At 38.8% G+C, this 72,089-nt stretch overlaps 1 long non-coding RNA gene across 3 annotated transcripts; it reads left to right on the forward strand.

The window, feature by feature from the left end:
• Nucleotides 1-16,702: 16,702 nt before the first annotated feature.
• On the forward strand, nt 16,703-46,207 carry LOC129059993 (uncharacterized). 3 transcript variants are annotated; one of them, XR_008526289.2, is made up of 5 exons: nt 16,723-16,766; nt 17,217-17,311; nt 41,465-41,648; nt 43,036-43,325; nt 45,499-46,207. It is a non-coding gene; the product is annotated as an uncharacterized LOC129059993 (long non-coding RNA). The 3 variants fall into 3 exon arrangements; XR_008526290.2 differs by lacking the exon at nt 17,217-17,311 and having other exon boundaries at nt 16,703-16,766; XR_008526288.2 differs by lacking the exons at nt 16,723-16,766; nt 17,217-17,311 and adding an exon at nt 17,934-18,151.
• Nucleotides 46,208-72,089: the final 25,882 nt, after the last annotated feature.

The following is a 72,089-nucleotide window of genomic DNA, read 5'->3' on the forward strand; positions in this document are numbered from 1 at the left end:
TATTATAGATTACCTAAAGGATGCAAAAACCATCTTTTCCATATGCTATTCAGTGTACAGTACTGTCCTTGATTTTTCTTAAAAATCATCTTAAGCACTATCATTATCAATAACTTCTAAGTGAGTAGAAGTAGGTCTTTTATTGCTAGAGAATCTACTGTGGGCTAACTCTGTCTAAATTATGGGGTTATAAATCTATGAGTGCTTAGGAGGAAGCGGAAATTTATGTTTATCACCATGAACTCACAACATGTTTACCGTTAGCACTGAGATATTATATACTTCTCCTGGGGAAGTGCCTGGGATGAGCCTTTGAAGGACAATGGTAATGATGATGATGACAATGAAAGTTATGGGCAGTTGCTACTCATTCAATAAACATTTATTGAATGTTTACTGAATGTAACCTAGTATGTACCAGGCACACTATTTAAGTTCTGGCTATAAAGGTGGGAATTCCCATACTGTGCACATTCTAATGAGGAGGTACAGAAACCATGGGTGAGTAAGTATATCTATTGTATATCAGATAATGATAAAAGCTGTAGAGAAACAAGAAGGTGAATGGGAAATGCTGAGGGGTGATTTTTTACACAGGACAATTAGGAAAGGCCTCCCTTATCATGTGATGTATGAGATCTGCTTTGTTTACAAAGTGAGGAAGAAAGCCATGAGGAAATCTGGGAGAAGACATTTTCACACAGTAAAAAGAGCCAGCACAAAGCTACTGAGAATAGAATGCTTGACTTGTCAGAAGAACAGCAAGAGGGCCAGTGCAATTGGGAGGGTGAATGAAGGGAGATGAGGTCAGAAAATCCAGGAGAAGGGGTGGGAGGGTCAGATTATAAGGCCTCATGGGTCACTGAGAAAACTTTGGCTTTTTGAGCAGATTTATGACAAGGTCAGAATTAGCTTTTAGCAGCCTCACCTTGCCTCCTGTGTAGAGAACTGATCCTATTGAGGCTAATTGGAAGGCTTTCAATAACCTAGGATAGAGTTGATGAGAGGGTAATAGTGATCAAGAAGAAGAGAAGCAGAATTCTGAGGTAAAAGCCAGTAGGATTTGCTGATGGATTGGCTATGTGGTGTGAGAGAAAGCAAAATGTCAAGGATAAATCCAAGGTCTTTTGGCCTGTGCAGCGGAGGGGATAGAGTTGCTGTGTGCTGATATAATGATAGGAAAGATGATAAGGAGTTTGGTTAATAGGCATGCTAAGTTGAAAATACTTACTAAACATCTGCCAAAAGATGTCAAGGCAGATGAAAGAAATGAGGGAGGATCATCAGTATATCAATGTTCATTTAAAGATATCAGATGATATTACCTACGGAGTGAGTGAAGACAGAGAATTATGTGGATTGAGCCCTGGCCACTCTAACATATCAGAGTTTCTGGGGAGATAAGGGAGAGTCAGCCTTGGAGAGGGAACAGAAGTGGCCAGTGAGGGAGGACAGTCTTGAATGATGGTGACCCTGAAGCCAAGTGAATAAAACATCTCAAGAAAGGGCAAGTGATCAATAAAGTCCTGGCTTGTCGGAGCTCTGGCCACATCCTATATGAAGGGTTTCTATGTAGCTAAAGCAGTGTTCTGTATCCTCTTAGCAGCATCATGCAGTCAGGAGTCCCTTAAAGAAATGGCTAGAGAAAGAATCAGTTAGGAATCCAGCCTTAAATACAGTCTCCAAGGAATGTAAGGTACAGACCTTGAGGAACTCTTATCCTCTCTTCATGCAATGGTATGCAAGACTCTATTTTGATCAATCCTCATAACTTGAGTGTCTCTGATTTTGTTAATGAGAGCCAACTTCTACATCTATCATACAAATTAACAGAATCTTGTTATCAAGGGAGAAAATGGTTTCTGACATCTAGTATGCAAATTAGCAAAACGTCTGTTGCAGATGAAGACATCAGCAGGTGGAGAAAATGCAGTAGTTACTCCTGGAGTGTGGCCCTTATGGTTAGAATGGGAACTGACTATCCTTGGACTGTGCATTCTTAACAGCATTTTACCTGCTCATGCCTAGAATTAAAACTTAAAATATTTGACATTGAACCTATTATAATGCTGATAACCTGATGTACTTTAATGAAAATTATAGACATTATTCTATTAACCTGTCTCAATAGAGTAACAAGAAAGTTTCCGTGGCTGTGAAGAGGAAACGCTGGGATTTAAACCTAGATATGGCTAAATTAAAGCCCATGGTTTCCATATGAGGCTATATGGTTCCATTCCTAATATACAGCTGAATTTCAGAACCTATGCTCAAAATAGGCAGGCAAGTTGTGGATACGACCAATTGATATGGTTTGGTTTGTGCCCCCACCCAAATCTCACCTTGAATTGGAATAATCTCCACATGTCAAGGGCAGGGTCAGGTGGAGATAATTGAATCATGGGGGTGGTTTCTACCATGCTGCTGTTCTCATGATAGTGAGTGAGTTCTCCCAAGATCTGATGGTTTTATAAGGGGCCTTTCCTCCTTTGCTTGGCACTTTTCCCTCCTGCTTCCATGTGAAGAAGGATGTGTTTGCTTCCCCTTCTGCCATGATTGTAAGTTTCCTGAGGCCTCACAGCCTGGTGGAACTGTGAGCCAATTCTTTTCTTTTTAAATTACCCAGTCTTGAGTATTTCTTCATACCAGCATGAGAATGGACGAATACAGTAAATTGGTACCGGGAGTAGGGTGCTGCTGTAATGATACCCAAAAATGTGGAAGCAACTTTGGAACTGGGTAACAGGCAGAGGTTGGAACAGTTTTGAAGGCTCAGAGGAAGACAGAAAACTGTGGGACAGTTTGCAACTTCCTGGAGACTTGTTGAATGTCTTTGACCAAAATGCTATCATGATATGGACATTTAAGTCCAGGCTGAGGTAGTCTCAGATGGAGATGAGGAACATGTTGGGAATTGGAGTAAATGTCACTCTTGCTATGCAAAAGACTGGTGGTATTTTGGCCCTGCCCTAGATATCTGTGGAAGTTTGAACTTGAGAGAAATGGTTTAGGGTATCTGGTGGAAGAAATTTCTAAGCAAGGAAGCACTCAAGAGGAAGCGGAGCATAAAAGTTTGGAAAATTTGCAATCCAACTATGGAATACAAAAGAAAACCCCATTTTCTGGGGAGAAATTCAAGCCTGCTGAAGAAATTTGCATAAGTAACAAGGAGCTGAATGTTAATCACCAAGACAATGGGGAAAATGTCTCCAGGGCATGTCAGAGACCTTTGTGGAAGCCCCTCACATCACAGGCCTGAGACCTAGAAGGGAAAAATGGTTTCCTGGGCCAGTTCCAGGGGACACCTACTGTGTGCAGCCTAGAGACTACATCCCAGCTGCTCCAGCCATGACTAAAAGGGGCTAACGTACAACTCAGGATGTTGCTTTAGAGGGTGCAAGCTCCCACCCTTGGCAGCTTCCACATGGTGTTCGTCCTGCAGGTGCACAGAAGACAAGAATTGAGGTTTGGGAACCTCCATGTAGATTTCAGAGGATATGTGAAAACTCCTGGATGTCCAGGCAGTAGTCTACTGCAGGGATGGAGCCCTCATGGAGAACCTCTGCTAGGGCAGTACCAAAGGGAAATGTGGGGTTGAAACCCTCGCACTGAGTCCCCACTGGGGCACTGTCTAGTGGAGCTGTGAGAAGAGGGCTATTGTTCTCTAGACTCCAAAATGGTAGATCCACCAACAGCTTGCACTATGCACCTGGAAAATCCACAAACACTCAATGCCAACTGTGAAAGTAGCTGAGGCAGGGGACTGTACCCTGCAAAGCCACAGGGATAGAGTTGCCCAAGAGTGAGCCCATTCTTGCATCAGTGGGAGCCCACCTCTTGCAATGTGACCTGCATGTATGACCACGGAGTCAAAGGAGATCATTTTGATACTTCAAGATTTAATGAATGCCCTATTAGATTTCACACTTTCATGGGTCCTGTAGCCCCTTTGTTTTGGCCAATTTCTCCCATTTGGAATGGGTGCATTTACCCAATGCCTGTACCTTCACTGTATCTAGGAAGTCACTAACTTGCTTTTGATTTTACAGGCTCATAGGTGGAAGGGACCTGCCTTGTCTCAGATGAGACCTTGAACTTGGACTTTTGAGTTAAGGCTGGAATGAGTTAAGAATTTTGGGGACTGTTGGGAAGGCATGATTATGTTTTGAAATGTGAGGACATGAGATTTAGGAGGGGCCAGGGGCAAAATGGTGTGGTTTGGCTCTGTGTCCCCACCCAAGTCTCACCTTGAATTGTAATAATCTTCATGTGTTAAGGGTGGGACCAGGTGGAGATAACTGAATCATGGGGGTAGTTTCTGTCATGCTGCTGTTCTCAGGATAGTGAGTGAGTTCTCCTGAGACCTGATGGTGTTATAAGGGGCTTTTCTCCTTGCTTGCCACTTTTCTCTTGCTGCCACATGAAGAAGGACATGCTTGCTTCCCCTTCTGCCATGATTGTAAGTTTCCTCAGGCCTGTCCAGCCCTGTGGAACTGTCGAGTCAATTAAACCTCTTTGCTTTATAAATTACCTGGTCTTGGGTATTTCTTCATACCAGCATGAGAACAGACGAATACACTAACCATCATACAAGGCATTATATGAAAACTCCTGTGTAGTCAATATTTCTGCTGTTCAACTTTCTGGCTGGAATGTGCAATGAAGGCTTCAAGGAGGAGAAGGAACTTACATCAGTTCTGAGAGATAAATAGAACTACAAAGTGTACGAAGAGGAATTGCATTTTGAGATCAGGGAAGAGAGTTCTGCACAGTGTTATTGCTGTAGGAAATGACATAGCATGAAGGCTAAAATTCTTCATTTACAATTCACTTCTCTACATTTTTGGTAAAATTTTGAATTATTTCTCATGGCACCAGGAAGAGACTTGATCTATCTGCTTCTTAACTGTCTTAGTCAAGATTCTCCAGAGAAATAAAACCAATAGGATACATCTAGAAGGAAGTTTATCATAAGGCATTGGCTCATGGAATTATGGTGGCTGAGAAGTCCCATGAGAAGTCTGCTGTCTGTAAGCTGGAGATCCAGTAAAGCTGATAATGTAGTTCAAAGACCTGAGATCCAGAGAGCTGATGGTGTAGATTCTAGTCTACACTATCTGGAGTCTGAAGGCCTGAAAACCAGGAGAGCTGAGGGCGGGAGATGTCTCAACTCAAGCAGTCTGATAGAAAGTAAATTTAAACTTCCTTGGCCTTTTGGTTCTATTGAGGCCCACAGTGGATTGGGCGATGCCCACCCCTATTGGGGAGGGCAAATCCACTTTACTCAGTTTACTAATTCAAGTCATAAACTCTTTTGGAAACACCATCACAGACACATCCAGAAATAATGTTTAAGCAGATATCTGGGCATCCCATGATCCAGTCAATTTGACAGATAAAATTGAATATCACATTAATTACTGACTTCCCTCTATCAAAGAAACACAGTGTCTCTTTCATTGTTACCCATGAGAAGTTGGCCAGAGCTCTGGGAATTGAGTTGCTTCATTTATAACACTGGGATGTTCATACATTTCTCACAGGGATGTTCTGAGTATTAAATAAAATGGTGTATGTGACAGTGCTTTGTAAAGTGTGAATGCCGTATAGATATATCATAAATGTCATTATCCAATGTCATCAAGTACAACAATGCTAAAGGAAAAGACAGAAACAGCAGTAAGTATTTCTTGCTTGTGGTCCCATGACCTAGTTTGGCTGAAGGATCTTTTGTATGTTAATATAATAGCTTTGAAAAGATTTGAGCCCTATCGTTCATGTCAGACATTTCTATCCATTTACAAAAGCATTGTTCTGTATCCAGCTCAGCCGCCAGCAGGCAGGGCAGAATGCAAAACAGTGATAGGATCCCAGAGCTGTTCTTGATTGACCCAATGTCTTCAAAAATAAAATAATCCAGCTCTATTAGGTTTCATTTCCTGCAAAACATGAAAGCTGATATGTTCTGGGCTCTCTTGTTATTACAAGGAAACAGTCAAATTGAATAGTCTCTTTAGCCAACAACAGAACAATCCAGTAATTTCTGTTCCAGAAACCTGCCACTTAGAGGTAAAAGTCTCCCTTCTCAGCAAAGGGTAGTCTCTTTTTGGTGGCTTTCCAGCATGGCACCAGGTGCTTGATCTCCAGCATTCTGCACAGGGAACTCCTCCTTGGTTTTTAGGGAGGTGGATAGCAGCATGCTAGCATGCTCTTTATTCAGCTTATTGATCTTTTAAAGGTCTCTAGGGAAGTTCCTTTGGTAGCTCAAAAACTTAATGTTCAGTTTAATCAGTTAAGAGGGTCTCAAAGCTATGATTAATCTCTAAAGGGTATTCACATGGTAACTGGTCTCACATTCTCTAAAAACCACAAACTTCAGTGCACCAGAAGGTCAAAGTCCAAATAATATTTTATTTCTTCTTTTTCATTTGCCTTTGCTTTACGTATGTGGTATTAGCCTTTCATATGTAATAACTAACTCATTTAGTTGGGATATTCTGTAAGAGACTAGTAGAATTTATTAGTGATGGATTGAATAATGGTAGACTAAAGTTATAATTGTAGGTAGAGTGTACTCGAGGAGCTGGTAGACTTCAGGGTATACAAGTTCTGCTCTGCACATACCATACCCAACAAGCTACTCTGTGTCAGTTTAAGGATTTTCTCCATCAACCATGGACATTCTTCTCCCAGATTTTCTGCAAGTGCATTTTTTCCCTTTCTGCCTTTCTCTAAGGCATGACAACCTTGTGTGTTTACTAGATCACAAATAATTCATGTCCTAGTTGAGCCATGTCAATCTCAGCCTAAGTCCACTAGTCAATGCCAAATGGCCATGGAAGGGATGTTAGAGGAAAGGAATATAAAGGAACTGGGTCACTTGGTAACCACATCCCATCTCCTCCTGTTGGTTACTGACAGGCTGTGGCTGCAACTTGCACTGAGATGTAATAGAGGAGTGCTTTTCAGCCTTTAATGTGCATGGAAACATCCAGGAATCTTGTTAATCTTCAAATTCTGCTTCAGTAGGTCTAGGGTGGGGCCTGAGATTTTGCATTTCTAACAAGATCTCTGGGGGTACTGATGCTGCTGGGCCACAGGCCACACTTTGATTAGTGAGCAGTTAGAGGACTTATTGGTGTGGGAGGCTCTTAAACATTCCAATGAGACTCAGGCTGCAGTAATAGTACGGGGCCTAATATGTATAACAAAGAAACATTGTCTTTTAACAGCATACCCCTGGCCTCTCCCCTGGGATCTAGCATAAAATGATTTCATTATATTTATCAAATACTCTCTGCAAAACATAATGCTATAAAAATCAGTTAAGCGTTTGTGACCAAATAGAAGAAATAAAGAGCTATAATTGTCTAAAGAGTGATATATGAGAAATTCACCAGAGCTATCTGGGTGCACAGGATCTTATAGCCTCTTTCATCCATCAAAGGTTTTTCTCCGCAGATGTCAGCCAGGAGGTTATCTGTATCGTAAACACTATGCAAAGCTTTCTGGATCCTTTCTCTGGGACAGGTTGCCTCCATTGACTATGTTATCAATCAGGGCATAAACCACAGACTTAATGTTATCTGAGACTCAGAAGTTCACCCTGGCACACTAACTGCTGGGGAATTGAGTCGTGGGATTGCTCTAACACAGAGTATTGTGCTGTGAAGATTATGGAATCTTATTAGAAAAGGCTCTGCCCCAGATTTGTAGCAGTTAAAATCAGAGTATTTCTTTAGATACCATAGGGAAGATGAAAAATGTTGGAACCTGTTTATATTGACTCATATGTACTCCCAGGATGCAGAGCCAGCAGCAGGAGCTGAAGCAGCCCTTACTTATTAGTACGAATTTCCCCTTTGAAGGGTTATTTAAAAATATTTGTACATATTTCAAAGCCCTCAATCTGGTTTGTGGCAAATGGTTGCTTAAATAAGTTCTTAATTATTTTGTTCTAGTTTTTGCAGAAGGTCTGTTGCAGATATTTAGCACAAAGCTTAGATTGTTGAGGCCTTTACCTACCTCCTCAATAGATTTCAGGAAAATAAAATCAAGGGCTGCTAAATTGTTACTCTCTTTATGTAGTATGCACAAATAGAATGGATTGTGGACCTCAGTACAGGAAAGACATGCTTGCACAACTGCATGGTAATAATTTTTATGTTTGTTAAAATTATGTTCTTGCTATTTTGTCATAATATTCCAGAGTGAAGCTTTAGAAGAATGACATGCTTATAATAGTTGTAAACAGAGTTGCTTTGCAGATCTCAGGTAGCAAATTATCTCATGAACTTGTAGATAAAATGTAAGCAAAATTATCTGAAATTAATGGTAGATAAATAGAAACAAATTAAAGCGAATGTTATTTTGCAGTAAAATCAGGTAGAATCACTTGTTGAAGGAGACACATGAGTCGCCAAACTTGGACTTAAGCAAATTTTGATGAGCAAATGTATGTCAAGTCTTGGTTCCTGCACCTATGTTTGAGTAGCTGGAAAGACACACATCAAGTATGGAGGGATGCTGGCTTGTGGAATTTATGGACTAAGGGTGTATGAAATCCTGGATGTTCCTGAACTATCATGTGGTCAATTTGTTCCTTGTAGCTATACTGAAGATAAGATGGTGTCATACCCTAATTGATCCTGTGGTGGCTGGTTTGAAGCAGCTGGGCTAGGTACCTAGAGACAACCTCAGTCCTGTGTCCTTACTTTTCTAATTATTTATGTAACCTGCTGTATTTTATTCTATATATTTACACATAAATGTGTATGTGTGTAAAATATATATGTATCTGTTTCATAAGCATAGGAAATACAGTAATTGCTGAGCTCTCCTCCTACACCAGATTATATAAGAAATAACCAGTTGGGAAACATCATAATGCTGAGCTTCACTCACTCTCTCAGCATTTTTTCACCTACCATTGTGTATATTGGGTAAATATGACTCATCACAAAGAAACCTGAGTATTAGAATTTAGGAAAAAATCCAGTTTGAGTGATTGTAATGTCAGAATTTGGATTCTTCTGATTATGATTATGTTGATTGGTCCTTTCAACAGATTAAGGGTGCTTAATTAAGTTTTCAGGGCAAAATAAGGTGGGGTGACATACGTATATGCATATGTGTATGTGTATTTATGTGTGTATATGTATAAATTTATGTGTGTGTGTGTATATATATATACATCTTCATCACACCACATGAACCCTTTGGAAACTATCCTGCTGAGGGTGAGAGCCTATGTGATGTAACTTCCTCAGTTTAGGAAGAAGAGAAATATCAAGGAAAGTAAAGAAAGATGAGACACCACTCCAAGATAACATTGTTTTACAATAAAATCCATAATCTCCACCCCATGAAGATCATGTTGTGAACACTGTTTTGGCAATGAAAATAATAGTTACATGTCAAAACACTTCAAATGGCCACCATCCATAGACATCAGCTTTATACAAAACATCATATGGTCATTGAATGAACAGTGTTCACCTACACTTCATTTTAAGGAAATGAAATGAAATCCCATAACCCCAGACCCATAGACAGAGAGTTCAGCCAGGCCCAGTAAAAGATACGATTTAGTCCAAGCAGACCATGGCCTCAGGGAGCCTACCACCTGCATAAGCTTAGTAAAACAAAAAGCAAAAATAACAGAGCTTGGAGGTTAAATAACACAAATAGATCATTTCTAGAAAAAAGCAATTTGAGAAAGAGTGAGTTCATGCAAATTTCCCAAAGTCACACAATTGGTAAGTGGCAGAGCAAAGACAAGAATCCAGGCAGCCTGGCTTGAGTTTATGTCCTTGACCCTATGCAATATCTTCTCTCTACAGAAGCTGTGACCTCAGAGAGGTTGCTTTGACATTTGTTTTTAAACTCTATGGTTTCTTCTTTCCTTCATTTTACAAATAATAATTGGCTGCCTCCACACGTCTTTCTGCTAGTTGAGTGGGAGAAGAGAGGCATGAATCAACCAATGATCCAATAAATTATTTAATTTCCATTATGAAAAGTACTAGGAGACAAAACAGGCTATGGAAATATATGATGGAAGTGAGTGATGGGGTCCAACCTAGGTCAAGGGTAAGGGCAGGAGTCCTTGAGGAAGTGACATTTGAGCTGGGCATTAATTCCAGGCAGAGGGAAAACCTGCATGAAGGCCTTGAGGCAGGAAGTAGCATGGCACCTGAGAGGGTCTGAAAAACGACCAGAGAAGCAGGCATGGAGATTGATATGACATGAGCTTGGGAGACCAGGAGGAAATGTGGGGTCAGGTAGGGCCTTCAAGGCAACTTTAGAGTTTGATGTTTATTCCTAAGTGCAATGGGCTGTTAATATTCATTGAAGTGCGTTTATCTCCATCCACATAATAAATACTATAAATATAAATAATATATAATATTTATATTATAAGATAATACATAATTTATAGTATTTATATAAATTTATGTATTATTTCTAGAAATAACGTATATACAAATATGTTACATATATTATATATTTGTATATAAATATTTCTAGAAATAATATATAAATAATAATATATAATGTTTATTATGTGGATAATAATAGAGGAAAAAAACTGAGGTTTCAGCCTCTTTTTTTCGCCTAGAATTTAGATTGGAGTTTTCCAGATGATCTATGGTAGGAGTCAGCATCCTTTCAAAGTAGGATGCTAAGCTGCCACTGCCTCCTATCCTGATTTACAGGGTAAGGGCCAACTCTTATAATGAGCAAGATGGGAGCCATTAGTTGTCCAAGATGTCAGAGATCAACTTCTGCACCTTTTGGCAGGGGACTCCCTACTACCTATTGCCTGGGGACTGTAGTTTCCCTCTCCTCCCCCATCTCATCTTAAGTTATATGGAACAAAGTTTACTTTCAGACTGACTTTGCTCTTTTATTTTTGATGGGTTTGGAGGATCAGTCAGTCAAAGCCTAAATAAAAGAAGTCCCCAATGCATAAACTTTCATTTCTAAAGCTTTTATATCAGAAGGTAGAGTGACCCTTGGATTTATCCCTTCAATCATCAAATAGGCTTGCTTTCCCTGGTGCCTGAATCTGTGCTCCAGGCGTCATCATTTCTCCTAGAAGTGAGATGATAAATGGTGGTTCTGTTCCTGGGCAAGGCTACAATTGTATTAAATGGCCTCTGAGCCTGGGGAAAAGGGGACAATGCAGCTCAGAAGAGAGGAAACGAGGAGTAGAATCTCCTTCCCTCTCTCCTGTGTGTAATTTTGAAATTAGAGTGATAAAAGAAAATCCTGTTTGAGTGGGAGCAGGGAGAGCTGCAAGAATAAGCATAAACTCTGTTAATGAAAGGGGGTCCCAGCATAGGGCTTCCAAGTGAGCTGGTGGCCTCCTGAGCTGGGCATGGAAAGGCTGTGAGGGGCACTGCCTAGCGCTACAGTTAGGCTGGCACTGCAGCTGCTCTTTGACACTGTTCAGAGTCCCTTTGTGAAACACGGAGGACTGGGTGACAGCTCTTTGTCTCCTGGCTTCCCAGAACCAATAGCACGCAGGTGACTGGGGCCTCTTTCTCTCTCTCATCTCCTCTCTTTCTTTCACCTGTTTTTGCAAAGTTGTGTAGTAGAAGCAGCCTTTACCATTTTAGGAGCAAGCAGCCTGTGCAGTGAAAAATACAGCAAAAATCACCACGTGCAGCTCCAGCAGCAGCCCCAGCCCTGCTCAGTGAAACAGCCTGGGTAGAGGTGGCAGCTGTGGGTGTGCTGGGAAGTCATGGGAAAATCCAGAGCAGAGCCAATGCAGGGCCCCTAAGTGCTGCTGCAGGGGGCAGGAGAACCCCACTAATGATCCTCAGTCCTTAGAATCAGGGACTAAAACCAGGCAGCTGAGCAGATACGAGCAATCCCAGAGATAAGAATCTAAGCTCCTTGGGAGCAGAGGCTGTGTCTTGTGTCTCCTTGAATTCCCAGAGTCTATGTTGGCCACACAACAGACTGCATCCTTCATTGCTGAAAGGAAGAATCAGACACAGGAGACGGGAGGGAGCCACCAGAACTGTGGAGAGGGTGGAGGGCAGAACACTCAGACTTAGAGGCATGTGTTGAGGAGGAGATAGACTAAGAGACTGTTCTGTCCTATCTGTGAAGGCCTGAAAGAGATCTCATTTACCTGGGCTGATGAAGCTAGACACTGAGAAACAACTACGTGGAATTATATTGGAAAATTACAATTAATATTTCACTTTTCTCAAAAATATTTTATTTTGAAAGACCTGAATATCTTAAATGCTGGTTACCGGAGTTACCATGCTGATGTGAAATGGACTGTTTTGGCACATCATTTTAAGGTGTGCACTGGGAGGGCAGGGTTGGTGATAAGCACACCATCCACCCTAGGCCAGGGTTTCCCATCGCATATCCCACTGAACACCAGTCTTACTGGGTGCTCTACCAAAAAAAGAAAGAAAGGATCCTTGGCCAAATAATTTAGGGAATGGAGTGGACCAGATGTTTCTTTTGGAGAGCCTTCATTTTAATAGCATATGAAGGGCTGGACTTCAGTGAACACACTTTATTTCGTTCAATGCAGTGCCTCCTGAGCTTCAATGAACATAGAAGCCCATTGACATATAACAAATATTTCCTACATGTTGGGCAATGTTGCTGCTGTGGCTAGTTAAAGCAGATTTCAATTATATCTGTTTAGGGCCATTACAGAATCACAGGAAGTTGAAATTTTCCTTAGACCATTCTGAATGACCCCTGGAGCATAGTCCTGGGGCAATGGCTTCATTTCATCATGGATCTGGATCCAGAGTCAGATAAAGCCGGTAAAAGAAAAACCTGTCAGCTGTTTACCTGTCACTAAATAAACAAAGGCAAATTGCTTTACTTTCTTGAGCTCCATTTTTCCCACCTGCCCTCTTGTACTTCTTTTCTCAGAAGGGTGTGTAGAGAATGAAAGGTATATCTTATCCCATGAAGCCTAACTGGGATTTGTTGTAGTTAAGCAGAATTAGCGTTTCTTATTTGCAAGCATAATCTTCTTTGCTATTCCTACCAGCAGGACTCAGAGAAGTCAGATTGTATTGTCTGCATTTACAGAGGTAGAAAGCAGTACATAGAGAGACTGGGGGGATGAGTTCCTAACTGGGTGTGTCCTTCCTTGTGATACTCTAAAATGGGCTGTTGAACATACAGCTCACAAAATAGGGTCTTGACCAAGAGGAATACAGCTGAGCTCACTTTTAACAAAGTCTCTGCTTGTAGCTAGGGTTGCTAGCTTTGTAGTGATTTGTCAGGAGTAGATTCTGTTTTCATTACTGTGCTCTTGCACAAACAAGGCAATTTGAAATAAATGGGGACATTTATCCACTAGGTGGAGCTACATCCTTTGTTCTCTGATGGATGCTTTTCCCAACGCTAAAATGTATTTGGTTTGGGTGGGAACTCAGCAAAGAGAGTATACATCGTTTTTTTCTTTCACCTTGTTGTGGGAGCTACAGTACTTTGATTGAAGAATGAATGGAGAATGGGCATGTTTTCATGCTGGGAATAAGAGATATGATGTGTTAGAATGTCCTGTGAAATGTAGCAGATAGCTGAGTGAAATCAGACCGCCTCACTTTGAATTAGGTCCCACGACTTGCTAAATGCATGGAAAATGGAAAGTTATTTAACCCACCCGTTATTTCACTTCTTATCTATTTTTTTATTTGTTAAATAGTTGCATTATAAGGTTTCTTGATGGAGTAAATGAAATCTGTGTAGAGTACTTAACCAATAATCTGGAACATTGTAATTCCTCAGTGTGTTAGTAACCGGTATTATCTGTGGTTTAAGTTTTCATGTGATTCAATGCCTAGTAAAAGACAACTTGATATTTTCATATGAAAATGTGAAATTCAACAGGATTTGTATTTCTGGGCTGCCTTGATTCTTTTATTACCATTTGGGTTCCCTCATGCCCTCGACCTTCTTAATCCCTGCACGGCCTTCCTCTTCCCTAAAGCGGTGTTCTTCAAACTAATGTGTGCATCCAATCACTAGGAGGACTTGTTCAAACTCAGATTGCTGGGCTCCACCCCCAGGGCTTATGATTCTGTGGGGCTGTGGTGGGACTTGAGAATTCACATTTCTAAAGAATGCCCTTGCGATGCTGATGCTGCTTGCACACCTGCTCTGCCTGCCTGGGGGCGGGCCTCATGTGGGCACGGTGGGCTGTGACTGGGAGGCAGGGCTGCGTAGGCTTTTTTGTAGTTAGCTGCTCCAGCCCAGGCTGGCTCCCTTTCCCGGCTGGCCTCTGTGTCTAAAATGCCTTCCTCTAGAGATGTGTTTGTTTGAAAAAACAGATAAAGTCATTGTGAGGCTTGCAACTCCTCTTTATCATTTCTTCTTACCAACCCTGTCCCTCCCCTTACAGTTTTGATCTGACTCACACTGAAAACACACTGGGCTTCCCAGTGAATAGCTTAGAGGCCAAAGGCTATGCAAGAAATAGTAGGCAATTCACCCACATTAAAAAAGTGACCTTCAGCACAGTATATGACACATGGTAAACGTTCAACTATATTTGCCTAATGAATAAATGTGCTATGGAAGCTACTTATGGGCTAATGATAGGAGACCTCACCAGCTAGAAAGCTTTCCATTTGCCAGCTGTGTGACCATGGCAAAATTATTTTATGAACAAAACACAGCTTACAATGATTAGGTATTACTGTGATTTACAGCTACATATTGATTAATATTGCTTCAATTCTTTTAGGTTGAACCATGTAAAATCGCCTCTATTTGACCATTTTTGATTTACAAAAATGACAGCTTTATATGGTTCAGCCTGATAAAACTTCTGTACTTTAAATTAGGCACATGCTTAACTAAACTCTTTTTCCGATATGCTTTCAATTCTGGGGAGGTGGATTCCTTCTTCTCTTTCTCTCGCTGCACATCTAAATGTTGTGGGAATATTTTTAAAAATAAGCCTGATGTTGGCTCTGTAAAAATTCAGTTTTATTCCCAGTCCAAGATGATCCTTCATCACTATTTTCTCATTGGAAGAATGATTCCCCTTCATTTGGAAGCAACTGGCAGATGTTCCCTGCTGAGCTGGCTCTCGGTTTTGGTGGAATGCTGCGGTGTTGAAATGCCACATGTACAATTGACTTTTCTTACTCTTCCCACTCCCTGTTCTGGAAACTGCTTCCACTTCGACCCCCACCCCATTCATAGGGTACATTAATCTGTGTTTTAATCTTCTGCGCAACCACCCATGCCCTCTTTCCATGTCTCTCTCTCTCTCCCCCACCTTCTCTCATTTAATTACAACTAACCTGAGCATCAGCAAGTGAGAGTAGCTTGCCACATGACTCTTAAGTTATTGCTTTAGTTATGCAAGAATCAATGTAAAGGTTTTAAACCCATCTGCTGTTGAGTCTTAGAACTTTTGGTGCCGTGAAGTCAGTAAGATACAGTACTCTTCCAGTCCATAGTCATTCAATAAATACTTTTTGTGCATGGATTATATTAAGAAGCTCTGGCCACTTGTCCTTCATTGGAATATTTGTTAAATCATTTTAACACCTGACAGCATTTTTTTTTTTTAATATGGAAGGTAGAAAAAAACATGAGAATCCTGGTTACCAAAGGCTGTGGTAGGAGCACTGTCAGGAGGCACGGGGCTCAGAAGAAGGCCCCAGACAGGTACAAAGTGGACACATTTCACCTATTGCACAACTTTGCCTCATTTGGTTATATATAACTACAATTGCTGAAGGAAGAATTAGGTATATAAAGTTGGCATTTTAAACCAAATGCACGCTATGCAAATCTCTCTACGGAGTGAGCAGATAGAGTATTCAGTCTGGAGTCCTGCGGTTCACTGCTCAATCACAGTGTGGCTTTGGGCAAGTTACTTTGTTTCTTGGTGCCTCAGTTTCCGCATCTGTAAAATGGAGATGACAGTGATAACTTCATAGAGTTATTGTGAGGATAAAATGAGTTAAAGTGTCTAAAGTGCTTACAACAGTGTCTGGCAAATAGAACTATGTAAATATGAGCTATTTTTAGTTTCAGAGAATATCTCAGAAAATGCTAAATAATAAAAATGTGTAAATAATCAAGAACTGTGTTCTCCTGTAGGAGCTTTTGTAACCTTGATCTTTTAAAGGTCTTCTGCATTTTTTTTCCAGAAACATGCAGTTTTAAATGGTTTTAAGATCATTATTTATTTTAAAAATCATTCAGTGCACTAATCCGGTGGGTTTATTATCAATATATCCTTTTTTTTCTCCCTTGATATTTAAGCTAAAACTTCTCTCTTCTTAATTCCAGTGTATTGTTCCTCATTATCATGCTCTCACTATGCTGGCGACTTTTTTTCTTTCTTCATGTTTACCTCATCCTGATATTTACAGAAGTACAAGAGAGAATTTGTGAACTTGGACAAACTCTTCTGGAGAGAACTCTCCAGGGATCTTTTACAGACATCACAGTTCTCTTGGTTATATGAGGCAGCATGAACACAGTGCCATGGGTGCCTTTGGAAATTTATCATGAATAAAAGCAGGGAAAACCCAAAAGCCACCCATTCCTGAATTAGGAAGAACAGAATTCTAGGCTTACTTTTGAATTTCCTCAAGGACTTTAAATTCTGAGGTCTAGTGATGAAACAATTCACACAGTCTTCAGCATTTGTGTTGTCATGTTTGGAATTGTGGGGGGTTGACTACAGTCATAGTTCACCAGGATTTCATAGCAGGATCGTGGGGTCTCAGGGACCCTACCCTCATGTAGGTTATTTGTGCATGTTGGAAATATATTTAGTGCTTTGATATTTTATGATTATTTTATTTACTTACTGTAACTGTCGTGTTTGGGAAAAAACATTATACTTAAAAGGTTTATTTATGTTTTTCTTGTATTTTATCCCTGCTTCAACTCTGAAGTCTTTTAAACCTCAAAAGTATATCCAGACTTCAACACTAAGTTTTATGAGACAAATTATTTTTATGTCTGCTGATTTTTCATAGTTTTTCCATGTATGATATTTACTTACTGGAATATTTATTTCAAGATGTCATATTCAGAGTCTAGTTAGGGTAATTTTAAGCATCCGGTAAGAAGTTATGTGTTGGTTACTTTTCTTAAAAACAAAAATTACCTATCTCATTTTAGATGCCTTCCATAGAGGAGAAAAAAGTAGCACCAATTTTATTCTGTTACAAAATTTCTCACTTTAGTAATATGGACACTGGAGAAATGCAGAATCTGAGACACTATGCAAGAGTTGTACAACTAGATGCAAAAGCTACATGTTGACGTGTTCAAGCGAAAGGTCAGAATAAGCAAAGGAATGGAATTCTTTGGTGATTCAGTTTTTATTCTAGGTTTTATCCTTAATATGCATCTGAGGTGGTGAAGATATGACACCAAGATACTACAGTTTGAAAGTATAAGTCCTCATTTTCTGCCCTATCTTATTTTTAAGTCGTGTGTGAGCATAGGGGTAGGTGAATAAAAAATTAGTGCAAAGAGGGCACAACTAAATATCATCTTGGTCCAGCCAAAATCCTTAAGTCAAAATTTATCAGAATCTCTGCTCTTGACCTTGAAGCCTTGTAATCTACTAGACTATTTAAAGAGAGAGTAAGAAGGGCACTGTGGGCCGGGCGCAGTGGCTCACGCCTGTAATCCCAGCACTTTGGGAGGCCGAGGCAGGCAGATCACGAGGTCAGGAGATCGAGATCATCCTGGGTAACACGGTGAAACCCCGTCTCTACTAAAAATACAAAAAAATTAGCTGGGTGTGGTGGCGGGCACCTGTAGTCCCAGCTACTGGGGAAGCTGAGGCAGGAGAATGGTGTGAATCCAGGAGGCGGAGCTTGCAATGAGCAGAGATCGTGCCACTGCACTCCAGCCTGGGCGACAGAGCGAGACTCCATCTGAAAAAAAAAAAAAAAAAAGAAGGGCACTGTGATGAAACAAGGGGCTGATGGTGATAGTGGTGATGGTGGTGGGGTAACGGGCCCAGGGCCTGAGAATATGATGCCCCCTGGGATTGCTGATGAGGTGGTGGCCTATGCCAGTATCCTCTGTGCGAGTGTAGTGACCAGCAGACTCTAGATGTGCTCCCTCAGTTATCCACAGCTGGCATGGGCATTTGGAAAGGAGACGGGTAAGTCACCTTCCTATTATCCTGTCCTCTATTTAAATGCTCCTAGTCAGAGCCTGAGTTCAAAGATGGTTCAATGAAGTGCTAGGTCAGCAGACATAGCCTAGCTAGTATGATGCTTGGGGTGTTCTGAGAGACCTGAAAATAAGGAAGAAGATGTTTGTTCTTGCCTAAGTACCTGCCAAATCTGGCCTAAGAAATAGAATTAGGGCATGAGGCTCAGGTAGGCAGATGAGTAAAGGGATATTGTAGCCTTGACCTATTGATATGATTTGTTGCCTTTTGTTAAAAAATTGAACAACTTGTAATCAAGATCTTAATACTACTATAACAAAAGTGGCCGCATTGTTATTCCTGTGCAAGGAAAAACTGAAGCCCAGAGAGCTTCAGCAGGTTGCTCAATGTCACTAACAGCAGAGTGAACAAGATCAAACTTGGAAAGTCCTTTTACGTTGCTTTCTAATTTGTTTTTCCAGGCTGCAGGCACCTTCTTTAGTCTGTGGGAGGAACCATTGTGTGAATTTTCTATGAGACTGAAATAGACCTGATTGACTAAAATATTTTTTTTTCCTAGGAGGAGATTTGCAACATTAGGACAAATGCTGAACATATCTGAATTCTAATTGTGAAGCAATAATGTTGTACATTAGTGCTTAGCCTTGGGAAATTCTTACTTTGGGTGCCAGATTAAACTAATCTACACTTACTAACTAACTAAACATTTTCTTTACATGGCACGATACTCAGATTTCTACCATAATATTGTACTTTACACTTTCCTACTATTTTATAAAATTGTGTAAGCAGTGAAATATTTCAAGCTTTGAACCATGATTCTTCATGGCCTCCTGGAGGATTGTGATGCAAAACCTCTAAAGATACTGATGTTAACTGTCAGGTGAGATTATAAACTGTCCCAATGGATAGTATAACCTGCAGAGTAGAATGTCATTATTATGAGACACAGCCTGAAACATGATGATACAGTAACAGTTTTTCCTGAGCATTCTTATATTACTATTACAGTAATCGCTCAATCCAGCTAGATGCTTTGTGCAGTGTTCTTTAAACAAAAATGTCACAGAAAAATTAAGCAAGCTATATATAATATGAGAAGCCCTATATAAGCTGGTTTGGGAAGGCCACCCAAAGTCTACATTTATTTATCCATATTCTTGTCTACGTTCACTATTCCAATCTATTATCTTATTTATTCTCAGAATGAAGTATAGCTAGACTGCCTCTATTTGAATCTGAAGTCTCTGAGGTTCACCTGTAAGCTTTAGGAGGTCACCCAGGTGAACTGGTAGATACTGACTTTCATTCTGAGCTGGTGCCTGGCCATTTCCGTGGAAAAGCCTGTCTTGATTATGAGTCGGGAAAGAGCAGAGCACATTTTAAGATGATGATTTACCTGGCTGAGCGTTAGCCACTCCATGCTGGATTTGTTACACAGGATGTTTCATTAGCTGCGGGAAGTATAGCATGTTTTCTGACAAATATCCCCTAGAAATCAGATTCCAAAGTCCCCTTTGTCCTTGGGTGGTTTAACATTCTACACATTCTCTGCCTTGCTTTGTTAGAGCCTGGACCCATGCCATTCCTATGATAAAGGCAGTGGGGAATGTCTCACCTATCTTGGTAATCTGAGCTTTTGTCCCATTTTCCAGGCAAGATTTCAAACTTTTAATTACCCACTTAGTAAAACCCAGATGTCCCATTTCAAAGACCTATTCCCATTAGGGAATTTTCATTTCCAAGTAATAGTTGGATGAAATCCTAGAGTTTTACTGCATCCCATTTCCAGTACTTTAGCTTTGCTTTTTATTTTTTTATTTTTTTCTGAGTAAATAAGACCATGAACTTTTAATTCTGTAAACCTATTTTAGATAGAATTGGTAGCATACCACAATCCACTACATTGAAGCTTTCCATCTAAACCTTAACTGGTTCTTTTCAAAATATTTCTTAGCATGCATTTGGTTCATAAACCTTCTTGGAGTGCTAAGAGGATAAGTGACTTTCAATTTGAAAATACATTACGAAGTGTTCCATCTCTTATAGTTTAAGGAATACTCTGGCCAAGGTCTTACAACATTTACCTGACAGTGATTTTGATAAACGGATTCATCACTGGGTTGGAAAAGGGCCAGAATGAGATGGCTCTTGGACCAATTTACTGTGGCCATGTGTATTGGCAGAAGAGTGTGGGTCTGGTGTGACCTTGTTTACACAGGATATTTCCACAGCTGTGCTAGCCGAAAGTCTCAACTTCAATTGCTTATCTCCATTGACCAAACTAGCTGGTCTAATCACCTGTTGATGGTGTTCCACATCAAATAGTCATTTTCCAATTTCAAGAGAGGATACTTAGGAATTTAAACTGGTTATATTGATGTGTAGGTAAAATAACAAAGTAGGGATTTAGCTCTGATAATCACAGTACAATTTAAGTCAAAGAGCAGATGATTAAAACTGCTGTTTCAAGGTGGCCTTTGTATGACCTGTGGATCAGGTACTACGCATGATAAGGGCAATTTCAGGAGAGGATGTAAACTGTGATTATTTCTGAGTAAAATATGATGTTTTCTTTACCTTTTATACTCTCCAAGGCGCTTCCACAGACACGCAGGATCACAATGACTTTATTTGCCACAATTAGAAAATGACCAAATATAATGGCTGGTAGAACCACAGGCTTCTAAGGTCTGTGTGAATGGCATCCCAGGAAGCACAAATATGCAGAAGGCTGGAGTGATGATGCAGAGGCTTATATGGCTCTAGAAGATTTGCTCCTCACTTTCACTCCCTCATTTCTGACTTCTTCACCTACTTGTCTCCCCTCATTCAGCTCCAGCCACTTGGGCCTTCTTGCTGGTAACTGAACAGCAATGCCCTTAGGCCTCAGGGAGCTTGTACTCGCTATTTCCCTGGCCATCCTATTTGACATGGCAACTCTTCCCACCTCTCCTGTTCTGTTCTCTTACCTTATTTTTCATCATTTTTCGGTACATCACATACTGTGCCTGTAATCTGTCTTGTATGTTGTCTGACTCTTCCTCTACTCGCCAGAGAATATGAGTGCAGTGATTTTAGTCTGTTCTTTTTCCCAATGCTGTAGCCCTAGCTTCTAGACTTGTGCCTGGTACATAATAGTTACTTCATAATTATTTTGTGAATAAATGAATGAAATGAAAGCTTCCAATAGGTGATTAAAGATGGCTCAGAGTTATTAGCACATTAAGGATGTCTTGACCTTCCATACACACTCTGTTTAAAAGAGCCACAAAAAAACCCAAAAAACTGATGACTTTACTTATTTCATTGATGAGGCATGTAATATGTTCCATGTGTGGCTAGGTAGGGCTCTGATTTGGAATGGAAGGTTCCATCTCTGTAGTTTGAAGCTAAGGGAAACTTACAGACACCTGCAAGTCCTTTTGTTATTTCTCAAATGACAAGAATTGCAATGGAGAGGCTTGAAACAAAAGTGACCTCAGTTGATGTGGCAGCTTAAGAGTCAACAGCCTAATGTCATGGCTTTTATGAAAAATAGGATGTAACATTAGAGAGGCAATAGACAATTTCTCATTTATGTCACAGATCTAACCATCGTGATTCCTCTGATCCCAGGCTTTGCCTTCCTCCCTGCTACCGCACATGGATTTGTACAAACTTGCTTTACTGAATCCATTTTCTCTCTCCTGGAATATTGCTTTTGTGAAAACAATGTCAGTCTTGCCATTCAGTCCAGTTGATAATTTGTCATCGCTTGGCCAGATCTTGAGGGGATTCATGATTTGTCAAACAAATGTAGTTATTCAGAAAACATATTTGCTTTCATGGTGTTTTATTTGCTGTATGTTTTCTGTTAAGTGTATTTCAAATAATTGATAACATGTTTGGGAAATGATACATAACATTGTATAAATATCTGTGTCTTAGTTGTGAATGTCCAAATATTTGTTCTACAGGAGTAACTTTTACTGATAACTTAGCATCATATGCTTTGAAATTGTTAAGTGCATATATATACAGAAAAATGCAAATAATGTTAACACCTTAATGTTAAAATATATCATTTTTGTAGGATATACTGGCTTCTGAAGCTCATGTCTCTCACTGTTTCTTTTATTCTGCTGTAGAAATTTAGCACTACTTGTATGATTAAGTGTTGTGATGATGGAAGCTAATAAAGGGCATTTTGTTTGATTCTTACTGGCAGATTCCCCTGCACATTGGCGGAGAGGATGAGGCATCTTTAGGCAGCACGTGCTCTGGTCTTAACGCGTTTGAATTAGTAGTATTTCTTTAATTGCCCAATTTGTTTTATGTTACCAGGTGGTTTTGATTAATGATCCAAAAGAGGTGAATTGGTGTACAGAAGAGAGAAAGAATTATAACTGAGATGGTTGCTTTTAGGTCAGTAGAAATACATAATCTTGTTACTGAGGCAACATTTATTCTTTCCATATTGAGGGGGATGAAGTAGCTAATTAAAATTCCAACACGTCCTTTCTCCTTTTCGATCTTTCTAAATACTTGTAAAAGTCTACAGAACCATGAAGGAAATGATTTTATTTCCAGACACTACGGAGATTCATAAAAACAGCTTCAATGCTAGCAAGTACTGTGAGGTACAAACAATTGTCTTTGAGTCCAGCTGTTTTTCTCCAGCCTTTTCAGGAGTGGAAAGCAATTGGCTCTTTCCTGCCCTGCATCAGAAGTGAAGGAGCCTAAAATATGGGTCCCCATCATTTCTGTTGTTTTAAAAAATATTTTTGCTTAAACAGTTTTTCTTTCTTTTACTTATCACAAATATAGTGCTTACTATCTGTCAAGAAGCATTCTAAGTGCTTTACACGTATGTACTCCTTTCCTTCTCCTTTCTCTTTTATGTCTTTTTGTCCCTTTTTCTTTGTTTCAAATGCCTTTACTTATTACTGATTTATGAACAAAAATCTTTCTTTCAGTGTTGGATAAATTCAAATAGTGCATAGATCTCTCGTAGGATGTATTTATGTTTAAAACAATGAAGGGGATATCTGTGTAAAGAGAGTGGGAAGGTCTGTGGAGTTCCTGGAGGGCAAACATAGTCACTTATCCCTGCACCCACTTTATATTTTGGTCAGATTTGGCTTTTTCTTTTCCTAATGTCATCCCTCCATGTAGTTTTACTTGCGAATTGAAAGGCTTCACAGTGAAATAAAGTTGAAGAAATACTGCCTCTAGTAATCATCTTTCCAGGAAATTACAATGCATGCGTGTGGATTAAAAGATTCCACAGTAAAGAAATCAGTTTTTAGTAAGGCAGTTCATCAAAAAACTAAAAATAGAATCACCATAGGATCCATCAAGTCCACTTCTGGGTATATATCCAAAAGAATTGGAGGCCGGGACTCGCACAGATATGTGTACACCCACGTTCATAGCAACATTATTCCCAATAGCTGAAAGGTAGAAGCAACCCAAGTGTCCTTTGATGAATGAATGAATAAGCAAAGTGTGGCATATACATACGGCCTTAAAAAGGAAGGAAATCCTAACACATGCTACAACATGGATGATCCTTGAAAACATTATGCTAAGTGAAATAAGCCAGTCATTGTATTGTATAATTCCACCTGCATGAGGTACCTAGAGTAGTGAAATTCACAGGGATGGAAAGCAAAGTGATGTTTCCCAGCAGTCAGGGGAAGGAAGTGATGGGGAGTTATTGTTAAAGGGGTACAGAGTTTTGCTTTGGGGAGATGAAAATATTCTGGAGCTGGTTAGAGGGATGTTTGCACAACAGTGTGAAAGTGCTTAATGCCATTGAACTGGACACTTAAAATTGCTAAGATGGTACATTTTATGATGTGTATTCAACCACAATTTAAAAAAAAGAAAAAGGAGAAACCCTTTTGTAACCTAGCATTTTCTACTTTGTTTGACCATGAAACATGTTTTTAAGAAACAATTATTAACATTTGGAGGAACAGTTGGAACACAGTTATGAAAAACCTCGTGTGTATACCCAGCATTGCATTTAATTAATGTGAGCTGTAAAAATTTTACTTTCTTGCCTAAAACCTATGACTCACATGACAGTGAAACTCCTTGCTTGTATACAAGCCTACCTGATATTTGAGCATAACTGTGTGATTAAGTCCTCAACTTAAACAGTGGCCCCAAATTAAGAAAAATGTGGCAGTAAAAATCTATACAACTTGATGATGGGTGAAATGAGGAAAGAAAATAGTTATACATAATCCAGAAGTTTTAATTGGAGTACCTGGTAGATGCAGCTGCCATCAAACCAAAGGAGTTAGGAAGAGCAAGGGGTAATGAGACTTGCTTTGATCATGTTGATGAGCTTTTTTGGGTGCTGTTAGAGCTACAGGACAACAAATAATTATGATCAGGGCCACAGAAGACAAGGAACTTTGGGATCAAGGGCAAAAACTAAAGGGTTAACCTCGGAAAAAGATGGATGGATTCTCTCATACTTAAATAAGAATATGAAAATTCCTTTTCCTAAGGTGATTCTACAGCTAATGAAATGAAATGGAAGTAGCAGAGAAAAATAATACATTGGTAAGAATTTCTGGACTGCATCCTCTTACTTTGAACAATTTTCTTTGATTTTAGGCCTTTTTATTTTTCCATTTTGAGAAACTCTGTTTAAAGAATACACTTTAAGGACTTTAATTGCACCTATTATTATAAAGGCAGTCAGGGAATTTAGGGCAGTGATTTTAAAATAATTCCTTCTGACTTTCTATACCCTCATAATGAAAGCTATACCAAAAAATTCGTCTTCACATGTTGGTCGTAAAGAATGCAACAGTTTATATTCAGACAAGAGAACAAAAGGCATCTTTGATCTCTGGAGTAAATTATTCAAAATGCCATAGCCTTGCACCAAATGAGTTAAAATTGCTTAGTTTTATTCACAATTTAAGATATAATACTTGTTACAGGAAGACATTATCAAGTTTAGAGTAAAGGAAAAAATGATATTCATGCTGAGTCTGTTACTACATGGCAGACAACAATCGTGGAATTTGAATGTGTAAATGAGGATGGACGACAGGGCCTATGTCCCTTAGGTATAGTGCTTAGCACGATCCTGAGTACACAGTAGGTGCTCAAAAAATATTTGTTGAACAAATGGATCAATAATCAAATTGGTTTCTGAAGGTTAAGAACTGTTATCATCAAAGAGCTGAGCTGCAATGAAATGTGTATCCTGAGTGCACTTTAATATTGTCACTGATATCTAAGAGTTAGGGGAGGGATCCTGGGATGGAAAGAGTGTTAGCACTCAAGAGAGAAAGGGATGGTTTACTGTACTTCCACAAAGGTCAGTCATGGGGAGTATTAATTGTGAGGGAGACTAAAAAACATTTGGGCTGAATGTCAGGGGAAGTTTTTGAAGAGTAAAGTGTGTTCAACTACACAACACAACCAGAGGTAAAGACCCGAGGGAGTGGATGGAAGTCTCAATGGCTGAACAATTTACAAGGAGACTGAACCCAGTCCTAGAGAAGTGGGTGGGGACTTAGACACTTTGGAGAGTATGCACTAGAAGAGCTTTCAGGTTTTTATGTTGTCTCTGTTGTGAACAACTATGTTGGAGTTTTCTAAAATGCAAAAAAAAAAAAAAAAAAGCGTGTGTGTGGAAGGGTCTTCGCAATTTGGAGAATATTACAGTGTATAACAATGTTAAAAGGAGCTTGTGTATTTCAAAAATGATGCTATCATCAGGTAAGATTCTAGAAGGACAAGCAAGAAGCAGATGATTCATTCTGTAGTGCTTTGAAATGGTGTATTTATCAACTATTCATATAATTAAATATAAATGTCTACAACAAAGGAATAGAGTCCAATTCTAATTAGAAAAAGTGAATTAGTGAATTCCTTTCAGGTCTATGATTCTCGGAAAATTAAATTTGAGGACAGTGATGCCACATAGCTTAAAAGTTCTCAAAATCTCTAATGTCCCCTGAAGCTAAAAATCCTCTAAAATCAGCCTACATAATGAAGCCTTTGTTATAGCTCAAATTTACTTATATTATATATAGAGAGTGCTTTGTGCTGCATATTTGTAAGTTAATTTTAAAAGTTGAGCTATTCTCATCCAGGAAGTGAAACTGCAGGTCACTTCATAGAACCCAATAAGGAATTTTGTTCCAGAATGAAAATACTTTTAACTAAAGAAAGTTCTACTCAACTCCACTACAAATCTACTGCCTTCAGCTTCCTGGTGCTATTATCTAAATTCACTTGTTATTTTAAGAAGGCTCACCGCAAAAGAAATAGTATCTTTTCTAAATTATTACTTAAATAATTTAATAAAGGCATGTGATTGATTTCATGGGACAATAGTATTTGTGGGGATATATTTGTATGTCATCAGTTTTACAGATAGTTAAATATATAGATATAGATACACATTTAAGAGAGAAGGACAGGGAGACAGAGAGAGAAGAGGGAAGAAAGAACTGAGATAGTCATTTTGAATTCAGTAGAACCTTTCTGGTGAGTCATGACCCAACAGTGGGTTTTTTTCTTTGGTTAATGAATATATTATATGGGGAATCTTTTTAAGATTTGACTTTGCTAAATAAATAAAATTAACATTTTTAATATTTTAAGTACATCATATAAAAACTGCCAGAAAGATTATCATCAATTATAGGCAATGTTTTAGGTGGTCTGACTTGAAATAATTTTGGTTATCCATGAGATGATCAAAATTAATGTTATGGAATTTTTACATTTCCAGGGTGAGTCATGATTGAGGAGTCAGAGAGAGTGACTCAGAAGAAGAAATTGTAGTGGTAAGAAGAGTCAGGAGGGCTAAGCCCTCTTGCAGTTCTGAAGGCCCACTGGACATTTCCCCATAGAGGTCTCAATGGCAACTTAAAAATCAATCTTATCTTCTCTATCAAAGGCACTGCTCCTCTTCTAGTCCCTGTTGTAATTAATGCTAACCAAATCTACTAGGTGCCCAACTGAAAACTTTGAAGTGAAAGCAGATGGAGCTTGAGAGTCACGTGCCCTCACCACTGGCAGGGATCTTCCATGCCTCTCTGGGGGCCAGAGAGACAACACTGGTTTCCAGAATGCCAGTGCGCAATCACTTCAGTTTGTAAGTGTTGATTTGAATGCAAACTACTTTGAATGAAATTGTAACTGGTGTTTACAAGAAGTATCTACAGGATGATAATAACCACTTTTTTTTCCCTTAAACCAAACTATACCTCATCTTGGGTAATTTATGAATTGCGATTATGAAAAGGTGATAATAAATAATATGGATTTTTACTAAATTTTTCTTCAACTTTCTCACCTTTGCTTTATCATCTTCAGTTAGCAATAAAATGTTATGAGTTGAAAAATGACAGTATCTTTGACAATCCCTAATTTTTTGACCGACTTTGACCTTGTGTACCAAACAACTTTCGTGAGGATAAGAGTAACAGTAGATTCTCTGTTGAGTTTCCTCACAGGCCTGTCTATAGCAGAGCTGTGGCTCCTGCAATTTGATCATGTTCACTCCCAATTCCATCAACAGTGCCATCAATTATTCTTTATGTCACGATACTAAGACAATCAGTGATTTCCAAGACTTTTCAAGCTTACCCATTTCAAAGATTAGGTGTCCTCGTTTTCTTTTCTGGGCAATGACTCTATATTTTAGATACTTTAGTTTAAGTGTTCAGAGATTGCCAAGTTCTCTTTCGACCTTATTTTGTTTATGATGAGATGAAGACACTTTGGCGTAAAGAACTCTGAGGGCTGACTGAATTAGGAACATAAATTAGAATAGTCCCATAATAGTATTATTATATTACATATAATAATACTGAGTCCCATAATACTTCCATTATACATAATAATAATATTACTTTATATATGTTTTCTTGTACCATGAATGTAGAAAGAAAAGCGTGTCCCATGGGAGAGTTCTCTTTTTGGCTTTTTCCACAGAAAAAACAAAGAACATTCTAAGAGCTTCAATATCTAGTGAAATGCATTATCTTTTGTGAACAAAGAGGAAATTTGCCTTTAACTTAAATAATATTTTGGCATTAAAAAAGAAGGCTGTAAGAGTGGCTTTCAGAAACCCTATCTTACCTAAGGTTATGAAATGATAATGGCATCTGCCCAACCTGTTTGATAACCTACTTTCTTACAACAGAACCAGTAGGCATGTCCCTAGGTAAGCCACCAGTTTCCAATCCTACCCACCATCGTTGACTAAAATTAACTTCATCACTTAGAACAAGAGCAATGACAGAGATACAAGAATGAAAACACAACAAAAATGTGAAATAACAGTGACTTTTTATTTCCAAGTTATTGGGTTGGGTAATACATTTGGGAAGTTTGTGCATAACCTGATTCTTATCTAAAAATGGATTTCTTATATCTGCAGAACAAGTTTAAGGCCACTGTGCCACTGTTCCCCAGTTCTACCCCCAGACATGCTAGCTCTGCCGTTGTACTAGGGGCTGCCTGTGCTTCCTGGGGAACAGCCATTTGGTGTTCCTTTAAAGCCAACATGAACCATTAGAGAAAAATCAAGCTGAATTCACCAGCCCAGAGACATCTGACAGTCACAAAAGTTCTCTTCTTGCTTTCATGTTCCTGGGAAGCCCTGGCTTTCAGTACTCTATGGTATCCCATCTTACAGAGCTCACAAAAGCATGGTTTGGTGTGGGAACGATGCTGACAGGACCGCCCGCACGTTGGCTGTCACTCCAGGCCCGTCTTCACTCAAAGGCCATCTATTCTCCACTGCCCATCTGCAATTAGTGCTTGTCGGCTCTGTGGAATTTATCTCTCCAGATTTTCTAGCTGTAATTATAGTTTCTCATTTACAATGGAACGTTACACTCTTTTTGGAGCTACTTCATATACTTGGCAGCCGACTAAGGTGATCATATGTCCTGTTTCTCTTTATGTCTTTCTTTTAAAACCGGGACAGGTCTTTGTTTTTGCTGAAGTTTGCTGTTTCTCCTTGTTACTGATGTGCAGCCTCCTTTGTGCTGACAGCCAAGAAAATTCTGGACCGCTGCCCTGTTTGCCTCCAGAGACTGATGCAAAGTCTTCAAAGTAAAGTCAGTGGGTTTTTTTCAAAATAGAGTTTACTAGAAACAAGACATCTTCATGCTTATGAGGACCTTGCTCTCCACTGCAAAACTTTCAAAGACTGACAGGCTGGACTTGGCCTCTCTGAGGTTTGCAAACGTACTTGAAACCACTTGAAAAAAAAATGGTTTCAGCAGTGGCAACAATGAAGTTAAGACTCAGTTTTATTTTAGTTTAGTTTTTCATTTGGCATGATAAAAAATGTTAAAAAGTATTTTCAGTTGAATGTTCTTCAGGCAGACCCTGAAGACGACTTTTTGTCAGTTCTCAGTAAAAGTGTGATCATGAAATAATTGTTTAAGCAAAATTCCCTCAAGCCTATGTATTTTGCTGCTGTCATGGAACGGAGTATCTAGTTGCATGTGATAGGCTTTGGCTGCATGAATTATTATGGCTCCTTCTCTTATACTCAGTGCTCAGAAGGTGTGTTGTTGTCGTTTCTTGAAGCGTGCACACATGATCGCTGCCTTATTTACCTAAGAACTGATCTACCTAATCACTGAGACACAAACAAACATATCATCCACTCCTCTCCTCCAGACCATATGAATACATTATCCATTTATTTGGTGTTTGGCTCAGGTCTAAATGAGTCATTTAATAACCCCTGTTCACAGCAAGTTAAGTTGCAATCAGCTGGCATCCACAACTCACAGGATTGTTAACCGTTCCAACCAGGATCAGAAACCGCACTCCAGCCTTCCTGAAGGGCATTATGCAGCTTTGCTTCAGCTATCATGGCAGGAGTTTCAAGCAAATCTGTGCTTTAGGTAATAAAATGGCCACGAGAACTATAAGGGTTTCAGAAAATAGATGTCAGTGTCTATTCTAAGGTCTAGAAAGGCCATTGATAAAGCTGTTTGTAGCTGATTATCATCATAGACTGAGAGGCTCCATTCCCCTCCTGAGGCCTTTGGGCACTCCACGAGAAGCACGACTGCCTTAATCCACATAAAGGTCATTTTGTATGAAAGGTCAGTGGCACTCAAGAATGCAGGAGAGATGACAGAGTGGTCAGAAGAAAGACTAAATGCTTCCACATAAACTGCATTCTTTGTATTTTTAAGGACATCGGCAGTCTACTCTTTTTTCCAATGGCACCACTTTCTAACATATCTAATTAATTATTTATTATGCTTATTGTTTATCGTCTGTCTGCCACTTCACCCCACCTCCCATTCCCCACCTGGAATTCCCAACCCTAATTCTCTTTTTTTTTCTTTATTATTATTATTATTATTATTATTATTATACTTTAGGCTCTATGGTACATGTGCGCAACGTGCAGGTAAGTTACATATGTATACATGTGCCATGCTGGTGCACTGCACCCACCAACTCGTCATCTAGCATTAGGTATATCTCCCAATGATATCCCTCCCCCCTCCCCCCACCCACAACAGTCCCCGAAGTGTGATGTTCCCCTTCCTGTGTCCATGTGTTTTCATTGTTCACTTCCCACCTATGAGTGGGAATATGCAGTGTTTGGTTTTTTGTTCTTGTGATAGTTTACTGAGAATGATGATTTCCAATTTCATCCATGTCCCTACAAAGGACATGAACTCATCATTTTTTATGGCTGCATAGTATTCCATGGTGTATATGTGCCACATTTTCTTAATCCAGTCTATCATTGTTGGACATTTGGGTTGGTTCCAAGTCTTTGCTATTGTGAATAATGCTGCAATAAACATATGTATGCATGTGTCTTTATAGCAGCATGATTTATAGTCCTTTGGGTATATACCCAGTAATGGGATGGCTGGGTCAAATGGAATTTCTAGTTCTAGATCCCTGAGGAATCGCCACACTGACTTCCACAAGGGTTGAACTAGTTTACAGTCCCACCAACAGTGTAAAAGTGTTCCTATTTCTCCACATCCTCTCCAGCACCTGTTGTTTCCTGACTTTTTAATGATTGCCATTCTAACTGGTGTGAGATGGTATCTCATTGTGGTTTTGATTTGCATTTCTCTGATGGCCAGTGATGGTGAGCATTTTTTCATGTGTTTTTTGGCTGCATAAATGTCTTCTTTTGAGAAGTGTCTGTTCATGTCCTTCACCCACTTTTTGATGGGGTTGTTTGTTTTTTTCTTGTAAATTTGTTGGAGTTCATTGTAGATTCTGGATATTAGCCCTTTGTCAGATGAGTAGGTTGTGAAAATTTTCTCCCATTTTGTAGGTTGCCTGTTCACTCTGATGGTAGTTTCCTTTGCTGTGCAGAAGCTCTTGAGTTTAATTAGATCCCATTTGTCAATTTTGGCTTTTGTTGCCATTGCTTTTGGTGTTTTAGACATGAAGTCCTTGCCCATGCCTATGTCCTGAATGGTAATGCCTAGGTTTTCTTCTAGCCAACCCCAATTCTCTGCCCTCATTAGCCCACCTGACATATGGGAGGCACTCAAAAAAATGATTGAAAGACTATATGGAGTGTATTCTTATTTTTAAAAACTGAAAAAAAATGAAGAAATGTATAAAAATATAAAGAAATATATAATAAAAAATATTAATTTCTCCTAACTTACTAAACAATTTCATTTACATTTTGAAAAGGCACATGCACTATGGATCTATGCATAAATGTGTGTATATCAAAACTACTATTTATCAAAGCCCCTCCCTCATTTATTTTGAGAATCCCCAAAGGGATGCATGCTTCCATCTCTCAGCTTCAGTCAATCTGCATCAGTAGTTCTTAGCTGGGGTTGTTTGGCCCACCCTCCAATCCTCACCCACCCACCACCATCAGGACACTTGGCAATTTCTGGAGACATTTTTGGCTGCCACTGCTGGGGTAGGCGTGCTGCTGGCATCTAGTAGGTAGAGGCCAGGGATGTTGTTAAATTTCCAGCATTGCACAGGACAGTCTCCATTGCTTCTACCATCAAAGAGTTATCCAACTCAAAATGTCAATGCTGCTGAGGCCAAGAGACCAATCTGCATTCTTCCTTTCTTGTTCCGGCTCCCTCTGGTCCTGTTCCCAAGTCTGTGTGGCCTTGCCATGATGTCTCCTTCCGATGCCTTTCTACTCATTCCAGCAAGACCAGTGCCCTTGCTGAGGGTGCCATCTCCACATCCTCTCAGCATTTGCAGTCCACAGATGGCTGGTGCCAAGTGGGCATCCATGCAAAGACAATAAGAAGTGCCTCCTTACCACCTCGGTGCTCTGCACATAGCTTTCATGACCCATAGGCAGCTGTGCTTGTGCCCAGAGACTCAAAGAGGTTGACTTCTGACCCATCATTCATCATTCAGGGCTTCACTAAGTTTGTCATGAAAAACAGTTTTGGTTCTCATTTTTCTAAATGTAAGAGTTCAAAGTGGGTTCAAGGAGCCAGCTCAGAGACCATTAACTTGAGTGCCATTTTTCTCCTAATAAGGCCCTCCCTAACTTGAAACTACAGGTCCCTCTCCAGCTCCCCTTTGTAAGAATGCGAATTGGAAGATTCTGGGAGAGAAGAGCAAAGGTGGGTAGAGAGCTTTCTGCAAAGCAGTGTTTCCCCCTGGCCTTTCAAAAATGCCCTATGTGTTTACTTTTGCTTAGGAGAATGAGAATCCATTTTTCTCATTAATGTTTTCTTTTTTTTTAGATATAAAGGAAAGATGTTAATTTTTATTTACTCAAATCCTCTTCCATATCTTGCAATAGCCTCATAAAATTTAATTTACTTAACTTTCTCCTTTTCTTAAATAAACGTATTCCTGAGAGTTTTGTGCCTTGGGTTGCTATCGTGAATGATGTATTAAAAATTATATATTTAAATATTTTGCAATTGTAATATCTGTGTCTCTCTCTAAAATCTGAATAGCTATATATTGTGTATGCAATCATTTTAAAAATTATTTTATTAATGAGAAAACTTCTTCAATTAATTATCTTAGATTTTCTAGGTGAACGCTTATATTACCTGAAAATAGTGATAATTTGTTTTTTCATTTTCAGTACTGTGTTAGCCTATGAAACACCATTGTACAAAAATAGGATTTAAAAGTGCTTTGTCTAGGCAGATATCTCAATACGAGTGAGTGGCTTGAAGCCTTTATCAAAATTTGAACAGAGTGCTCCTTCTTTAGGGTCGATGCAGCCCCACCCCACACAGTACACAGTGTGTTGAGCAGAGCAGTGGCTGTATTTTAGCTCTCACTTGCCTCTTGCCTGGAGCCCTAGACCAGGAACAACCCACTCAGATGTAGGAGGTGGTTCCACCCAGACCACATAATTTGCTTCTTTTCTTTTCTATTTTATGATTTATTGCTTTGGTCAAAATTTATAGAAAAAGGTAAATTAGTAATGGTGATAACAGTTAACTAGTTTTTTCTTAAATATTATTGAGAATGCATTTAGGATTTCACTATTAACTCTGCTGACTTGAGATAGATACTTGTGGATTTGAGATATTCAATAGTAATATGAGTTGGTTTCACCTGCATAAACAAATTAATGGTTTTTCTATTTTGCAATAGTGACCAATTAGAAAATGGAAAATAGATCCCATTAATGATGGCAAAAAATATATTAACCAGAAATAAACTTAGGAAGAAATGTGCATTATATATATGAAGATCACAAAACTTTATTGCCGAACATTAAAACAAGCTTTCATTAGTGGAACAACATACTAATTTCTAGTTGAAAGGATTCAAACTTGCAAAGATAATCAATTCTTCATAAACTAATATATAAGTGCAATGCATTACAAATACAAATCCCAGGAGGACTTTTATGTAAACTGATAAGCTGATTCTGAAGTTCATCTGGCAGAGTAAGTGCTTGAGTCTAATTCATAGCTAATACACTTCAAAAGGAGGTACATGCCCTATGAAGATTCAACATATGTAAACTATAGTAATTTTGAAAGTGTAGCATTGGTACAGGAAAGACAAATGCATCAGTCTTATTGAAGAGAGTCTAGAAATATATATGTGTGTGGGTGTTTGTAAAAATTCGCATATATATATATATATGTTAGCTTTCCAAATCAATGGGAAAATATAGACTACTGAATAAATGAACAGTATTAAAATAATTTTCTATCAATCTAAAATAAAATTGGCATTTCCATCTCATATCACACACATAAAATACCAAATGGATTTAAGACCTAAGTGTAACAAACTAAGTTATGAAAGAATTGGAATAAAACATGAGAGATTTATGTATACATATTATTTAGGATATGCTAAGGTTTTCTCAAGAAGGATATGAAATCTAGAGGCAATCTAGAAGCAAGGTATGAAAAATAGAGCTTTAACTATTAAAAAATGTTAAAACTGGTTGTAGGAAGATAACCTAAAACATGAAGACAGTGCAGATTAAAGACAGAAAAGAAAACACAGAGCTTGCATAGAAGGCAAAGAGTTGACATTTATATATATAATGTATATATCATATATAAAATATTATATATGATATATATAATATATCCGATATATTATATATGATATATAATATATTTAATATATAATATATAATATAATATATAATATATATAATATATAATATATAATATAATATATAATATATATAATATATAATATATAATATAATATATAATATATTATATATGAAGCTCTCCCACAAAGTAATTAAATTTAAAGCACATTGAAAAGGGCATTTTATGAGTAATCTCTTAATCGTAAAAACAGATAAAGAATTGATGCCCAGAGAACTCAAGTAACTTGCTCAAGGTCACATAGCTTCCAAGTAGTGGAGGCTGGATTTGAATGCAGGGAGTCTCTCTATAGCTGAAACAAACACCATGATTTCCTGCCTCCTCAAACTGATACTAACCAATATTGGGGAATTTGGGGAGCACTTTGGGAGGCCGAGGCGGGTGGATCACCTGAGGTCAGGAGTTTGAGACCAGGCTGGCCAACATGATGAAACCCCATCTCTACTGAAAATATAAAAATTAGCCAGGCATGGTGGCAGGCACCTGTAATCTTAGCTACTTGGGAGTCTAAGGCATGAGAATCTCTTGAACCCAGGAGGCGGAAGTTGCAGTGAGCCGAGATTGTGTCACTGCACTCCAGCCTGGGCGACAAAGTAAGACTTAGTGTCCAAAAAAAAAAAAAAAAAAATTTCTTGTATATTGCATGAGTAGAAATTGACACAAACTTCTTGAAAGAAAGTTTGATAATCACTTTAAACATTTATTACCTAAATTATGTTTAACCTTTAAATCAATAATTCCCTTGTATTCACCAGTTTGTTAAATATGGAGTTATTTAATTACACACCAAAAACACTACAAATAAGGCCATGGCATAGAAACATACAAGGATGTTTATTAAATTTAATTTAACAAAGACTAATTATACAAATTGACTTTACTGGTAATGCCCCTCAAACTTTTAAGTAATAGCTAATTTCATCACCACATGGATTTTTTTCAGAGCATATAAAAATAATGAAAATCTACCAAGTGCATTTTATAAAACCAGCATAACTCTTCAGCAACCAAATCTAACAAAAATGTTACAGAAAAATTATAGACCCATTTTGTATATGAAAATAGAGTTAAATATGGGGTTATTTAGTTATACACCAAATATGTTACAAATCGTACCATGGCATACAAACATAAATACATCCTTCTGTGTTTCTATGCCATGGCAGTTTTTGTAATGTATTTGGTGTGTAATTTGATAATATTGCTTCTCTCTCTGAAACTGCATGTATATAAAGGTTTATTTACATAAATGAATCATATGTTATACTACACATTAGCACATTTATTTGTTTCATTTAGAGTTTCGGAAGGATTCACACCGGTTGCTAGTGCTCATGTTTTGGAAAATGACAAATGTGGGAGGCAGGTATGGGGACTTCCATTTAAATTTTTTTTTTTTTTTGAGTCAGAATCTTGCTCTCTCACCCAGGCTGGAGTGCAGTGGCATGATCACGGCTCACTGTAGCCTCAACCTCCTCTGCTCAAGTGATCCTCCCACGTCAGCCTCCTTAGTGGCTGGGAAGTAGCTGGGACTACAGGAGTGTGCTACCATGCCCGGCTAACTTTTTGTGTTTTTTTTCTAGAGACGGGCGTTCTCACTATGTTGTCCAGGCTGGTCTGGAACTCCTGGGCTCAAGTGATCAGCTGGTCTTGGCCTCCCAGAGTGCTGGGATTATAGGAGTGAGCCACCACTCTACTTTTTAATATATAGATATCTGCATTGTTAAATTGTTAGGGTGACCCTGTGGTAAATCCAAAATAATCAAGAGATACTTTTCTAGTCAGAATTTTTAAAGAGGCTGCTTTTTATTGGTTATGAATGAATTTTGCTTGTTATCCTTTGTTTTTTCCTCATGTATTGAGATTACAGAATTTTTCTTATTTGGCTGATTGATTGAAAATGTCATACTAATAGATGATTAATATGAATGGAGATTAAATGATCCTTACTTAAAGTCTTAAGAAGACTTAAAATCTTTTTTTTGTCTTTCCCAGAGCTCAATGTTCCATTAATATATGATTAAATGTTATGGTTTGTATTCATTTAAAAATTTCAGATTTATTTTCATATACGAGATGCATCTATATCTCTTTTTGTAATATTTTTGTTAGCTTTTGGTTGCTGAGGAGTTATGCTGGTTTTATGCTGCATAAACCAGTTATGCTGGTTTGGTAGATTTTCACTCTTTTTATATGCTCTGCAAAAATTCATGAGGTGATGAAATTAGCTATTATTTAAAAGTTTGAAGGACATTACAAGTAAAGTCAATTTGTATAATTAGTCTTGGTTAAACTAATTTTTTTGTCTCTTCAAAGTTTCTCCTACTTTTTGAATTATTGGTCACATCTATTTTTCTAGAAATTTAAATTTAATCCAACTTTTAAACTTTCATTGCACATAGTATACTCTTATGATTTATAATTCTCTCTATAGAGTGTAGCCCTTCAGTAATTTCATTTTTGTTTATTTGTATTTTTCTTTTATTGATTAGATTGTCTAGAGATTTGCTTATTTTCTTTTTTCTCCCTAAGAACCAGCTCTAAATTTTTTGAGAATTTAAATTTGAATATTTGCTTTAATTTACATTTTTGGGACATTTACTTTTGACATTACTCATTAGTTTGTTTTCTTAAAGAAACCTTTAAAGGAAATATCATAGTGCTTTATTTTTCTTCCTTAGATTTGCTATATAGATGCAATGTTAATGATTTCATTTTGTTTATGCAAAACTGGTCATCCACAAAGTTAGAATTATGCCATTAGCTACTGTCCCCATTTCATGGAGAGTGGCAATTTTAATGAATATGTAAATATGGTGATTACTTTTAGAATAAAATACATATATGTTTACAAATAAATAGCTTGCTTTTTTGTTGCTGCTCTTACAGAATCATAGAGGCATTAAATGGAACTGATTATGGAGTTGGTATATAAAACAAAATAGTTTACTTAGGAAAGAAAAGCATCTCAGTATCTTAATAAACATGGCCAGACTGAAGGAAGGAATTCTATATCTCTAACTAATACCTATACCTTGAGGAAGACAAAAGATTTGTATTTACACAAAGATAAAAAGAAAGTGGCAATCATCTACCACTAATACTTAACAATAAGGTTTAGTCTATGATATGCAGGGTTTAACAGTTAATCTATTTAGCAAGCACAGGTAGACCATGGTGCTTGAAGTATGAAATCTTAGAGCAGAAATAGACAGCATGGTAAATCCTAAAAAGATAAAACGAAATTGCATACTTCCTAATTTCGAAGACAGTCCATCCACTTTGTTTCTTACTTGGTGAGAAAATGGTTGAAGGTCTCTATGACAGTAATTTAGCTAGCCCAGTATTTTTAATTCATTTATTTGTACAGTTAGATGGAGAGATTTGGAGCATGGAGACTGGAAAACGCTGCCCTTTTGGAAATAGCTTGAATTCCTGATAAGTGAAATGCCATGTAATGCCACAGGAAGGCAATGAATTAGCACAGGGCTGTGGAAAGGTTCTCAGTTTGGGAGTCCGTTGGAGCTCTGCTTAATCCTGCTCCCTGACCCTAGGAATGATCCCTGGGCAAGACAGTTAACCTGTCTTCATTTCACTATCTTCATTTGATAACGCGAACGATACTACTTACCTTTCAGAGTACTTGTGATGATTAAATATAAACTATGTGTAAAACATTTTTAGAAATCTCGATAAAATACTTTTAAAATGCTGGTGAATAAGTAGTAAATCTATTTTTAATATGATGATGTAACTATTATTAAAAATAAAATCCAGTGTCTTTTGTGGTTTCCAACTGAAGGCATCCCTGACATTCCTCAGTCATATCCTTGGCATGTTTCTGTCATTCAGCACTGTAATTACTTTCATGACAAAGGCAATTCAGTTCCACAAACATTTACCAGGTACCTGTTCTGCTTAAGACTAGAGAGAAGGTGATGGAGATACAAGAGCTAGAGGAATGAGGCTCCTCCCTTAACAAATGTAGATTCTATCCATCACATTCACAACCCGATTACTTGACCCAAACAGTTCTGATTAGCAAACACCATATGTCCAGCACTGTCCTCTAAGTTTAATTTGCCTGAGGCATTATTCCTCTGAGTACCATAGATTTTTACTGCTCTCTTACATTTAACTTGTCTACTTTTGTGTGAAATCAGATGTGAGAACAGGAAGAACTGCGAAGAACTCTTGGCCCTTCAGTGGTCCAAAGTGGAAACAGTTATATTTTATTAAAAATGAAGGGGTTTAGCAAAGCATTTTAAAATAGAAATGGTGTGGGAGCTCAGCAGGTCATGAAAATGCCTTCAGAAGAATTTGCTGAAGGACTCTTTTCAGGGGTAAAGATCAAAGATCAGCCATTCACAGCATAAAGGCAGCAGTGTTTTTCATTTTAGCTTGTTCAGTATCATAAATAAACAGAGATATTGTGTGCGTAGATTGGTTGTGGCTCTCCAGATTTGAGAGGGAAGAAAACACATAATTTCAACATGTGAAAGAAATGTGATGGGAATATAAGAAACTTTCAAATCTAGGAGTGTAGGGAGTGGGTTTCCATTTAGTATATATGTGAAATCTTCCAGGATTCTGTGAATTTAGTCTTTTTCTATTGTGACATGTTTGATTTAAAAGGAATTCAAGTTCACCTATTTGAAACAAAATTTGCCATCACTATCTGTTTTTTTTCCTCTGTCAGAAAATATTAAGAGAATCAGCTTTTAAAATGAAGTTATAAAATCACGATTTTCATACATTCATTTGAATGCCCACACAATACAACATACGATGATAATCTCACATAAATATGTAAAGGCAATTTAGGTCAGAAAATATTGATTTTCTTTTGTAAATCAGTAGGGAAGAAAATACTAAATAAGGTGTATAAAAGCTTGTTACAGTTTCTGAGCTGTGCTATATAAAATGTCGTGTTAAGTAAGGAAGTCTGGATTCAACTATTTTTAGAGCTCTATGGACACATATCTGCTTGGGTAGTATGATAATAAATAAATAGTGTTGATAAATAGATAGGTAGGAAGTTCAGAAGATCTACCCACACTATTTTGTGCAAACACTGAGTTCACTAGTGCTGTGCAGGATTTTCTATGAAAACACTATTTTGGAGATATTAATTGGTATTCAATGCTTCTAAAGGTTCTCATTGTTAAATGAGTTTTAATTGAGTTAAACAGCTTTGCTCAATGAATTTAATATACAGTAAACCTTGTGAATTTTCAATAAGTAAATGTAATACCCATTATTTCCTAAATTTGTTAATAAAATTGTGGGTATATTCTTTTTAGATTGTTTTTTCCAGGACTATGCTATTTTGAGATAAAGTATTATTTACACAATTCTCAAAGTATAGACTTATTGCATTTTCTTGCTTTTTTCTAAGTGTTTGCCCTTTTGAGCTTTTCCTAGATAAAATCACAGAGCGGTCATAGAGCATCTGCTAGCATTACTTCATGTGACTAAGTAAAATGTTAATGCGGTCTTACCCAGCAGGATTCAAAGCATAGCATTAACTCAGAGGGGATGCATGGAAATACTCTGTGCTAGTTATATCTGTTATCCCTGTCCTGGGGAATGGACTTTAAGAGACTATGTCAAATAGTAGTAAGTTCATGAAAAATAACATGATGCTGAAGGGGCATTCAAAACTTTCTAATTTGGGGAATATGGAAGTAATTAGAGATGTTTAACCTGGATATGAGATAATTAATTAAAAACTACTATGGCCTTTAAATATTTGAGAGAATGGCATTTAGAAGAGTAATTACGTGTGCCAAAATGGGTACAACTTGATCTAACATAGACGTAACCAGGTTACAGAGTTTTGGGCTCAGCATAAGGAGATACATTTCTGCAGTCAGAATTGTCCAAGAATAACTGTGCCCTTAGGAAGTGGTTGTGTTCAGCCTTAAACTCAGCAGAAATACTGTAAAGAGAAATGGGGGCAGTCTTAAAAAAATTACAGGATGAAATGACAAATCAGATCCTTTGAACCTAGAATCTTTGTGAATTCTACTACAAAATTTCACTTAAATGAGCATGTATGCAAAACATAAATTTTCCATGCTTTGATTCAAGATTGTTATTTCCAGCTGTATAGGAAAAACATGATATTATTTTAACAGGTGTATTTGAAGTCCTTTAGGACCATTCTGTAAGTATTTTTGTAAACAACGTGAAGTATAGAATCTCTAAGGAGAGAATGGTTCACTTCTTCGAAAAATAGAAATGAACTAACAAATGACTTCTGTTTTGATAAGTGGCTTATTAGTGACAGGGTAGTAAAAGCCAGAAGAGAATCCACAGTATATAACCAGAGCAGTGGCACTTATAGACATTAAAATTCTATTGTTTTTCTATACAAAATTCAGGTTCTGTCCTAATGATATGAGTAAATTCACCTTGAAATAATAATAAATGCCTCATGGTGACCCTGTGGGGTAAGAACTATTACAAATGACAAAGCTGGGGCTATAAGAAATGAAGTAACTTGCCCAGTCAGTGTAGAGAACATTTCTGGTTTGGAAAATACCAGTTTCTTCTGATTTGGGGCAAAATGAAAATTTATATTTCCTGGCTTCATTTGCAGTTAGATATGGACATGTGGCATGAAGTTCTATTCTAGTCTCTGGAAGTTTGAGTACTTATGTGGGACAGCATGGGAAATGCTGGCCAATAATATCACTTTTTTTTCCCTTTTACATAGGCTTTTAATCATGCGATTCTGCTATCATAGTCCTAGCTAACTGAACAACGGCTGACCTGACCCAGGGGAAGCCATCTACAGATTGCCCAGTGGTCCATGAGAGATCTGCGTATAGATTTCTGTCCAATTATAGTGCCATAAGCTGGGATGGTGTCTCATCAACCCAATGGGATGCTCTTTCTCAGTGAGTATAGACATGAGACATATAGAGAAGTAATCAGCAAACACTAAAGCAACAGATGCTGAGGGACTCAGAGAAGCAAAACAGTCAGCAAAGCCCTGAAGTGGAAAAAGTAGAATTGACAGTGCTGTTGTGTGATTGTTAAAGAATAGTAGTTCTCCTTCCTTGTGTCCCCATGTAATTTATATTGAAACATCCTGCCCATTAACCACGTCCATTAGTTTTCTATAGTTATGTACCAAATTGTCACAAACTTAGTGGTTTAAAACAATAAAAATTTATTACCTGCCAGTTCTGGGGGTCAGAATGCTGAGATGGGTCTGCTTTGGCTAAATCAAGGTATCAGCAGGCTGTGTTCCTATCTGGAGCTCTGGGGGATTGCATTTTCTTGCCATTTTTAGCTTCTAGAAGCTGTCTTTATTCCTTGGCTCATGGCTAACCTTCCATCTTCAAAGCTAGCAATGGTCAGTCAAGTCTTTCTCACAATGCCATCTCTCTGATTCTGCTTCTTCTACCTCTTCTATTTAAAGACCTTTGCAATTACGTTGGATCCACTCAGGTTTTCCAGGATAATCTTATTTTAAAGTCAGCTGACTAGTAACCTGAAATGCAACTAAAACTTGAATTATCTTTTGTCATATCAGATAATATATTTCCAGGTTCTGGGGATTAAGATTTGGACAGCTTTGAGGGCCATTATTCATGTTTTTTTCACCAACTGTAATATAGGTGGATTTTTTTGCAAATATTAAACTGCATATATTAAACTCAGGTTATTATTTCCTGCCAACCATCTACCACTACTACTAAACAATAAAGTTTAATCTATGATATGCAGGGGTTAATAATTTATTTAGCAAGCACAAGTAGACCATGGTGCTTTAAGTAAGAAATCTTAGAGCAGAAATAGACAACATGGTAAATCCTACAATATATGGCCACAATATGTCTCAAATTTTAGCATATAAGATGATAATTTGTTCAGTACTCAGAACCACAGAGCGTTATAATAATCTGAGCATTATTCAGATCCCAGTGACAAATAAGGTATCAGAGGCAGAGTTTTAGTAAATTCTTTATATACTGGTGTTTTAAAACATAAATATGAGTATTACATTGTACACTGATGAGTACATAATTTTTAAAGAGAGTATCATATTGAGGGTTCAGATTTACTGAGAAGTTCTCTAACTACAATTTCTCAAGTAAGACAATAATTCCCTTATATCACTTTCCGGAAAAGCATTCTCTTTCTCTGATAGTATCTATCAGGTAATGAGAATCTCACTACTCTCATGAGTCAATGGATTATTTTGATAGTTGTCTGGGGTGATTTATGCATAAACATGGCAAGTGAACATATGCATTTATCTCTGTCTCATTTCTCAAGGGACAAGGACTAAAACAAACAAACAAACGAACAAACAAAGATACCAGCCCACAAGGGCAAACAAACGGAGAAGAAACAGTAGACAAGAGAGAAAACACAATTTTGGAAGATGAAAAATAAATGGAGAAGTGACAACTGCTTTAGCAGAAGCTGAAACATAATTGCCTACAGAGTGGTGAGAATAAGAAGCAAGGTAAAGAACTCTGCAGATCTTCAAAAAAGCTGAGGACTTGCAGACCCCAAGTCGTCTGAAAAGTGCATAGGGCTACTTCAGGGCAGACGGATTGGCTGTAAGTTGTTCACAAAGCAGTTAGACTCTCTGATCCCCATCCCCTCATGTTGATTTTCTGGATTCAGTGACACCAGGTATAATGGAGTAACCCGCCAATGACCCCAACCCAAATTCTAAAGTCAACATGCTCTACCTGTTAACACAGAACTTCCAGTCAGCTTTTTAGTGTGTTGTTTGTGATTATGAACAGATAGCCAAGAACCACATTTGAGGAAGTCCTCCAACATAAAACCTAGAGATCAAAATGAATAGAAAAGAATTGAGCACAGAAAAAAGAAAGAAAACAGACAAAATAGAGAGTATAAAAAAACTTTAAAACTATTGTTAATCTCAAAGAAAAAACAATTCATCCACAAAACAAGAAGGACAATTAGAGAACAGTAAAAGATTCATGGAAACTATCAAAGAAAGAAAACATGAATATACTCTGGAGGAAAACGACATGTAGTCTGGATTGAAAGAGCCTACCAAATGCCCACCACAATGAATAAGAAATAAATAAATCAAAACCCACATCTAGAAATATCAGAACTTTAGAATATCAGGGCCAAAAAGAAGACCCTAGGAGCTTCTCAAGTAGGGTAGGGTGGTCATGAAATAGTGCATATACATAAAAATGAAAAAACAAAATGCCAGAAGAAACTGAAGTCCTCAGTCCTAAAACTGTAAGGAACTGAATGCTTCCAATAACCTGTGTGAGCTCAGAAGTCAATTCTTCCCCAGTTGAGCCTCAGAAAAGACTGAAACCTTAGAAGACATTTTGATTACTGCTTTGATTGCAGATTCATGACCCACAGAAACTAAATTGTTTTAAGCTGATACCTTTATGGTAATATTGCTACAAAGCAATAGATAACAAATATACCTGGCAATATTACTCAATTGTAAGGGTAGAACGAAAATATTTTCTGACATGTTAGACCTAAAGAATCTTGGCTGAAATTCAACTTTCCAGAGCTCTATGTCTGCCAAAACTGATGGCATTCAAGAGAATCTAAGGCGTGAAAGAGTAATGAATGACAATAACAGACAAAAAGTTGGGCTTGCATGTGGTAATTATGGTGGGAGTATTTTGTTGTGAGCAATATTGGACATCTGAAGAAGAACCATACAATCTAGTTTTTGGTAACATCATACAATCCAGAGCACTGTACTTTGCAAATAGTACCCAAATAAATAGGGGGGTGAGAGAATTAGTGAAATAGAAGTATAAGAAACTCAAAGTACCCTGGTGCAAATAGCATTTGTGGTCAGATTTGTTCATATAACTAACACTGTCATAAGCAATGGTATCTTCAGCTGCCAAGAAGGGCATGTGGGTGTTTATATGAATTTCACTTGCCCCACTGCTACCCCAGTTCCCAAAGGGACTAGGAATGTTTTTTTTGTACGATGTGAATTAGGTGATATATTCTCCTTCTCTTATATAGAGGTTTTAACACTCACTCCACTCTAATTACAGTTCTTTCCCTCCTTAGGGCCTTCTCACTTACTGTGCCGCTGGTTTTTGAGCAGATATTTGCATGGTTTATGCCCTCACACCACTCAGCTTTGCTTAAGTATCACACCTCCGGAAGCTTTTCCCTGTTGTGGTGCCTCAAGTACTAGTCCCTTGCCCTGATTTATTTTTCTTTAAAGTGCTTATCATTATTTATTAATTTTACACACCTCCCCCAAACAGATTGTAAGCTCTTTGAGAGATAGATATTTTTATTCATTTTTCTATCCCAAGACCCATATAGGTGGCGAACAATTAATATTTAAGTGAATGAATGAATTAAATTTCAAAGCCAAACTTTCACATTTCTTCAATTGAAGAATGAGATACAATAAGACAATAATCTAAAGTGGGCTTCATTCTATACTATTTAAAGATCTTCTAAATGTGCACATTTTCTACAAAGAATTAAATGCAAGAAAGTTATAGACAGATCCAGTTCTAAGGAAATTCAAGGTAATTAGAATAGACTACATACTTTGTATTCTCTCCACAATTACAAATTTATATCATTGTAACAGCAAATACACTGGCCCAACTGTGTCTTCTTAATAGTCATGAAACATGAAGATAAAGGCAGGGGTAAAGATTGGTATTATGTTATTTGGTTTTTGAGATTCTGGGCATTATTGACTCTAAAAGCGATGTTTTCCTTAATGTATTGGAACTTTAGGCAGAATGGAAGAGAGCATTTACCCCTTTCTGACCATCACACTTAGTCGAAACAAAAGCATTGCACAGTTGAGAAAAAGAAAATCCCGAGGCCCCCAGCTGGCAGAACGGACCATCATCCTGGCCAAGAGGACCACAGAGAAACCATGGAAACTGAGTTACTGGCCATGATGGGATGCAAGATCAAGCATGCCTTGCTATATCCCCTTCTTTGCTAAGTGCCATTAGGCTTTCTTCTCTAACAGAAACCAGCCCTTTTGAAAGACTCTTTCCACTCTTGATATCAACCAACCACCTGAGGCTGCCCCTTCCTTTTTGCAGTTTCCACACAAGTGACCAGCATTCCTTTCGGATAAGAGACTACTGAGCATGCAGCGGTTCTGGCCAGTAGATGGAGGATGTGCACTGAGTGCCTTCATGTCCTCAGTCATGATGTCAGAGGGCTGAAAACTTCACCTTCAGTTCCATGGGGAAGATGAAGCACGATTGCATATAGGCATGTTTCTCCTTTCACAAATATTCATGACTCCTCCTATATATTAATATGCATACTCACCCACCCCATTCAGCATCAATTCCTGTTCCCTTTGCGCCCCGCTCAAAGTGTCTGTTTTCAGTTTTTGCCTGGACTGAAGCTTCCCAACCTGTCAGAAAGGCTACCTGCAGGCTGCAACCTTTTATGAGAAATAAAACTCCCCTTTCCAAATTTATGAACCTTCTCATTCTTCATTTGACACCGTGCATTAGGGGAAGTAGATAGAATCTCTGAGGTAATTCCATCCCCTGGCTAGTTAATTCTTTTTAAGTTAGATATCTACCTCATTGCCTGGCATTAATAAATGTTTAATAATATAAAGAAGAGATGAGAATTGAAGAACTAGCTTCTAAATGTGTTGAAAAGCCAGCAGGCCATAGGGAGAAGAGGTGAGTTTGCAAGCTCTTCCCAGTGTTACACCCCACAAGATGCAGCCAAGCAAAGGAAGGCTGACTTTTCAGAAGCCATTGTTACTGAAGTGCAGATCCATGGTAGGCTTGAAGATAAGGCAAATGGTGTTGCTGCCTCTACTGGTAATACTAGGCTCCTAACTCAATTCTTTCAACTCACCTGTGTAGTTCTAGATTTTATAAAATGTAATTATACCCAAATCCCTTCTGGCTTTTAATAGAGAAAATGTTGAAGAAAACCATGATGATGACTATTGTGATTGTGTTATATAATATTATACTCATGTCTCGGTGATTTCCTGCAGATATTTTACAAACTTAAAGTTTAGATTTTGACAAGGGTGATGAACCATCCCAGTTTTCCCAAGACTTTCTGCTTCTATCACTGAAATTCTGCATCGCAAGAAGCCTCCCAGCCCCAGGCAAACCAGAACACTTGTGTCAGAGGCATTTGAACGAGAGCAACTCCATCTTGAATAGGGGCTGGGTAAAATAAGGCTAAAACCTACTAGGTTGCATCCCCAGGAGGTTAAGGCACTCTTAGTCACAGGATGAGATTGAAGGTCAGCACACAATAAAGACCATGCCAATAAAACAGGTTGCAGTAAAGAAGCTGGCCAAAACCCACCAAAACCAAGGTAACAACAAAAGTGACCTCTCTCTGCTCATTGTATGCTAATTATAATGCACTAGCATGCTGAAAGACACTCCCACCAGTGTCATGACAGTTTACAAATGCCACAGCCATGTCTGGAAGTTACCCTATATCGTCTAAAAAGGGGAAGAACCTTCAGTTTCAGGAATTGCCCATCCCTTTCCCAGAAAACTCATGAATAATCCACCCCTTGTTTAGCATATAATCAAGAAATAACCATAAAAATGACCAACTAGAAGCTCAGGCTGCTGCTCTGCCTGTGCAGTAGCCATTCTTTTATTCCTTTACTTTCCTAATACTTTGCTTTCACTTTACTCTAGGGACTCTCCTTGAATTCTTTCTTGTGCAAAATCCAAGAACACTCTCTTGGGGTCAGGATCCGGACTCCTTTCCAGTAACAGTTGGCTACCCTTAGGCATTCTCTTGGGCTGCAGTCCTGGCAGGACCATAATTAAGGCCATGATAGGTTGTCTGAAATTTAAAAAGCCATTGTTTAACCTTCCAGAAGATCTTCATTTCCATTGCAATCACCGATACTTAACTATTGCTGTACCTCGACCATGAAGAGCAGATCATACACTGCTTTAACCCAAGGATAAACATTCAACACTTAGTGAACCTCTCATTCAGTAATTCTCCTCTTAGGATTTAGAGGTAAAACAAAGATGTATATATAAAGACATCCATTACAATATTATTTATAATAGCAAAAATTGGGAATCAACTTAAATGTCCAAAATGGGGACTAATTTAGTGAAATACATTCATGTAATAGAAGAGTATATAGCCATTTCAAGCTATCTAATGATGTGATAAAAGCTGTCAAAAAGACTTTTAACGTGATGAAAGATGTAAAATTGTGTATACTTAATAGAAAAAAACTGGAAGGAAATATACACAAAATGTTGATAGGTTATCTTTGGATGATATCAAGATACTTTTTCATTTATTTTCATGCCATTGCAAATGCTATTATTTTCTCTATAATCATTATTTGAAAATAATTGTTGAGAAAACCACTAATTCCTTGTTTAGAGGATTTTCAATTTTGATTGCCTAAAAGTTGTCTGGGAACTTTACTAACCTAGATTTTTTGACTCTACTTTAAAATATTATAAATTAAGGTCTCAGTTGAAGCTCTTGCACCTGCAATTAAAAAAAAAAAAATACCCTGAAAGATTCTAATGCATGTGCCATGAGTCATTTGGAAAAACAATAGGGGGAGTGTGTCTGTCTATCTTCAATCTATTGTCTATTCTTTGGTCTAGCATGTTAGTCTAACATGCAGATAGAAGAGGTGGTCCTATAATCAGTCTGATGTCAAGGCACCATCAATTGCCCAACCACAGCTACCTCAACCACTGATTAATGATTGAAAGTTTACCATTAGATCTCCTTTCCTTTAGCCTGTGATTTACCACTGAGGGATTACCTCTGAATCACTTTTGGAGCTCTGTGACTTTTGCACAAATGCATGCAAGCATACACAACATACAAACATGCATGTGTGTACACACACACACACAGAGAGAGAGAGGGGGGAGAGAGAGAGAGAGAGATTCCACGTCGAACCTCTGAAATCAGCGTCTTGAAGTAGGAGGCTGAACGTATGCATTGAAGTGGCTCATTAGGTGTTTCTGATATTTACTCTCTTTAACAACTACTGTATCTCTGTAGCCTAAGATTCAAAATCTTGTTAAAACACGAATGCCCTTGAAGGATAAGACTTTGAAGCTGTTAGCAATTATAAGCATCTTAGTAAAATTGAATTTGTCAGGTTTTTTGTTAAAGTCAATTTTCATGAAGATAGAAGGAACACAAAGATCTGGGTGCATGAAGAGGAATGGAGAGTAATTTAAAAAGAAACAAACCACAAAAGCAAAACAAAACTCCCAAAAGCCAGCCATACAAAGCAGCTACTGGAACTCCCAGAGACTAAGTGCCAACCTCATCATTTTGCATAGGCAAGCCCCTGGCACTGCAAGGGTGGTTTTACCAACTCCAAAAAATAATTAGGTGCTATTGGTGAGTAAAGTTTAAAAGTTAAATTGCTCACATCTTAACAATAGCTGAATAGTCAATGCAGCAGAAAGTAGCCATTTCATTAGCGCTTTTTGCAAGACCAGTAAGTGGTTCATTATCAATTATGCAGCACTTATGCAGATTTGCTTTAGACTTACACCTCCAAGGCCACGCTTCCCACATTTCTTAATTTTCTCCTGTATTTAAATGGCTGGGCTTCAAATCTGTGCCTGGGTTGTATTCTCATTCCATCAAGGTGGGTCAGTTCAAAAGGAAAAGTGGGAATTTCTGCCACAAAAAATATTTTTTTAATAGAATGCATTTTAACTTCTTACCTGCTAAGTTCCAAAGCTAGCTCATTCTTTTGAAGAATAAAGTGAGAAATAGATAAGTTTTCTAATGCTGAGGTGGAGGTCACAGGAGCTTTTCATCGGAGAATAATGGTTGCCTCAGAACTGGCCTGGCATCCCCTTGAAGACTCAAGATATGCTGCAGAAGCTCTGTGTGTATGTCAGGGAACAGAAAATAGTTTGAGCAGCTGTAATTTGTGCTGGGACTGCCCTGTGTTCAGAAACTTAATCCATTTTCTCATCTTCAGTACACCAAACGATGAGGAGGAACATTTTTCTTAAAGAGTATTTATAAAGGAGTCACTTAAATATATAAAGACAAAGAAGAATGCTAATTGTTCCATAGAGCATGCTCCTTCTTAAAAGGAATTGTAATAATGAGAATAGGAAAAGGTCAGTTGGAAAGATAGTGCATGATTAAGTAAAGAATTAATCAGGTCTATTCAAACTCTTCCCCTTCCACCTTCCTGGTGTAGGCTGCAAAGTGACTTGTGTTAATGTAGCTAGTTATCAAAGGCAAGAACAGCTGGGAAAGTCAGAGAACCATTAAATAGGGTTATTTGAAGAAGATATAACCCTCGCTTGAATAGATCTCGGTAACGTATGTGTGTGCTTGACCCTGATGCCTAGGCATGTTGTTCAAGACATTACACTTGAGCTGCTCAAGTTGCAGGAGTACCCTGTTCTATCTTCTCTGAATTCCTGGAGTATTCATGCTGATGCATTTCACTCTTGGACTCTTGTTTCTAGGCTGGATCTACATCTAGACCACAAATATGGCATAACCTGAACATATGCTCTAAACAGGCTTAGGAATGAATGAGCAGCTCTATTGAGCCTCTTTGGACAATCACTTCAGTGAGAGCTTCACACAAATAAAACATTCTGGGAAGCCTACTATTTTGCTGATGATCTGACAGTGATATAGAATGTTAGAGCTGGAAAGCAACTTCTATGTAACTGGGACCCTTTTACAATTGAGAAATCTGAGGCTTGAGAGGCTATGATAATAATGCTGGCATAAGAACAATGTACAACCTAAAAGAATATACACTAGATAGTTGCCTATGTTACCATTTACTCACAACTTCCTGAGTTGGGTAGGATAATTACTGCCATTTTAATAATTAACTCTGGCTCAGAGAGGTTAAGTAACTTTTTGAAAGCAACAAGGAAATGCCCATGCCAGAAATTGAACACTGCTTAATTGAATCCAAAGGGTATGCTCTTCTTTATATGTAGGTGTTTCTCAAAGCTGGCTGATGTTCAGAAGCACCAGAGAGTATAAAGCTGGCTTTGAAAACACTGTCCTCTACCGCACTGCCCTGCAGGATCCTGCCTGAGGTCTGGAGGCACTGAGAGAGTCAGACTGGGTTTGCATAAAGACGTGCCAGCTACTGGCCTACTCGATTCCACCCACCCTTTTGTTTTATGCTGTGCATCCTAATTTATCTGACTTTCGAGCCAGAGCCAGTAGTCTACCTTCCATCTCTAGTGCTATTTGCAGTTAGTCTCACTCTGAACCCTAACCCCAGGCAAGCATTGATCTGCTTTCTGTCTATAGATGCCTTTTTTTGAAATTTCATATAAATAGAATCATAGAATATTCTCTGGCCTCATTCACTTAGCATAATTTTTTGAGCTTAATTCATATTGTAGCATGTTTCAGTGGTTTGTCCCTTTTTGTTGCTGACTAGTAATCCATGGTGTATGTCCACTGCAGAGAAGAAAGTTTAAACTTTTCAGTTTAACATATAAAGCTTTTATAACTTGGCTGCTACCTAGATATCTACCTCCTTCTATTGTTGCCTGCCCCCTGACATTCCCCACCCTGACATTTTACTCTAGCAATATTAAGCCATTTGCAGGTTCCAAGCATACTATGTTCTCATTTCCTATATGTCTTTTCTAATAATAATTATATAAGTGATATAATAAAGCTAAATCTGCTTTGAACACCCTTATGCTGCCTCTGTCCAACTCTAATCATATTCTGCTGCAGGTATCTTTGTTTGACTCATTTCTTTTTTTTTTTTTTTAATGCAACTCAGATGTCACCTGCTTTAAAAAGGCTTTTCTGACACATAGCCATCCTACCCTCAACTTTGGGCTGGCAAATAACTGGCAGATGCCCCAGTGATCCCTAGTTTCCTCTTCATATCACATGTATCATAAGCATTTGTTCATTGGTTTGCTACTCTAGACTTATCATATTGTAAGGTAACTGAAGGAGTGAATCATGTCTTTCTGTCGTTAGCAATATAGCACATGGTAAGAATTTAATATGCTTGAAAATACAAAATTTCCATTCACTGCTTGTATATCTTATGGCTAAACATTTTAAGTGCTCCTGAACTCAGTGGAAGAAGAATCTCAGTACCATTGACAAGTAAAAAAGGTAAACTGCAGAAAATTATTTCCAAATGCGGTTGTTCTGTGGAATAATGATAGTCTAGAGTTACCACCACCCATATCACAAATTACTCGTAGACCCTTCAGGAATCACTTTTTTTATGGTTCTTATTTTATTTTTAGTGAGTATTAAACTAAAAGGAACTTTAAGTATTATCTAATTCAATCATCGTGTTTCAGTGATGTGTATTACTGAGGTCCAAAAAGTGAAATGACCTACTGAAATTTTCACATCTCATGGCTGAACTTGTACAGAAAACTGGCTTCTGTAGACTCTGATTTTTACTGCAACATGCCGTATCCACTTTCCAAAAGATGGTAACAATGGACATAGCTCCAAAGGTAAGAGAAGGTACTCTAAAGTCAGACTGACTGTGTTCAAATTTTAGCTTCCCAGTCTTACATTCTATGGGACCTTGTGCAAGACACTTTACCCCCTGTGACCTCGGTTTCCTCATCTGTCAAACATGGATATTTAATTGCACCAATTACACCTCCTGTCCCTGTGATTTAGCTATTGTCTTTTGGCCTCAAACCTTCCCTTCTACACCCTGCTTTGGGATGTTTGGACTGGGACATGTCTCTTTGCTGTCTGCCTTCCTGCTAGGATCTATCAGTAGGGGAAACTAGAGAGAGAGTCTGAGAAACTGGAAGTAAAATGTGTATATATATATTTAAGTTTTTCCAAATTAGGCAGGAACAGTTTCATGGAAACTCATCAGGAATACTATCACTTTAGCCAAACATTGTTCTATCCTCATAAGGCTTAATTTTAACTCCACAAGGTCCCTCTTATAAGCCTTTAATTTTAATTATTGCAAACACTTTCAACTGTTTCCCTAGACTTAGGAGGGGTAGCTTCTTTCTGTTGTTACCACCTCCTCTTCCATCTTTTCAGTTCTTCAATACCTAGTTAGCAAATTTTCTTACTAAATTCTTCCTGTTAAAATAAGAAATGTGATTTCTGTCTCCTGAGTAGACCTGGACCAATATGTCTTGCTTACAGAGTTGTTGTAAAGATTCAAATTATTGTCCATGTAAAGGGTTTAAGAGTGTCTGGTATGTAGACAGGGTTCAATAAATGTTGAGTGTTGATATTGCTAAATGCTGTTCCATTGTAAAAGAAGAATTGTGTATCTGTCATGAATTTCCTTTTATTTTTCTTCTTCCTGATGAACAATAAAGGAAAGGCTAATCACACAGGACTCATGTTTTGCTTTGGATTTCTCTAGAATTCATGCATTCTTTTGGAATTCTTTAAATTTCTGTAGCAGGCACAAAAATCTTGGGCACTGGATCAACTTTATAGGGTTGCTTATTTCCCCCAATAGCAACTCTCATTCCACTATTTAACTACTGAAAACAGCAAAAACAACAAAGCAAGCAAACAAAATCACCTTCTAGAGGAAGTGTTTTGCCTGTGAGTTATCCACATTAATTTCCAAAGCAGAGAACTGAACAAATAGGAAGAATTAACTCATTCTCTTTGAGGTTTGTTTCTCAAGAATTCAGTTTTAACTAGTACTATGGTTTTTATAGGTATGGTCCCTTCTTTTTAGGTTCTTTGGAGTTTGTAAATTGTCTTTTTTTTTTAATTAGATACTTTTTTTTTATTATTATTGTACTTTAGGTTTTAGGGTACATGTGCGCAATGTGCAGGTTAGTTACATATGTATACCTGTGCCATGCTGGTGCACTGCACCCACTAACTCGTCATCTAGCATTAGGTATATCTCCTAATGCTATCCCTCCCCCCTCCCCCCACCCCACAACAGTCCCCAGAGTGTGATGTTCCCCTTCCTGTGTCCATGTGTTCTCATTGTTCAATTCCCACCTATGAGTGAGAATATGCGGTTCTTGGTTTTTTGTTCTTGCGATAGTTTACTGAGAATGATGATTTCCAATTTCATCCATGTCCCTACAAAGGACATGACCTCATCATTTTTTATGGCTGCATAGTATTCCATGGTGTATATGTGCCACATTTTCTTAATCCAGTCTATCATTGTTGGACATTTGGGTTGGTTCAAAGTCTTTGCTATTGTGAATAATGCCACAATAAACATATGTGTGCATGTGTCTTTATAGCAGCATGATTTCTAGTCCTTTGGGTATATACCCAGTAATGGGATAGCTGGGTCAAATGGAATTTCTAGTTCTAGATCCCTGAGGAATCGCCACACTGACTTCGACAATGGTTGAACTAGTTTACAGTCCCACCAACAGTGTAAAAGTGTTCCTATTTCTCCACATCCTCTCCAGCACCTGTTGTTTCCTGACTTTTTAATGATTGCCATTCTAAATGGTGTGAGATGGTATCTCATTGTGGTTTTGATTTGCATTTCTCTGCTGGCCAGTGATGGTGAGCATTTTTTCATGTGTTTTTTGGCTGCATAAATGTCTTCTTTTGAGAAGTGTCTGTTCATATCCTTCGCCCACTTTTTGATGGGGTTGTTTGTTTTTTTCTTGTAAATTTGTTTGAGTTCATTGTAGATTCTGGATATTAGCCCTTTGTCAGATGAGAAGGTTGTGAAAATTTTCTCCCATTTTGTAGGTTGCCTGTTCACTCTGATGGTAGTTTCTTTTGCTGTGCAGAAGCTCTTTAGTTTAATGAGATCCCATTTGTCAATTTTGGCTTCTGTTGCCATTGCTTTTGGTGTTTTAGACATGAAGTCCTTGCCCATGCCTATGTCCTGAATGGTAATGCCTAGGTTTTCTTCTAGAGTTTTCATGGTTTTAGGTCTAACGTTTAAGTCTTAATCCATCTTGAATTGATTTTTGTATAAGGTGTAAGGAAGGGATCCAGTTTCAGCTTTCTCCACATGGCTAGCCAGTTTTCCCAGCACCATTTATTAAACAGGGAATCCTTTCCCCATTGCTTGTTTTTCTCAGGTTTGTCAAAGATCAGATACTTGTAGATATGCGGCATTATTTCTGAGGGCTCTGTTCTGTTCCATTGATCTATATCTCTGTTTTGGTACCAGTACCATGCTGTTTTGGTTACTGTAGCCTTGTAGTATAGTTTGAAATCAGGTAGCATGATGCCTCCAGCTTTGTTCTTTTGGCTTAGGATTGACTTGGCGATGCGGGCTCTTTTTTGGTTCCATATGAACTTTAAAGTAGTTTTTCCCAGTTCTGTGAAGAAAGTCTTTGGTAGCTTGATGGGGATGGCATTGAATCTATAAATTACCTTGGGCAGTATGGCCATTTTCATGATATTGAGTCTTCCTACCCATGAGCATGGAATGTTCTTCCATTTGTTTGTATCCTCTTTTATTTCCTTGAGCAGTGGTTTGTAGTTCTCCTTGAAGAGGTCCTTCACATCCCTTGTAAGTTGGATTCCCAGGTATTTCATTCTCTTTGAAGCAATTGTGAATGTGAGTTAACTCATGATTTGGCTCTCTGTTTGTCTGTTATTGGTGTATAAGAATGCTTGTGATTTTTGTACATTGATTTTGTATCCTGAGACTTTGCTGAAGTTGCTTATCAGCTTAAGGAGATTTTGGGCTGAGACAATGGGGTTTTCTAGATATACAATCATGTCATCTGCAAACAGGGACAATTTGACTTCCTCTTTTCCTAATTGAATACCCTTTATTTCCTTCTCCTGCCTAATTGCCCTGGCCAGAATTTCCAACACTATGTTGAATACGAGTGGTGAGAGAGGGCATCCCTGTCTTGTGCCAGTTTTCAAAGGGAATGCTTCCAGTTTTTGCCCATTCAGTATGATATTGGCTGTGGGTTTGTCACAGATAGCTCTTATTATTTTGAGATACGTCCCATCAATACCTAATTTATTGAGAGTTTTTAGCATGAAGCGTTGTTGAATTTTGTCCAAGGCCTTTTCTGCATCTATTGAGATAATCGTGGTTTTTGTCTTTGGTTCTGTTTATATACTGGATTACATTTATTGATTTGCGTATATTGAACCAGCCTTGCATCCGAGGGATAAAGCCCCCTTGATCATGGTGGATAAGCTTTTTGATGTGCTGCTGGATTCGGTTTGCCAGTATTTTATTGAGGATTTTTGCATCCATGTTCATCAAGGATATTGGTCTAAAATTCTCTTTTTTGGTTGTGTCCCTGCCAGGCTTTGGTATCAGGATGATGCTGGCCTCATAAAATGAGTTAGGGAGGATTCCCTCTTTTTCTATTGATTGGAATAGTTTCAGAAGGAATGGTACCAGTTCCTCCTTTTACCTCTGGTAGAATTCGGCTGTGAATCCGTCTGGTCCTGGACTTTTTTTGGTTGGTAAGCTATTGATTATTGCCACAATTTCAGCTCCTGTTATTGGTCTATTCAGAGATTCAACTTCTTCCTGGTTTAGTCTTGGGAAAGTGTATGTGTCGAGGAATTTACCCATTTCTTCTAGATTTTCTAGTTTATTTGCATAGAGGTGTTTGTAGTATTCTCTGATGGTAGTTTGTATTTCTGTGGGATCAGTGGTGATATCCCCTTTATGATTTTTTATTGCATCTATTTGATTCTTCTCTCTTTTTTTCTTTATTAATCTTGCTAGTGGTCTATCAATTTTGTTGATCCTTTCAAAAACCCAGCTCCTGGATTCATTAAGTTTTTGAAGGGCTTTTTGTGTCTCTATTTCCTTCAGTTCTGCTCTGATTTTAGTTATTTCTTGCCTTCTGCTAGCTTTTGAATGTGTTTGCTCTTGCTTTTCTAGTTCTTTTAATTGTGATGTTAGGGTGTCAATTTTGGATCTTTCCTGCTTTCTCTTGTGGGCATTTAGTGCTATAAATTTCCCTCTACACACTGCTTTGAATGCATCCCAGAGATTCTGGTATGTTGTGTCTTGGTTCTCTTTGGTTTCAAAGAACATCTTTATTTCTGCCTTCATTTTGTTATGTACCCAGTAGTCATTCAGGAGCAGGTTGTTCAGTTTCCATGTAGTTGAGCGGTTTTGAGTGAGATCCTTAATCCTGAGTTCTAGCTTGATTGCACTGATATCTGAGAGAAAGTTTGTTATAATTTCTGTTCTTTTACATTTGCTGAGGAGAGCTTTACTTCCAAGTATGTGGTCAATTTTGGAATAGGTGTGGTGTGGTGCTGAAAAAAATGTATATTCTGTTGATTTGGGGTGGAGAGTTCTGTAGATGTCTATTAGGTCTGCTTGGTGCAGAGCTGAGTTCAATTCCTGGGTATCCTTGTTGACTTTCTGTCTCGTTGATCTATCTAATGTTGACAGTGGGGTGTTAAAGTCTCCCATTATTAATGTGTGGGAGTCTAAGTCTGTTTGTAGGTCACTCAGGACTTGCTTTATGAATCTGGGTGCTCCTGTATTGGGTGCATATATATTTAGGATAGTTAGCTCTTCTCGTTGAATTTATCCCTTTACCATTATGTAATGGCCTTTTTTGTCTCTTTTGATCTTTGTTGGTTTAAAGTCTGTTTTATCAGAGACTAGGATTGCAACCCCTGCCTTTTTTTGTTTTCCATTTGCTTGGTAGATCTTCCTCCATCCTTTTATTTTGAGCCTATGTGTGTCTGCATGTGAGATGGGTTTCCTGAATACAGCACACTGATGGGTCTTGACTTTTTATCCAATTTGCCAGTCTGTGTCTTTTAATTGGAGTATTGAGTCCATTTATATTAAAAGTTAATATTGTTATGTGTGAATTTGATCCTGTCATTATGATGTTAGCTGGCTATTTTGCTCGTTAGTTGATGCAGTCTCTTCCTAATCGCGATGGTCTTTACATTTTGGCATGATTTTGCAGTGGCTGGTACCGATTGTGCCTTTCCATGCTTAGCGCTTCCTTCAGGCACTCTTTTAGGGCTGGCCTGGTGGTGACAAAATATCTCAGCATTTGCTTGTCTGTAAAGGATTTTATTTCTCCTTCACTTATGAAGCTTAGTTTGGCTGGATGTGAAATTCTGGGTTGAAAATTCTTTTCTTTAAGAATGTTGAATATTGGCCCCCACTGTCTTCTGGCTTGTAGAGTTTCTGCTGAGAGATCTGCTGTTAGTCTGATGGGCTTCCCTTTGATGGTAACCTGACCTTTCTCTCTGGCTGCCCTTAACATTTTTTCCTTCATTTCAACTTTGGTGAATCTGACAATTATGTGTCTTGGAGTTGCTCTTCTCGAGGAGTATCTTTGTGGTGTTCTGTGTATTTCCTGAATCTGAATGTTGGCCTGCCTTGCTAGATTGGGGAAGTTCTCCTGGATAATATCCTGCAGAGTGTTTTCCAACTTGGTTCCATTCTCCCCATCACTTTCAGGTGCACCAATTAGACGTAGATTTGGTCTTTTCACATAGTCCCATATTTCTTGGAGGCTTTGCTCGTTTCTTTTTATTCTTTTTTCTCTAAACTTCCCTTCTCGCTTCATTTCATTCATTTCATCTTCCAGGGCTGATACCCTTTCTTCCATTTGATCGCATCGGCTCCTGAGGCTTCTGCATTCTTCACGTAGTTCTCAAGCCTTGGTTTTCAGCTCCATCAGCTCCTTTAAGCACTTCTCTGTATTGGTTATTCTAGTTATACATTCTTCTAAATTTTTTTCAAAGTTTTCAACTTCTTTGCCTTTGGTTTGAATATCCTCCTGTAGCTCAGAGTAATTTGATCGTCTGAAGCCTTCTTCTCTCAGCTCTTCAAAGTCATTCTCCGTCCAGCTTTGTTCCATTGCTGGTGAGGAACTGCATTCCTTTGGAGGAGGAGAGGCGCTCTGCTTTTTAGAGTTTCCAGTTTTTCTGCTCTGTTTTTTCCCCATCTTTGTGGTTTTATCTACTTTTGGTCTTTGATGATGGTGATGTACAGATGGGTTTTTGGTGTGGATGTCCTTTCTGTTTGTTAGTTTTCCTTCTAACAGACAGGACCCTCAGCTGCAGGTCTGTTGGAGTACCTGGCCGGCCATGTGAGTGGTCAGTCTGCCCCTGCTGGGGGGTGCCTCCCAGTTAGGCTGCCTCCCAGTTAGGCTGCTTGGGGGTCAGGGGTCAGTGACCCACTTGAGGAGGCAGTCTGGCCATTCTCAGATCTCCATCTGTGTGCTGGGAGAACCACTGCTCTCTTCAAAGCTGTCAGACAGGGATATTTAAGTCTGCAGAGGTTACTGCTGTGTTTTTGTTTGTCTGTGCCCTGCCCCCAGAGGTGGAGCCTACAGAGGTAGGCAGGCCTCCTTGAGCTGTGGTGGGCTCCACCCAGTTCGAGCTTCCTGGCTGCTTTGTTTACCTAAGCGAGCCTGGGCAATGGCGGGCGCCCCTCCCCCAGCCTCGCTGCCGCCTTGCAGTTTGATCTGAGACTGCTGTGCTAGCAATCAGTGAGACTCCGTGGGCGTAGGACCCTCTGAGCCAGGTGCAGGATATTAATCTCCTGGTGCGCGGTTTTTTAAGCCGGTTGGAGAAGCACAGTATTTGGGTGGGAGTGACCCGATTTTCCAGGTGCCGTCTGTCACCCCTTTCTTTGACTAGGAAAGGGAACTCCCTGACCCCTTGCGCTTCCCGAGTGAGGCAATGCCTCGCCCTTCTTCAGCTCACACATGGTGCGCGCACCCACTGACCTGCGCCCACTGTCTGGCACTCCCTAGTGAGATGAACCCGGTACCTCAGATGGAAATGCAGAAATCTTCTGCATTGCTCACGCTGGGAGCTGTAGACCGGAGCTGTTCCTATTCGGCCATCTTGGCTCCTCCCCCTATAAATTGTCTCTTTTTAAAATTTCGATTTGCCACATTTTCTGCTAAGCATCCAACATATTCTTTGCTTGTACGTAGGTGCTTCTCATTATTTCATATGCTTCTCGGGGTAAACGAGAACTCTAGATTTTATTTCTTCATCCAGTGACCCAAATGGACTGTTTCCCAAACCCTTTGCAGTAAAGCTGGTCAATTTTCTACTTATTCTTGAACCAACTTGAAGGGAGAAATATGGACAAATTTGTGATTACTGGTTTCCTGAGAAGTATTATAAATCATCCTTCATAATATGGAACCATAGGAAAATACACATTGGGCTTTTGCTTCCATTTGTAGGTGCATTTCTTATTTCTGAGAGTGATTGGTCTACTAAAATATCTAAGTTGGTTCTACCTTTACTGATTAGTCAATATATTAGCATTTTGGCTGGAGTTCAGGAGGTAAAGCTGCTCTGTGTGTGTGTGTGTGTGTGTGTGCGAGAGAGAGATGGAGACATAGAGAGATGGGGAGAGAGAGTGAGGGGGAGAAAGCAAGAGAATGTGTGTGTGTGTGTGTGTGCACGCACACATGCATTTGGGAATGACGTTAGGGTTGAGAAGGAGTTAATGGCTGACAACAGCAATAATTACCCTGTGTTTAATTCAGGTAGCCTGTTTTGATTATATTTTTTAATTTATTATTTTAATTTTTTTGACACAGGTCTTGGTCTGTCACCCAGGTTAGAGTGCAGTGACATGATCACAGCTCAAGCAATCCTCTTGACTCAGCTTCCTGAATAGCTGGGATCACAGGCTTGCACCACCGTGTCTGGCTAATTTTTCAATTTTTTTTTATAGAGATGGAGGCTTCCTATGTTCCCCAGGCTTGTCTCAAACTCCTGGGCCTAAGCAATCTTCCTGCCTCGCCCTCCCAAAGTGCAGGGATTATAGGCATGAGCCACTGTGCCCAGCCTGGTCATACTTTAGTATCCAAAAGACTATAACAGGTGGCTGCTTCAGCAACATTAGTGAATATGCTGGTATTGTCCTTCGAAATGTTACACTTAAACAGTCTTATTAAACTTTGTCCAATCTTAACAGGTCCATCACAGTTAGGAATTTAATCACTTTCATTATCAAGGAAAATGGTTTTTTTTTTTTTTCTGCTTCTGTTTCAAATTTAGCTCCTGCAATGGAGCTAAATCTGAACTAAAAGAATGTTAATAAAGTAGAACAACTTGAACTAAATCAAACCAATCAAAAGGAAACATTCTCTTCACCATCAAGGTTTATATTCCATAAGGAATAGGAATATATTAATATAGATAGATAGAAAATTCTAGTGAAATGTTCTTCTTTCTCCTTTGCTACAGAACAAAATTTAGCAACAATGGCCCTCATTATACTATTTATATAAAGGAAATATTTCATTGCCAGGAAAATTAGAGACAGTCAAAAGACAATTCTTATTATCTGACATGTCGTCTTCTCTCTCTTAATCTCCTTTGGGTGAAATCCTTTCCATGAGATTTTCCCTTTTATTTCCTGCCTGTGAAAGGGTCTTGTTTAATTGCCTAGCCATGTGCTGTTTTGACTCTTTTTATAAGCTTGCCAATTTATTCCTCCTGTCTGTTAATATTTAATTATTCAACTACCTCAATTAAAACTCATTCCAGCTGCTGAGGAACTGCTGTTTGGCACTTGCCTAGCTCTTTCCTTATGTGTATATTATGAATGATTAACCTCTGGGGCTTTCTGGATATATATTTTGTAATTTTCTAGTTTCCCAATACTAATTGGCAACAGTGGGGAAAAAATCTGTAGCTAAATCATTAATAAATAATGTTTCAGTGGTTGAAAAGAATCTGGAAAGAAGAAAGAGATCCAAAAAACTAAAACTCAAATGCTCTGGTAGCCAGTCAGGAAGAACAGATTTAATTGTTATACTAGAAGAACTTTAGGTGCCTCATTATTACATAACAGAAGAATGAGCTATGAGGTTGGGATTATTAAAAATATCAGGAACTTTAAGTTATCTTGCTTTTTGTCTTGACAATATGTGCATGTGCAATTAAAGTCTGGTGACACTCTGCCCTTGTCCTGGTTTCCATATTCAATCTCTAAGAAGTGTCATGGTGATGGCTGTCATCCATCCAAAAGCTTGATGATATTTTCTCTGGAGCCCATCTGTGAACCATTGTATCAGATGGGAGGGTCACAACTGAGCAACATGTTAAATTAGATTTGCATAAAACATTCCATCTTCTCCAGGTTGAGCTTGCAGCCTTTGTGTGTTTTCATCTTATTTGTCTTGGCTTCAGCATTATTTCTATAGAATATCTTTTGGTCCCATTTGAGCAGGTGGGACATCTTCAGATCTGCTGCTGCTGCTCCACCCTGAGAGTTGCATGTTCATCACATGGACTGTACTAGTTCTTCAGAGCATTTCTGAGGTAGAGAGTTCTCTGCCTTTCACATCCTCCCCTGGGGATGACAGTGGGGAATCTGGTTTTCCAAATATCTGATATTAAAGAAGTCTGACCCTGGTTGACATTTAGCAGGAAACTAAAGACATAAAGTACCATCAGACCATGTTCTTCCCTAGGGGCTGGTTGAGAAGTCTGTCTTCTGTTCTCAAGTCCTCCAATTTTTTTTCTCTAAATTAAGACTATTTTTTCTTAGACTAATTCTTGTTTCAAGAAACAATTTTTTTTCTTCAAGATGAAGACAAACTGTTAAGTATTGTAAATTGTGAGGCTGAAATAAAAGCTCCATTCTCCTAATTTAGTGGTTAAAAAATAAAAAGCAGTGAGACTTAAATATTTCTCTAAATGGTATACAGATGAAAATCTACTTTAATGTATTTCTAAGACAGTCATTTGTTCTGTTGTAGTGACATTTTCTAATGATGATCACATTTCAGTATGCAAAACTTGGGATAAATATGCCTTTCTTTGGTCATTTACTGCATGAAAACAATTTTTACTTTGTAGGAGATAAAATGAAGTGTCATGCACAGATACTGGCATGCCTTTTTTCTCATGGAAACTGAGTGCGGTGAGTGAATAGAAAGTCAGTTGTGGTTAGGAGTTGGAGAAGGCATTCTCCAAGTGAGGAAGAATGAAGGATATAAGCACAATGCTATCAAGTTGTTAAAAATTGAGTTTTAAAGATTCCCGAGCCAGCTTACATCATTCCTTTTGGACTACAATATAGATATTACATAATTAGATACTCTTAAGGATTGCCATTTATAAAGGTGGAATCTGCAAAGGCTTTTGTTGCATTTCTAAAGGATGTGTTGAAAACTTATTCCCAAATAAAAATTACTAAGGACCTTTTCCTTACACATGGAAATGTTGTTTTCCTACAATATATATTTTTTTATGTTAAAATAACATAAAATCAACATTTGTTTCAATGTTGGTGACAGGGACTTGGAATACCAGAATTTCACACTGATACTCCTTTTTTAGTAAATGTGGGGTAGGTAATAAGGAAGTAAGTGTATCCTTTGCACTTTGAAGGACCAGAGGGCTAAGACACCAACAGACTTGTAATGAATATATTTTCTTGTCTATTCTTGTAATCTATAAATTCTAAGTCACTTTTAAAATGTCAATTTTCTTCCTTTTCTCATCAAGATGTCATTTATATTTGTTTTTCTTTTTCATATAACCAGGAAGCCAACATTGATATGTATTAATTTGGATCATTCTGTTTTAAAAGACAAGTGGTAACAATTTTTTTAAAAATCAAACTAGTTACCGTACTTTCACTGTGTTTTAAAATAAGAATATTTATCTACCAGGTTTTCTGTCTTGTCTTTAACCAAGTTAACACTACTTGATAGCAGTTCTGCAGATGGTTCAGAAACATCTTTCCCCAGGATGCTTATTTCAAATTCATCACTTCGGTAATCATTCTTCATATTTTATGCTATGGCTTTTGTGAATTAGTCATTCTTCTACTGAATATCTCTTCTTAATTTTGAAGTCATTGAATAGTACTTTATGTATCCCAAGGCCACTGGCTCTTTTATTTCTCCAAGATCATCTATGCATAATGTGGTATCTTATTCAGATGTCAGAAGTGTTTTGTTCATTAATACCAGCCATGCTTTAACAAGTGATTTACACAGTGGAGGGGCACTGATCCCTGGGAAATGATATGAAGAGAATGTGCTCGTGTGTGAGTGAGGGAGCGAGGTGGGTTTTGTATTTTGAAAGAGCATAGTCAATATACCTACTCTATTTTCTTCACAATATAAACTATAAAAAATAATGCTGAATAAAATCTTAGCAGGTAAGGATATGCAAAAGATAGGGTAGAAAACACTGGAAGGGGTTTGGCCAAAAAAGAATAAGCAACTGCTTTGGGGGCAAGGAGTGGATCACTAACTGAAATGGAGGTAATAGCTTATACTAGCTGCATGTTGTTATTTTGTGACATTAAGTTGTTAGTTTCACAACTGTCATAAGTAGGATGCATTTATAAATATTGGTTTATAAGCATGTCATTGGGGAAACGGAAAGGTGGTACAAATGAGTTAGGTTGTCATAGCTATTCTGTGACTATGGGAACACTTAATTCTCAATATGTAGATTTTTGGTTTCTCTTGACTGACATCATCTTCCTGGGTCATTTCAAACTGGCTACTGTGTATTCAGAGAATATACATCTGGGTTACTAAGAAGAACACAGTGTAAGATAAATCTTTATGAAGTCTGAGAAAAATCAGTTGATCACTCAAAAGTAAAAAAGGAGACATTGTTTAAATGTGTGTTCTCAGATCACTTTTCCAAAATATTAGGGAGAAGAATCTGCAATCAAATTTTGCTAGCTCTCTCTTTAACCCAAGAATGAACTGTTAATATTACAGTGCACTACAACTTTTTTCCAGGAGTCCTCATTTTGGATTTTTCTACATCTTAGTCAACACTGACCAGGGATCACAGAGAGGGGTGATGAGAGTTGAAAATGAAATGGCTATTAGTAAGAAGCTATATTTAAAAAAAGGAAAAAATAAATATTTTGATGACAGAAAATTTGAATGGATTTAAAAAGTTACAGTTTGTGAATTATCTTTGATATTTGCTTACCACCCTACATATTACTGTAAAACATGTCAGAAATTCACCATTGAGTTTCCTAAGAAGAAAAAGCATGTTCTTTTCACTGAATAGTTTAAGATATAATCTCAGACAAACCACCATATTTATTATAGTTACTATTTCTGAATATATAATCAGCCCTCCATACTCAAAGAGTTGTACATCCATGAATAAAACCAATCTTAAACCAAAAGTATTCAAAAAGAAAAAAATATCGCATCTGTACTGAACATGTACAGATTTTTCTTTCTTGCCATGATTCTCCAAACACTACAGTATAATAACTATTTACAAAACATTTACATTATGCTAGGTATTATAAGTAATTAGAAATTATTTAAAGTATACAGGGGGATGCATATAGGTTATATGCAAACATTACACCATTTTATTTCAGGGATTTGCAAATCCTCAATTTTGGTATTCCTGGGAAGTCCTGGAATCAATCTCCCATGGATACTGAGGATGACTGTATGTGATTTAAATCTAAATCTAAATGAAAGTCTACTTTACATATATTGTTATGCAGAAATACACATTAATATAGAAAAATATATAATACAAATATACTGAACATTTGTATATTTAAATACATTTTATACATATATACATATATTTTTGGTATCTTGATCCAATTTGGCATTTTTCCAGAAATATGTGTATTTCTAAATTGTTTGACTTTATGTTCGCTTGATTCTCCCCATGGAAATTTACCCTGATGTAATTTTAAAATACATTTCTTTAAAATCATAGTAAAAATAGTTTAGCATAAACACATCTTTTGCATTCAGATAAATTATTTGCTATCTTATTCTTTAGGGAGCTGTCCTTTTAAAAAATGTAAAAACTAACAAACAAACAACAATGATCATTTGGTCATATCAGCTTTATTAGTTATTCAAGTGAAAAATAATAGAAGGAATATCTTTTTTAAATAAAAAGATTAGACATACAGACTTCCATAATCTACACATTCTGCTTTCCCACAATAGATTAACCAATTGCATGATGTTAAATATGACCACAAAAGGAAATATTTTTATTGTAGAGAATGATAAAGGAGAAGAAAGAAACTGACACCTTGGCTTTCAGATTTAGAAAACTATCTCTTCTATGACTTTTCAAGGACATTTTCTTTTACTCTAAATATCTTTGAGAAATAAAAATAAAAATAGTAATTACTTATTCATGAAAGAAATCAGCTCCTTCCTTGAGAAGCGAATAAATGAAACGACAGGTAGTATCTCCCCTGGTGGGGCTGCGTGTTAGGTCCCCTAGTGTTCTCTGCTGCGTGAGGGCATTTAGCCTAGAAGAGCAGCTCCTACGGCAGTTTTATTTGAGAAACAGCTGATAATTCACTTGGGCTCTATGGCTTCCAGCTTCCTCTCAGAGCTGAGGCTGTCTCACAGCTACAATTGTGAACTTCTATTCTGAACCTGTAGGCTCATAGGAGCTCTCAGTTTTCAGACTTTGTACAAGGGGAAGGAGCTATAGGGTAAAGATGGAGCAGGAACTTCAGAATCTGTCTCTTCTTGGGATCACTTCTCAGTGAACATCATTCTTTTCAAATTAAACGAAGGCTAATCAGTTAGACATTTATACGGGAGACTCAAGGCTAACAGGTTCCTTTTTAAAACAAGAATTGAGTTATCATGGAAGGCTCTGCCTGCCTCAATTCCTTCTACATAAGGGCACTTCACTTCTAGCTCCTGCTGAAAGAGAATTATTTCAACAGTCATGTTTCCTATCACATGGCTTCATCCTCTCAGCCACAGCTGATGGCAAATGTGCTGTCATTCCACCCAAGCTGAGCCAACTCTTAGGGTGATGAGCCACCTCTGATGCTACCTGACAGACACACATGCACAAACACACACACAATAAATTAGTTCTAAGACACTCTCTTTTCAATTTAAGCCAGGGAATACCAAGACAAGGAACCCATTAGCAAGGGGGGCTGAGCCTAAACTGTCTTGTATAGAGATAGGCAGGTGGAGCTATGCTGAACATTTTAGTTCCCCATTGTAGCTACATCAAATTACAACAGTCTTAGTGGCTGACAACAACACACATTTATTCTTACATAGTTAGGAGGTCAGAAATCCAAAATGGGTTTCACTGGGCCAAAACCAAGGTGTCTGAACTCCCTCTAGAGGCTTGAGGAAAGAATCTATGTCTGCACCTTTTCCAGATTCTGGAGCTGCATTCCTGGCATTCCTTGATTCCTTCCTTCATCCTCAGATCTACTTCCAACCTTAGGGCATCTTTGTCTGTCTGATATTCTGTTGCCCTCTTATGGGGATCCCATGATTATATTGGACCTATCTGGATAATCCAGAGAAACTCTCCATCTCAAGATCCTTAATCTAATCACATCAGCAAAATCTCTTTTGCCAGGTGACATTCATGGTTCTGGGGATTAGAACATGGGTATGTTGAGGGGCCATTATTTGGCATACTATCCCAGGTAACGTGCACACCCAAGTTATAAGGGAGCCAAAATTATGAGTTAGCAAAATGCATGAGACACAAGAGACACATGATGTAGTAAGGAAGGAGACAGCAGCTGTGTCAAGGGAAAGGCAGGGCTGGCCAGAGTGAAAGTTCATGGGCTTCTGTGGCTTTAGTCTCTACAACAATAAAAACAGTGTTCAGTTCTTGCTGGTCCTGAGACCTGAGGTCAGCTGTATTCACCTGTGAATATCCTGAAAACAAATCCCGCTGCTGGAGGTAACTTGAGGTTGTCTCTGATATTTGTAATCAAAGGACCTGATGGGGGCCAGGCATGGCGGCTCATGCCAGTAATCCCAGCACTTTGGGAGGCTGAGGCAGGTAGATCATGAGGTCAGGAGATCAAGACCAGCCTGGCTAACACGGTGAAACCCCATCCCATTGTGTCCGGAATTGGTGGGTTCTTGGTCTCACTGACTTGAAGAATGAAGCCGCGGACCCTCGCGGTGAGTGTTACAGCTCTTAAGGTGGTGCGTCTGCAGTTTGTTCCTTCTGATGTTCGGATGTGTTCAGAGTTTCTTCCTTCTGGTGGGTTCGTAGTCTCGCTGGCTCAGGAGTGAAGCTGCAGACCTTTGCGGTGAGTGTTACAGCTCTTAAGGCAGCGCGTCTGGAGTTGTTCATTCCTCCTGGTGGGCTCGTGGTCTCGCTTGGGTTCAGGAGTGAAGCTGCAGATCTTCGCGGTGAGTGTTACAGCTCATAAAAGCAGCGTGGACCCAAAGAGTGAGCAGTAGCAAAATTTATTGCAAAGAGCAAAAGAACAAAGCTTCCACAGTGTGGAAGGGGACCCGAACGGGTTGCCACTGCTGGCTCGGGCAGCCTGCTTTTATTCTCTTATCTGGCCCCACCCACATCCTGCTGATTGGTAGAGCCAAGTGGCCTGTTTTGACAGGGCGCTGATTGGTGCATTTACAATCCCTGAGCTAGATACAAAGGTTCTCCATGTCCCCATCAGATTAGTTAGATACAGAGTTTAGACACACAGGTTCTCTAAGGCCCCACCAGAGCAGCTAGATACAGAGTATCAATTGGTGCACTCACAGACCTTGAGCTAAACACAGGGTGCTGATTGGTGTGTTTACAATCCTTGAGCTAGATAGAGTGCCCATTGGTGTATTTATAATCCCTGAGCTAGACATAAAGGTTCTCCAAGGCCCCACCAGAGCAGCTAGATACAGAGTGTGGATTGGTGCACTCACAAACCTTGAGCTAAACACAGGGTGCTGATTGGTGTGTTTACAAACCTTGAGCTAGATGCAGAGTGCCGATTGGTGTGTTTACAATCCCTGAGCTGGACATAAAGGTTCTCCAATGCCCCACCAGAGCAGCTAGATACAGAGTGTCGATTGGTGCACTCACAGACCTTGAGCTAAATACAGAGTGCCGATTGGTGCGTTTACAATCCCTGAGCTAGATATAAAGACACTCCACATCCTCACCAGACTCAGGAGCCCAGCTGGCTTCAGCTAGTGGATCCCGCACCGGGGCTGCAGGTGGAGCTGCCTGCCAGTCCCGCACCGTGTGCTCGCACTCCTCAGCCCTTGGGTGGTCAATGGGACTGGGTGCCGTGGAGCAGGGGGCAGCGCTCGTCAAGGAGGCTCGGGCTGCACAGGAACGCACGGAGGCGGGGGAAGGCTCAGGCATGGCAGGCTGCAGTCCCGAGGCCTGTCCCACGGGAAGGCAGCTAAGGCCCGGCGAGAAATCGAGCGCAGCGCCAGTGGGCTGGCACTGCTGGGGGACCCAGTATACCCTCCACAGCCACTGGCCTGGGTGCTAAGTCCTTCATTGCCCGGGGCCGGCAGGGCCAGCCGGCTGCTCCGAGTGCGGGGGCCTGCCAAGCTCACACCCACCCGGAACTCCAGCTGGCCCGCAAGCACCGCATGCAACCCCGGTTCCCGCTGGCGCCTCTCCCTCCACACCTCACTGCAAGCTGAGGGAGTGGGCTCCGGCCTTGGCCAGCCCAGAAAGGGGCTCCCACAGTGCAGCGGTGGGCTGAAGGGCTCCTCAAGTGCCACCAAAGTGGTAGCCCAGGCAGAGGAGGCGCCGAGAGCGAGCGAGGGCTGTGAGGACTGCCAGCACGCTGTCACCTCTCACCATCTCTACTAAAAATACAAAAAATTAGCACAGTGTGGTGGCACATGCCTGTAGTCCCAGCTACTCAGGAGGCTGAGGCAGGAGAAACTCTTGAGCCTGGCAGGCGGAGGTTGCAGTGAGCCAAGATCGTGCCACTGCACTCCAACCTGGGCAAGAGAGCAAGACTCCATCTCAAAAACAAAACAAAACAAAAAACGAAAAACAAAACCTGACCGGAAGAGAAGGAATATTTGTGATACTTTTACTTAAAAGCAGGTGGTAGGGAGGGAAATTGATAGAGTTTGGATGTGTGTTCCTGTCCAAATCTCAAATTAAAATGTAATCCCCAATGCTGGAGGTGGGGCTTGGTGGGAGGTGATTGAATCATGGGGTAGATTTCTAATGAATGGTTTAGCACCATCCTGTTGGTACTGTCCCTGTGATAGTAAGTGACTTCTCTCATGACATCTGTTAATTTAAAACTGTGTAGCAGCCTCTCACTCTCCCATGTGACATACCTGCTCCCCTTCACCTTCTGCCATGATTGTAAGCTTCTGGAGGCCTCCCCAGAAGGAGATGCCACTATGCTTCCTGTATAGCCTGCAGAACGGTGAGCAAATTAAATCTCTTTTCTTTGGAAATTACCCAGTTTCAGGTATTTCTTTATAGCAATAGGACAACAGCCTAATACAGAATGTTTGCTAATTGTCTAGACACGTTGTTGAATTATCGTTTTACTTGTTTTCTCAGAAAATGAATTTTTTTTCCTTTTGAATTTTAAATGGCAACAGTTTTAATTTGATGAGAAGAGCCCTGGCTCTTCAAAATAAAACTTGCTATCACCTAGACTTTGGCCCTTAGTAGCTGCTAGATTTGGGGAAAGTTAACTGGACTGAATGTATTTCTGGTTTTCCTTGAAGATATAATGGGGATTGTGGAAGAATTACATGTGGATGCACATGAAAGTCCTTTGAGACCATAAAGGGTTACTGCTCTTTGTCATGACTGACACAGAAACATGGCCCATGGATTTCTTGAAATTTTAGAGCATGGCAAGATCCTTCAGAAGGTTATACATATTTTTCATAAATAACAAGAAAGATGTCCTATTGGGGTACTGCAATTCTCCAAAAGAAATAAGGTTTGTAGACAGATGAACTTGGAAATCAGAGTAGAAAAGAAAGTGAGAAAAAGCTATAAATGGCAAAGGCTGAATATGATTTATAGTATGCAATCATTTCTCAGAACACTTTATATGGGATAGGTATACACGGCCTTTGTTCGGGTTACAGGCTTACGGTTATTTAATTAGTAACTCAAATGAAGGATATTGCCAGTTGTCTCCTGTGAGAAAGTTAGAGGTTACTTAAGCTATGATTTTTCATATCAAATAAAAAAAACCCTAAACTGATGGCTCTCATTTGCCTATATTTCAAACTTGAAAAGAGAATGAGAAACATTAAAGAAATGATATAAGTGTGCTTTGTCCAAACTGGGCAGGAGAGACACACTTGGAAATGAACAGGACAATCCTGTTCTCTTCTGAAAGATGTGGAAAGCATTTTGTCTTTCTCTGTTTGAGAAAATAGGCGTCCAACATTTTCTCTGTGAGCATGAAGACACAGAACTGTAGGCATCAGCCAAAATGAGGCTTAGCACATAAAATCTGTAATGAAAATTCCAGAATTTACATAAAAACTCCTGACATAATCTTGGCACTAAGCAGAACGTCCAGCTGAGTGACGGCAGCAAGCTCGGCAGCTCTCAGGAAAGGTCTGATGAAAGCAGAGCCCACAGCGTTTTGATGCCTAGAGCAGTCGTATGAGCCCAAGAGTACTTTGTTGGAGAAAAACCTTCAGTGTAGATGCTAAGGAGCTCTCAGGGTGCAAACTGATTTAGAAAGTGGAGAGTGGTGAAACTCTCTGAGTTACTAATTTTGGAGCACTCATTGAAAAATCACTTCAATATTCTGTTCCTTTTAAGAAAAATTGTTGTTTTCACAAGAAGCTAGAAGATATGAAGTACCTTAGAGGTATTGTCCCTCCATTTTCACAGTGACTGTTATGGACTAAATATTTGTGCTCTCTCCTCAAATTCATATATTGAAGCCCTAATCCTCTCCCTTCCCCAGTGTGGCTGCATTTGAAGATGAGCTCTCTAAGGAAGTAATTAAGGTTAATATGGTTTGGCTGTGTCCTCACCCAAATCTCACCTTGAATAGTAGTTCCTATAATCCCCATGTGTCATAGGAGGGACCCAGTGGAAGGTAATTGAATCATGGGGCCGGTTACCCCCATGTTGATGTTCTCGTGATAGTGACTGAGTTCTCATGAGATCTGATGGTTTTAGAAGGGGCTTCTCCCTTCGCCTGGCACTCATTCTCTCTCCTGCCACCCTGTGAAGAGGTGCTTTCTGCCATGATTGTAAGTTTTCTGAGGCCTCCCCAGCCATGCAGAACTGTGAGTCAATTAAACCTCTTTTCTTTATAAATTACCCAGTCTTGGGTGATTCTTCATAGTAGTGTGTAAGAACAGACTGATACAAAGGTTAAATGAGGTCATAAGGATGGGGCCCTAATTAATTAGGATGTAGCCTTATATGAGGTGGCACCAGGAAACTCTCTGTCTCTCTCTCTTTCTGCCATGTAAGGATACAGCAAGAAGGCAGCCATCTGCAACCTAGGGGGAGAGCCCTCGCCAGATACCAATCCTGATGGCCCCTTAATCTTGGATTTGCAGCCTGCAGAACTGTGAAAAAATAAATTTCTCTTGTCTAAGCCATCCAGTCTGTGGTATTTTGTTATAGCAGTCTGAGCAGATTAAGACAGTGAGTGACTCAATATACTGTCTAGATGGCGAGACATAAAAGTATAAAGTAAACTGGTAGTT

The sequence above is a fragment of the Pongo abelii genome, chromosome 5 (assembly GCF_028885655.2).
Source record: "Pongo abelii isolate AG06213 chromosome 5, NHGRI_mPonAbe1-v2.0_pri, whole genome shotgun sequence".
Taxonomy (NCBI): domain Eukaryota; kingdom Metazoa; phylum Chordata; class Mammalia; order Primates; family Hominidae; genus Pongo; species Pongo abelii.